The sequence below is a fragment of the Peromyscus maniculatus genome, chromosome 6 (genome assembly GCF_049852395.1).
Source record: "Peromyscus maniculatus bairdii isolate BWxNUB_F1_BW_parent chromosome 6, HU_Pman_BW_mat_3.1, whole genome shotgun sequence".
In the NCBI taxonomy this organism is placed as follows: Eukaryota; Metazoa; Chordata; class Mammalia; order Rodentia; family Cricetidae; genus Peromyscus; species Peromyscus maniculatus.
The window spans coordinates 40,876,366-40,948,454 of NC_134857.1; the positions used below are offsets into that span (position 1 = coordinate 40,876,366).

General features: G+C 37.9%; 1 protein-coding gene across 3 annotated transcripts; it reads left to right on the top strand.

The window, feature by feature from the left end:
• The first annotated feature begins 9,034 nt into the window (after positions 1–9,034).
• Positions 9,035–60,686, top strand: Tsc22d2 (TSC22 domain family member 2). Of its 3 annotated transcripts, none has more exons than XR_013052070.1 (4): positions 9,035–11,335; positions 33,063–33,221; positions 53,842–53,893; positions 54,521–60,686. XR_013052070.1 is itself a non-coding variant. In XM_006977539.4 (4 exons), the coding sequence occupies exons 1-4, from the start codon at positions 9,390–9,392 to the stop codon at positions 54,779–54,781; spliced, it is 2,331 nt and encodes a 776-aa protein (XP_006977601.1). In that variant the 5' UTR covers positions 9,065–9,389; the 3' UTR covers positions 54,782–60,686. The 3 variants fall into 3 exon arrangements, 2 of the variants coding, with proteins under 2 accessions (XP_006977601.1, XP_006977602.1); XM_006977539.4 differs by lacking the exon at positions 33,063–33,221 and adding an exon at positions 24,037–24,108 and having other exon boundaries at positions 9,065–11,335; XM_006977540.4 differs by lacking the exon at positions 33,063–33,221 and having other exon boundaries at positions 9,074–11,335.
• Positions 60,687–72,089: the final 11,403 nt, after the last annotated feature.

The window sequence follows — 72,089 nt, forward strand, 5'->3', positions numbered from 1 at the left end:
GGGCAGGTCCCCTGCCCAACAGCAGAAGGCCAACACAAAACAAGCTAAAGGGTATTTTGGAAGGGTTTTTGTTTCACAGTGCTTTGTCTGGGCTTTCTTCTTATTTTCTTTTCCTCCTCTCCCCCCTCCTCCTTCATCTCTTTCCAATCTTCTGCTTATATATTTTATATATTATAGTTCCTGATTTTTGTTTTTATGGGTTTTCTGTGAGTTTGTTTTGTCCTATTCTGTTTTTTTTTTAATTTTTTTTATTATTATTAGTAGTAGCAGTAGTAGTAGTATTTTGTTGTCTGTGTTCCAATGAGAGAGAGAAAGCATGTGATTTTGGGTGGGTGAGGAAGTGGAGAGGATGTGGGAGGAGCTGGGGGAAGGAAAATCATAATCAGAATATATTGTATAAAAAACATCTACTCAGTAAAAAATAAAATATACGGCTGTCAAAGTATTTTCCTTATCAAATTTCATCTTGTGTTTTCTGTAAAATACTAAAGATGCTATTATAGTCTCAGCTTTTGACATACACTACAAAATATACCTGCATATTTTCTAAAAATTTTCAAAGGAATGAAATGCCTCAATAAAAAGATAAAGAAACTACTCTTATCTAATAAATAAAATTGCTTCTTTTTTTTCCTCCAAAAACCATGTTTAAACAAATACCCATCTTTGCAGACCATTTCCCAGGGTACCAATGTTCAATGATTTTGGCTATCCTTATTTCTTTACTTTCATAATGTTGAAATATTAGGGTGTTGTAAAAATGGAAGGCCAGTTTATTTATGAAATACTTACAGTCTAATGTGTCAGATGTAATGATGGACACTAGTGACACTGGATAAATAAGACAAATGCTAATCCTTGTCCTCCTGGAGTAATCCATTTTAGTGTGAGAATACAGACAACAAACAAATGTGTAAATAAAGTAGTACATTAGGAGTGGAAACAGAATGGTGGGTAGGCAGTACGTGGGAGTGAGGAACTTACTGTTTGTAATAGAGAAGTTAGAGTAGTTTGCACTGGAAAGTGGTTTAATAGAGGGGAGGGAATCTGCCATACAAGTATCTCAGGGATTAGTGGAAAGTACAGTAATTCAAAGATCCTGAGGCAGATGGTTATCTTGGCAAGGTACAGGGTTAGGAACAAGACCAATGTGGCCAGAGCAGAATGAACAGGGCACAAGTCATGGTTTCAGGACTTTGGCTCTTACTCTAAGTGGAATAGGGAAACATTGGATCTGAACAAAATTGTGGGAATTCAAAAAATTTTAATCACTCAGATGCATTATTTGTTCAATGCTAATAGGATGTTGAACACACTGTTCAAAGAGGATTTTGATTGTAACCTAAGGAAATTAATATTTATAGAAACATGGACAGAGTTAGGGGCTAGAAGAGAGACTACCAGTTCACTTAGGAGCCAGAACATAGATGTGACTCCTGGAGATGATAGTGTTCAGTGAGAGCTGGAACTATGGAAGGAATCTGATTGAAGCTGTATTTGTAGAAGGATGCCCTCTGTACTACTAGAATTTCAGCTTATCTGAAAGGGAGGAGTGAAAAAAATACCCATAAGCTTTTTCTGCTACTAACCTCTGACCTGCCAGCACCTTTCATTGCCTAAACCCACCTAGAAGCCAGAGAACAAGAGCTCCTTAATAATAAAGATCATAGTGTCTCATTCCTAGAATGTAGAGAAGTGCATTGAGGAGCATGAAAAAGATGAGGAGGGAACACTGTGTTAGCTATCAAAGCTGCATCAGTCATTTTGTGGATCCATTTAGATGGTGGCTGCTGTATGTAAAACCAGGAATCCACACTTGTCTTTGAGAGTCTAGGTTTAAAACAAAACAAAAACTTCTTAATACTAAAAATAGTCATCTTTAGTGAACCTCCTTACTTTACAGTTTGGGAAACTGAGACTAGAGAGGTTATGAATTGTTCAGAGACAGCTCATGAGGATTCTGCAGAGCCCACACAGGACAAACCTTTAAACATTTAATTTTCTTCTAATTCTACTTCCCTTATTTTAGTTATTTTTCTGTCCTCCTAATCCCTTTCTAACCTTTTATTTAATGTATCAACTCCTAAAGTTCCCTTTGCATTAGCTAGATTTGACTGAAAATGCACTAATCATTCCTAATATTTGGTAATATTCATATTTGTAAAGCGTCATCCATCATATTTCGATAGCTAAGATAGTACTGTCATCTATTGTTCTACCTTTACAAAGTTATTTTGATTTAGGCTTCTATAGTTTGTGCTTCTAAAATATGTAAAAATAATAAACTTAGGTAAAACAGTAGAAAATTGGAAATTTAAAAAATGAAGTAAAACATCTTATAATCCCACCTCAGGGATAGCCATCATTAAAATTCTGACATATTTCTCCCCAAATTCTTTTCCTATGCATACACATAACTTTCTTTCAAAGATGATGATGTGGTTTGAATAAGAATTGCCCCCATAGCCTCATATGTTTGGATGCTTAGTCACCAGAAAGTGGCTATTTCACTATTTGAAAGGATTAGAAGGATTAGGAGGTGTGGCCTTGTTGAAGACAATGTGTCACTGGGGGTGGGCTTTAAAGTTTCTAGAGCCAATGCCAAGCTCAGTGTCTTCCTCTCTGCCTATAAATCAGGAAGTAACTCTCAACTATTTCTCCAGCACTATGCCTGCAGCTGTAATTCCCTCCAGGGTGACAATAGACTAAGCCTCTGAACTTACTCTGTAGACCAGGAACTCACTCTGTAAACCAGGCTGGCCACAAACTCAGAGATCTGCCTGCATCTGCTTCCTGAGTGCTGGGATAAAAGGTGTGTGCCACCACCTCCCGGCCAAATGTTTTCTTTTTTTTTTTTTATAAGAGTTGCTGTGGTCATGGTTTCTCTTCACAGCATTAGAATACTTACTAAGACAGATAAGATACAATTTTGTTTAATTTTTTGCTTGGTAGTCATTTAACTTTAAATTTTATTCATCAAATTAAAAAAGTATTCTTATAATGGTTTTGATTTTGATCTTTAAAAACAGAATTCAACTACCAGCAAAGTTCATTAGTAAGGTGGATTATAAAGTTTGGGCAATGACTCTCTACACCACCCCCAAAAAAACATCCTATTATATACTATAATGTGATCAGTCTTTGTAAGTTTCACAATTAGGCTGTAAAATAAAATAAGAGTTTAAAAATGGTATTTAACAAAAATGCAATGCTGGAGTATGCATATCCCTTAAGACCTGTGTGATAATCTTGGCATGCTACTGATTTTCTTTCTTTCTTTCTTTCTTTCTTTCTTTCTTTCTTTCTTTCTTTCTTTCTTTCTTTCTTTCTTTCTTTCTTTCTTTCTTTTTTTTTTTTTTCAGTTTTTCAAGATAGGGTTTCTCAGTGTGTCCCTGGCTATCCTGGAACTCATTCTGTAGACCAAGCCGGCCTTGAACTCAGAGATCTGCCTCTTTAGTGCTGGTGGAATTAAAGGTGTTGCCCACCACATCTGGCTTGCCTTTTTCATTTTTCAATCTCAATACTTTATAATAGTATCTTAACTGTGTGTTCCAGAGAAAGTATCCATGGTCTGTGCATCATCTCTACTGAAACACTCGAATATGGCTGATCTCCTTTGACTTTTTACCTCGGTAAGAACAATTATAAAGAGAACATGGTGTGTGTGTGTGTGTGTGTGTGTGTGTGTGTGTGTGTGTGTGTGTGTGTGTGTGTGTGTATGTGTGTCGGGGGGGGGGTGAGGACAGAGGGAAGGAAGGAAGGAGAGAAATTTAAACTTCATTCACACAGGACTGAAACTTAGAGAAGATAAAAGGTGAAGGAAATACCCAGGCCAGTTGTCTCCATCAAAGCTTGAATGTGACATTAGTATTTGAATTATTACATTTCTTTATATCTTTGGTGGCACAAGACTTTAATCTCAGCATTCAGGTAGCAGAGGCAGACAGACATCTGTGAGTTCAAAGCCAGCCAGGGCTACAAAACAAGACAAGAAGAGTAATACTAATACTTAAAATTATCTTGGACATAGTAGTTATCTAAGATTTTAAAATGCGGTGGCAAATACTTTAATAATATAAATAAATAAATACCACATAATTTATCTTCCTTGAAAATATACATTTTCTGGGAGGGGTTGATATATTTTTTTTTCTTATAGAGGGTATATCGTTTGATTTTCTTATTGCTGTGTGAAAAAAATGTCTGACAAAAAGGGACTTAAGGAGGGAAGGCTTCATCTGGCTCAGAGTTTGAAGGTCAGTCCATCAGCGTGGGGATGGATGTTGCATCTGTGGTCAGGAACCAGAGTGAGGTTAACGATGATGCTCAGCTTCCATCTCTTTTCATTCAGTCTGGAACCCTAGCCCATGGAACAGGTTCTGCTCATGTTCTATACAGGACTTCCTGCCTCAACCAGCCCAATCTAGAAATGTGCAGGAGTTTGTCTTCTAGGGCATTCTGAATCTTAACAATCATAGAGGGTAGAACCATTGTATTGATGAAGTTCCAATGAAAAACATTTATAAGTTAAAATCTAGAATTAGATCCGTTGTTGAGTAATGCAAGATCCAAAAGAGAAAGATTAGTAGTGAAATCTAGAGGAAAATAAGGTGACAGGTAAAAAAAAATTCTAATCATTTGAAGAAGAAAATATATATTAATTTTTTTTTATATTCAGGTTTTTAATGGCCCAAATTGGACTGGTCTTCTAGTTAACGTTCACCTTGATTTTGTATTTGCCTTCAATATCTTCTATTTTGTAACTACTTTCTCTTCTAAAGATCCCAAGTTAGAAGCAGGTAAGAGAGGGAATATTAATTTACCAACAAGAAGCTTATTGTATGGCCATTTCAATAACAATCAAATTTTTATGTGATCATGGATCATGAGTTTTAATAAATAGGAATATTTTCTTTCTTTCTTTTTTTTAATAATTTGGTGATTAAAAGCATAGAAGACAAATATGAGCATCTTCTTAATCCCAGAATAACTTTGATGGCTGGAATATAAGCTATCCAATAGATGTCACTAGTTTAGGCATCATTACTAATCAGTTATTTTCCTTAGCTACAGTTGCTTAATCTCTACTGACAGAATTATACTTTTTCTGAGTCTCTAATGTGTCATTATTCACTGGGGGATGAAGATGTCAAGTTTTCTTGAGAACCTGTTGCTCATATTCTATTGCCTGATGATTATGAAATGATTCGTCATTGCACTGATATATAAGACAACGGCCTAACAGAAGTGTGCTGTTTGCAAATAATGAAAAGCTCGTGTTGAAAAGCTCATGTTGAAGCAGTTTTTTCATCAGTGAAAGGGGGCCTTAGTTTTTAGGGTTGCTATTCCCTTACATTGTTCTTTCTAAATGTACTTCCCATACACAGCTGAAAATTGAAGTCTTTGGGGGAAGTACCAGATGTAAGGCAAATGGTCAAGTTGGGGGCTAAGAAAGCAGTAATCAAGGACTCCCACAACCTCCACTGCATGGTTTGTGGGTACGGGCATGAAGCCAGGATAACTGCATTAAAGCCTTTAAGTCTGGCTCTCCAGGGACCTCTCCAATTCCAATGAACTAGGGCTGCCATGTTATTTATTAACAACTTTCTACACACTAGTGAAGGTACTGGCATGCATACACTGCATTCTGTCTTTTGTTTGTTACTTGTAGACTTTTTTGCTTGTTTTGTTTTGTTTTTTGAGACAGGGTTTCTCTGTGCAGCTTTGGAGGCTATCATGGATCTCGCTCTGTAGACCAGGCTGGCCTTGAACTCACAGAGATCTGCCTGGCTCTGCCTCCCGAGTGCTGGGATTAAAGGCGTGCACCACCACCACCACCACCACCACCACCACCACCACCACCACCACCACCACCACCACCACAACCACCACCAACACCGGACATACTTGTAGACTTGTAATTCTTTGTGGATCAACTATGAATTACATACTTTTTTGTAGTTTGGGGATAGTTTATTTTTTCCTGTTGAGTGATTTAAAAATTCCTTAAAACAACTAGAATTCTTTTCATTTGTTTCTAATTTCTCTCTCTCAACCTAGGGATTGCTTGTTTGTTAAAAGACAGGAATTTGATGAGGTAGTGAGGAGACTGGCCTGAAACTCCTGAGCTCAAGTGATCCACCTGTCTCAGCTTCATGAGTTCTACATTTTTTTTTCTTTCTTTCTTTTTCTTTTCTTTTTTTTTGGTTCTTCGAGACAGGGTTTCTCTGTGTAGCTTTGCACCTTTCCTGGATCTCGCTCTGTAGACTAGGCTGGCCTTGAACTCACAAAGATCCGCCTGGCTCTGCCTCCTGAGTGCTGGGATTAAAGGCGTGTGCCACCACCGCCCGGCTGGCATGTGCTTTTAATCCCAGCACTCCAGAGGCAGAGGTAGGAGAATCTCTGTGAGTTCGAGGCCAGCCTGGTCTACAAAGTGAATTCCAGGACAGCCAGGACTACACAAAGTAACTCTCTCAAAAAAAAGAAAAGAAAGAATCCTAAATTTTTTTTAACATCTTCTCCTCTCTTTGTACCAGAAATGTTATCATTTCTTCAAATTAATTTTATCTTTACTTTCATTTTATAGTAAATAAAAAGGAATACTTACAGATTACTTTTTCCTCTTTAAATATGTGCCTGAAGAATATCATAACTAATAACTAAGAAGTTTATACAATAAGATAATGTGATGGCATGATCAGGCATATGCTTTTTATTTTTCCAAAGGTCATATGGTTAACAATACCCACTGATAACTAATTTTAATATCAAAATTAAAATAAGCTATTATAAATTCACATTGGATTTAATAATTCAATTCTTTCTACCTTATCGATAGAAACTGTCTTGAGAAATCACTGAAATTATAGATCTAGAAATGAAGCATTCCATCAGCTATCTTTGCCACAATACCAACATAACACTTTCTTTACTCTCCTGCCCCGTCAAGTAACAGGGATGTTATAATGAGGTATTGGTTCATATACTGACCTCCGTGAAGGACAGTTTCTACTGAGTTTAAAAGAGCTATCTCCATGAACTACAGCTAAGTACCCTAAAAAGTTCTATACAAATTTTAATTTTCAACACATTTTTGGATAAAAGAGTACTTATGTTCTTTGAAGTTTAGAGAACTGAGTAAACTAATTTAAATATGTCACCCTGATAAGATCTCTAAAAGCTGCAATAAATCTGGTCTCTTCATTTCCAGCAAAACTTCTCAGATTTTAGCAAACTGAGGGTTGTTTTCGTATGTCAGAGCTCAAGAGTGGCCAGTGTTTAAAAATAACATCCTTGTCCTCCCAAAGAGGTAGCACATGCCCAGCACTTGGGAGGCAGAGGCAGGAAGCTCTGCCTCAAGGCCTCTTTGGTTCAAGAGAACAAGTTCAAGGCCACTTTGGTTTAAGCAGGGAGCTGGGGCTACACCGGTCTTAAAGAAAAAAAAAAGAATGGTCTTATGATTTTTGGTTGTAAAGTAGCTACAAGATGGTAAATTCAATGGCACTTTCAGAGCCACTGACCTACTCCAGGAAGAGGTATTTACTCACTCACTGTACATGGTCCAAAGCAAACCAAGTAACAGCATGGCTCTAATAAGAGCCTTAGAACACTCAAAAGAGCTACACATATTTAACACAGTAGGCTCTACATCTTCGGAACCCATCAGCTGATTTCACGTTCCATGTCTCAAAAGTTTAAATGAACTCTTCCAGCCTTGAACCACAGCAAATTCAGGACAACTTGGAGTATGTTATTAATTCCTAACCTCTTCTAAAAACCGACTTTACTCTGGACAAGTAACCATCCCTGATGCTGCTGTTGAAGACGGAATTTCCGTCTAAAAGATCATCTTTCTAATTCAATCTGGCTTGCTGTCCTGTGCTAGTCAGTCACTCTCGTTTCTCTTAAATTTCACTGTTGTGACTATAGTGGCCAACATGTATTTTCAAGGCTTTTAACGTGATTCGTTTTCTCCGGTCACACACCTCTTCTGACGCTGGATCGCCCTAGTTTTCTCCCCTATCGCCCTGGTTCCATTAAGATTCTGCTAAACGTTAGGCACACACAGCACATGACCTCCAGTCATCCAGGATTTCCACACACCGGTACTGAACCCGTGCGAATGCTCCAGGCTTGCGATTGAAAACCGTCCTTTGGCTTCTCAACTCCTACCGAACCTGCAGCGTGAAATTTAAATTTGAAAAAAATTTCGAAATCCAGAACCCGCTCCCCTTTCTCTCACCCGTAGCCCCGCCCACGAACCCTCTTTCCACCCCCCCCTCCCTCAAGCCTCCACGCGAAACTGCAGGAAACCGGAGGGGGCGGGGCCGGGCGGGCGGTGACGTCACGACGCCGGCGCGTCACGGAACGGCGGCGGCTGCGGCGCTGGCGGTGGCTGCGGCAGCGGCGGCATTTTAGTCTGCGGCGGCGGCGGCTGCGGGGCTGCTGCTCCTCCTCCCAGCATCCCTGGCGCGGCCATTTCAGCCCCATCTTGGCCGAGGGGAGGGAGCTGCAGCCGCTGCTTCAGCAGTTTGAATTTCAGTTTCTCCGGGCTGGACGGAGCCGGCCGCGCCGAGGAGAAGCGGAAGGCGCCGCCACCGGTCCCCCCACGCCGCCGAGCGCCTCCGCCCGCTCGCCCGCCCGCCGTTCCTTCACGCCGCCGCCGCCGCCGCCCCTCACACGCCTGAGCTGCGAGGAGGCCGGGCCCGCCGCCGCCGCCGCCGCGGGTGGCTCCCCGAGGGAGGCCAGACGGCCGGCCTTCCCCGCCCCCGAGCGGGCTTCCGCTGCCGCCGCCGGCATGGCCCCCGGGCTGCGCTCTGGCTAGAGCCGGGGACGGAGGGCTGCCTCCCACCGCGGACCTCCTCCAGCCCCGTCCGTCGGGAAGCGCCGCTCCCGGCCTCGCCGCTCCGCCTTCTTCCTCCGCGTCGCCGCGCGGGAGCAGCCGCGGGCCCCGGCCAGAGGAGCCCGAGCGGGGCAGGCAGAACCGCCCCTCACGCCGCCGCCAACACCGCCGCCGCCTCCTGCGCCCTGCGCTCCACCCCCAGCCGGGCCTGCTGACCGCGCCGAGCGCCGGGCTGGACTGACCGCGGCGGCTGAGCCTGGCGAGCAGCCGGCCCGCCCCTGAACCACGCTCGAGCAGTCGCGGACGGCTTGAATTGATTGAGGCGCCGCGGCCGCGGGAGGTGAGAGGAAGGAGGAGGAGGAGGAGGAGGATGTCGCGCCGAGAGGCCGGCGCCCAGAGCAGCCCGTGACTTGGCGGCGCGGGCCGTGGTAGACCCAGGCGCGAACTCGGACTTTGTCTTTGGGGGCCCCGTGCTCGGCCGGCCCTTCTTCCCGGTTTCCGGTGGGGGATCCCAGAGGAGCCTCTGTCCCTCCAGCCTTCCTCCACCATGTCCAAGATGCCGGCCAAGAAGAAGAGCTGCTTCCAGATCACCAGTGTCACCACGGCTCAGGTGGCCACGAGCATCACCGAGGACACCGAGAGCTTGGACGACCCGGACGAGTCGCGCACGGAGGACGTGTCCTCCGAGATCTTCGACGTCTCCCGGGCCACGGATTACGGCCCCGAGGAGGTGTGCGAGCGCAGCTCCTCGGAAGAGACGCTCAACAATGTCGGGGATGCGGAAACCCCCGGGACCGTGTCCCCGAACCTCATCCTCGATGGGCAGCTGGCAGCCGCCTCGGCTGCGCCCGCCAACGGAGGCGGCGGCGTGTCGGCCCGGAGCGTGGCGGGGGCGCTCGCCCAGACCTTGGCGGCGGCGGCGGCGGCGGCCGCCACCACGTCGGTGCCCACTCCGGGGCCGAGTAGTGCCACTCCACCTCAGCCCCCCGCCACTTGTAGTTCCCGTTTCCGCGTGATCAAGCTCGACCACGGGAGCGGAGAGCCGTACCGGCGCGGCCGATGGACGTGTATGGAATACTACGAGAGGGATTCGGATAGCAGCGTCCTCACCCGGTCCGGGGATTGCATTAGGCACAGCAATACTTTGGAGCAGACTGCGGAGCGGGACAGCGGCCTGGGCGCCACCGGAGGGTCTGTGGTGGTGGTGGTGGCCTCCATGCAGGGGGCGCACGGGCTGGACTCGGGCACTGACAGCTCCTTGACTGCTGTGTCACAGCTACCCCCGTCGGAGAAGATGAGCCAGCCCACTCTCGCCCAGCCGCCGAGTTTCAGCGTTGGGCAGCCGCAGCCTCCGCCGCCCGTAGGTGGGGCTGTGGCTCCGAGTTCGGCGTCGCTGCCGCCGTTCCCGGGAGCCGCGACCGGGCCGCAGCCCATGACGGCAGCCGCTCAGCCAGCCCAGCTCCAGGGAGCCGTGGCCGGCGGCGGCGCCCTCCCGGGGCCTCTTGGCCAGGGTCTGCCACCGACGAATGTCAACCTGGCGCAGCCTGTGGCCCTGGGGACTCAGCCGGGCCCGGCGGTCGGCACTTCGCTGCCGCAGCATCCCCAGCAGTTCGCGTATCCCCAGCCTCAGCTACCACCCGGGCATTTGTTGCCCGTTCAGCCCTCGGGCCAGAGTGAGTACCTGCAGCCGCACGTGGCCCTGCAGCCGCCAAGCCCTGCGCAGCCCTTGGCCACAAGCGCTGGCGCGACCTCTGCTTCTGCGGCCAGCTTTCCTTTGGGCTCTGGCCAGAGCGTCTCCTCCTTGGGTGCGCAGATGATGGGCCCCTCTTCCCAGCCCAGTGAAGCTGTGGCTCCGGGTCCGGTTCCTGGCGTCCAGGCCGCTCCTTGTCAGCCGGCGGGAGTGGCCCCAGCTGCTATAGGAGGCGTGGTGCAGCCAGGCTCGGGGCTTACCGGCGCTGGGCAGCCCCAGACCGTGCAGCCTCCTCCGCAGATGGGTGGCAGTGGTCAGCTGTCAGCCGTGCCTGGTGGTCCTCACACCGTGGTGCCCGGAGTTCCAAACGTGCCTGCAGCGGTACCCGCTCCAAGCGTGCCTAGTGTGCCCACCACTTCTGTTACTATGCCAAATGTACCCGCGTCTCTGGGCCAGTCTCAGCAGCTGAGCAGCCATACGCCAGTCAGCAGGAGCAGCAGCGTCATCCAACAAGTTGGGCCGCCCTTAGCGCAAGGCACACACAGTGCACCAACAAGTCTACCACAGTCTGACCTAAGCCAGTTTCAGACTCAGACCCAGCCTTTAGTCGGGCCAGTTGACGATACTAGAAGAAAATCAGAACCCCTACCTCAGCCACCGCTCTCTCTCATTGCTGAAAATAAGCCTGTTGTGAAGCCTCCAGTTGCAGATGCCCTGGCAAACCCCCTTCAGTTAACACCTATGAACAGTTTGGCCACCTCTGTATTCAGCATAGCTATTCCTGTTGATGGTGATGAAGACAGGTATGGAAATTTTTATTTTAAATATCTGCTAGGATTGCTTGGCCCAAATAGCCTAGGATACAGTTTTGGAAGATTTTTTTCACTTGAGGCCTTTATTTTTCTTTTCAGTCTAGTAAAGTCAATACAGAGTTTTGAAGTAGAGGTGTAAGGAGACGTGGTCAACGTTTTTTTTGGGGGGGGGGTTGTTTGTTTTTAAGCATTTAAATGAATAGTGATTCGTTGATGTATTTCAGCTTAACAGTTTAAAGATGAGAGGTTTTATGCCCCCCATCAGTACTGTTGTCCCTTTCTAAGGTACTAATTACTTTTGAGTGCTTATGGCAGAGTTTGCCAGAGTTTTGAAACTGAGACTGAAAAACCAGAATTCTAGGTGGGGCAGGGGAATAGGGAATAGAAGCAGTCTCCATCAGTAGATTTGGGAAGACTGGAGAGAGAATGGTAAAATAAAATGAAGTCTAGCTTTGACTATTGTAAGTCAGACTTTTAACAAAAGGGAGTCTTGAGGGTTCCCAATAATACTGGAAAGATAGTTGTTCTCTTATCATCAATCTTGACTCTAAGGAAGGGAAGTGTGAAGTGCTTACCCAGAAGTAAAAAACTATAGTTTTTGCAATGTATAAATGTCAGTAACCAATGCCCTCTACCTAGAGTGTAAGGAATGCTTTTTTTAATAGTTTAGATAAAAGTCACTGTATTGCTATACTGTTCTATAGCAATTTATGTTTGGCTATGGCCTAATTAGGAATTTTAGTCTTTTTTTAGGAGCTGTCGTGTAGACCTTTGACATTATATAATTCCAACCTTATTAAAAACTTTAATTGCAACATTTTAACACTACATTAAAAATTACAGAAAAAGAGTGGGGTATCGTCTTACACTTGAAGATATTTGAGAGAGGTTAATTTTAGTTGCTTAAAGGATCAAAACGTGGTATGAGTTTGTAGAATCATTGGATATATAGAAGACTACCATGAAATAATAATGCTTTTTATACATTAATCCCTCACAGTCTTAGCTTTTTACTTCTCATTATCCCTGTTTTATTTTATATATTATTCTGCTAGTTTAAAAATGTTTATTGGAATTCATTCATCTCTGTTTTTCTAATTCAAAGTTCATGATTTTTGTAGCCAGGTTGTGGGAAGTCTTTGTTGCATTTGAGAACTCAGTGTCCATAGTGAGGTAGTCAGCTAGCTAGTCATTGACAAATTTAATTTGGGTTGGATTACTAAGTTTAAAAACAAAATTAAAAAAAAAAAAAAGATTTCTGAAGCAACTGTAAAAGCAAAAATCCTCTGTTTTTTTAGTTGCTCCTGTTTTCACTGGTAAGGCCACATTTGAGAAGCAGATGGAGTTTCCCTAAGTTGGATGGTGACTAGTACCTTACCTTTTCTAGCAGCCAGGAACCTCTATTTTCTAAGTTGGTAAATTACCTTTTACTTACCCTCTCTGATCTATGCACTGCCCTATATCTCCTCGATAAATGACTTTTTCCCAACCTGTTTCACACATAAAACCTATGAATGAAGAATACACCTTCTTTCCTCTTCACACACTTTGCAGTTTATAACATATGCCTCAGAAATTAAAAGGATAATAATACATTATTGAAACAAATCTGTTGACAGATGGAAACTCTGAAATATACTCTTTTTGAATACGTGCTACAGATGCATATATTTTACCTTACTATAGTAAAAGTAATCTCAGAAATCATATTTCCTAATATAATGAGTGTTTTAACTACGGATGGTGCTATATGATTGTTCTTAGCTGCATCAGTCAATCCTTTCCAGGGTTTGATTGTGTGTAGCTCCACTTTAAAGGTGCCACTTCTTTCCTTTACAAACCCAGTCTTCAATTCTGCATTGCAGACAATCAGTTTTACCATTGATTTTTAACATGCTGGTTTCCAAGATGTAATCTTACACATTTGATATTTTGTCACTGGACCAAGACACCTGGTGAAGGAATGAATCCATTAATTAGAAATAGGGTTTTGTTTTGTTTTTTGTTTTGTTTTTTGTTTTTTTAAAGGGAAAGTCTTTATAAAAGAGGGCATTCTAAAGTTTTGCACTTGAGAATAACGGTTTTCCAGGCACACAAATTTAAATTAACCAGATGAAAATCTTTTAAGGAATAGTATTTACTAGAAATAATACTTTTAGTATGATTTGAGGTTACTTTCTCAAAATCTGCAGTATTATTATGATCCATTAAATACGATATAAATTGGGAAGGTCTTGAAGAATTATGTCTTAAACTTGGTGAATAGGTTAATGCATTTATATCATAAGGAAATACTTGTAAATATTCATTCTTTTGTTTAAATTCCAAATTTAGTAAACAATTTTTGTTCTTTTGTTTTTAAACAAAAGAAGGGAAATGGAAGGTTAACAAAATGTAGGTTTTAGGTTCATATATTTGAAGCCCTGTTATGGTTTTGGTTCCATACAAGGTCCTATATTGAATCAATTTTGAGATCATTTATATTACACAACTACTATGACACCTTTGAAAGGGCTGATACAAAGTGTTCTCAGTTACCTGCCTGCTGACCTTACATTATTAAGTATCAAGTTGTGAGATTCTTCCAGCCATTTTGAGTAGAAAAAATTATGATTACACATTGACTTGTCAGATTGAATTAATATAAAGTGGTGGTTATAATGATGATTGATAAAGAATTGTGTAGCCACTTTTACAGTGAACATTACAAAATTTGCTTAAACTGCCTGTACATTTAACAGACCCCTTTACTGTAAATGAGAGGAGATATAAACTATTACTGGCCCTAAATGGAGCACAGTACAGATTGTTTTCCCAAAATAACTGACCAGTGTGAACTCTGAAGGTAGCATTCCAGGAACTCATGAATGGCTATAATTGTGAACTGTCAACTGTCTAACTGACAGTTGAAAACCTGATTATTGTAAGGATCCCTTAGTAGTGTATACCTCTGTGTCTTGTTTAATTTGAATAATTTGCTAATGACTAGTAGTGCTAACTGGCATGTTTTGGTATGTGCTATAAATACAAATTTGTTCATATATATATTTAATGGGTTTTATATATATTTAATGTCCATATCTATACATATATGTATGTATTTTTTTAATGGACTTCTCCCTTTTTTAACTTGAAGTTTAAGTGAGAGGATTTATTTAAATACATACCAGGAACAACATTATCCTCTTCTCTTGGTGTAAAACCTACAGACCCCTTTTTTTAAGAGTTATGTTACAGAAAGGCCTCATTGGGCTCCCTGCACATGAGTTTAAAAATATGAAAGCTCCTTACTTGAATCCTTTTCTTTGTACTTTTCTTTTTAATCTATTGCATCATGGAGGAAATTTTGATCTTCCAACTTTACAATTAATGAGTAAATCACGAGCAAGATACTGTCTTATTCCTAAGACTTGGGGAATGCATTCCTACCAAGGAGTAGGTAGTCAAAGTGTAAAATCAGTGAGGGTGGCACACACCTTTAATCCCAGCAGTTGGGAGGCAGAGGCAGGCCGATCTCTGAGTTACAAGGACAGCCAGGGCTATACAGAGAAACCTTGTCTCAAAAAAATAAAACAAAAAAAAAAGTATAAAATCAAATGTATACATGACATTATTTAGTATAAAAACTGATGATATAGTAGAAATATCTAACTACTAAAATATACATTAGTTGTAAACATGGATCTAAATAAAAGAAATTCTGAATTAACAGGCTGATTTTCCAAAGAAGCTGAAATTCCTATAGCTATATCAATAAGAGTTTGACATTTTATAGTCACAGGGACACCTTTTTTTTTTTAAATCGAGAACTAATTAATTTGGGCCAAATGTTTATTATTAAAGAAAATAAACATGTATAGGAATGAAACATATTTCAAGTAACTTTTTTTTTTTAAGATTTATTTATATTTTTTAATGTACACAGAAGAGGGCGCCAGATCTCATTACATATGGTTGTGAGCCACCATGTGGGTACTGGGAATTGAACTCAGGACTTCTGGAAGAACAGTCAGTGCTCTTAGCCTCTGAGCCATTTCTCCAGCCCCCAAGTAACTATTTTATTACAGATTTTTTTCATGTAGGTGAAAGAAGCATATGGGATCATAAATCTATGAAATCATCTTTGTGATAAGTCATTTTACATAATTATTTAATAAGTACCCCTGAGAATAAATGCAGTATCAGTACATTTGTTCTTTAAGGCTCTGACAGGATTTACTTGGAAATGGTATGATACTAAGATTATGCATCTGATACTTCAGACTGTGGACTAGGGTATCATTTTTGCGCTGGGAGAGAAGTTAGATGAAGTGTCCTTCGATGACAAATAGCAATCTGTTAAGCAGATGCTCCCACCTCCCAATATTATTCTTTTTTTTTTTTTTTTTGGTTTTTTTTTTTTTTTTGGTTTTTTTTTTTTTTTGGTTTTTCAAGACAGTGTTTCTTTGTGTAACTTTGCGCCTTTTCCTGGAACTCACTTGGTAGCCCAGGCTGGCCTTGAACTCACAGAAATCCGCCTGCCTCTGCCTCCCGAGTGCTGGGATTAAAGGCGAGCGAATATTAGAGTAGGAAAGAGATTTTGATTTTTTATTTTTCATGATGGCCTGAGTCTCGGGGTAGGGAAGTATTGTACTGAGTGATGGCAGATAACAAAGATGAAAGAAAATATAGTAGAATAACATCTGTTTTGTCTTAGAAGAAGTAAACTTGACAATAAAGAGGACTAGTTGTCTGGTTTTTTGTAACTTTTTACTTTTGGATAATTGTTTTAGACCATTTTGTATCTACTTTTCAGAAGAGATACTGTTTACTAATTGTATTAATCTTTAATAAATATAAAGAGAAGGGGCTATTTAAAAGCCAGTCTGTCTAGTTAAGTGTACCCTAAATGTTGACCCCTTACTAGATGCTTATGAAAAGCCAGATTTTTTAAAAATAAATCTTAATTGTTAGTATTGTTTGTGGGGTATTATGCAGCAAAGCTCGTGTATTGGAATAAACCTTTAAGCTTGTGGGTTTTTTCTTTATACTCAACCAGTGGTTTAAGCTATTATTTTAGATAGCACAATACTGATGGGTAAATCTACAAAGAATGTGCATACATAAATCATTGATCTTTCCCATAGCAAATTAAGAACATACTAATTATTCAATATTATGTTCTTAGCCTGGCATTGTTTAAAGCAAAAGTTAGTTAGTTGCCTTTTTGGGAGGCAGGGGCAGATTGGTCTCTGAGTTCAAGGCCAACCTGATTTGCATAATGAATTCCAGGCTAGCCAGGGCTACATAAGAGACACTGTCTCAAAAAACAAAATTATATGCCTCCCATTAAGATATACCAGCTTGCCTTATCATTCCATGTCACTAATAAATACACTTCAGTGTGTATACTTCAAACTTGAATGGTAATAGTGAAGAAAGATATATAAATTGAAGGTACATATAAAAATATTTATCCCTATAAATATTTGCATAATGAGTCAGATGGATGAAATTTCATGTATGTCACTCTGAATTTTTCAAATTAAACAAATTTAGATTAGCTTTATATGTATGAATGCCTTGCCTACATGTATGTATGTGCACCATGTATGTGCTTGCTGGGTGCCATTGGAGACCAGAAGAGGGCATTGAATGCCTTGGAAGTGGAGTAACAAATAGTATGAACTGCTAAGTGGGTTCTGGGAGTCAAACCCACTCCTCTGCTAAATTAATACTGAACCACTGGGTCATCTCTCCAGCCCCCTTCTCTTTCAGATTTAAAACTCCAAATCAGACTTAAATAACCTTATTTCTGTAAGTGCTAATTGTTTTTAAAGAGATACAGCTATATTTCTTACACTCTAAGAAAACGTTTTATATATATATATGTATATATATATATATATATAGTTTATATGTGTATGTGTGTATGAAGTGAAAATTCTGCAGATAATTAAGTTACTAATTTTATTGCTGTCTACCTCGGATATTTACTACTTGTCAGACTAGGCAGAGTAAACAAGTGAAATCTGAATGTTCGTTTAAATTACCTCAATCTCTTTTTCTGTAAGTATTCACTAAAATTTGGCTGGAGTTTCACACTATAGAAGATAAATTTTCTGGCACATGTCAGTTATAAAGAACATAAAAGAATATTTTATTTTAAGTTGTTTTTTTTTTTTGGGGGGGGGGGGGGCTGAGGATCGAACCCAGGGCCTTGCACTTGCTAGGCAAGCGCTCTACCACTGAGCTAAATCCCCAACCCGAACATTGGAATATTTTAAATCTATTTTGAATCTTTTAGGCTGTTACTTTTTATTAACGGCCTATATAACAGGTAAATTGCATAATATATGAATAAAGGATTTCAAAAGCAAAGTTTAAAGCCCATTAGTTTCTAAAAGAGAACTGTAGTTTTACCACTTGGGAAGTTATGTGTGTTAAACCAAACAAATTCTTTATATACTTTAACTCTGCCATGGAAACAAACAAAAATGAAAAAGGGTGTTCTTTTGATTAAATAAAATCAACAGTATATTTGTGTATTAACATATAAATGACCACTACAGATAGTTAACTCAGACATACCTGAATTAAAATCTACTGTTTGCTGAGTATTTGGCATAATGGACTTTATTTGTTTGTTTGTTTGTTTGTTTGTTTTGGAGCTGAGGCTCAAACCCAGGGCCTTGCACTTGTTAGGCAAGCGCTCTACCACTGAGCTAAATTCCCAACCCTGTAATGGACTTTAAACCAGTCACTTAGCTCTGTAAATTTTCTGTTTCTTTATGTGAAAAATGAGGATACCTACCTTTGATAGTTCTCAACCTTCCCAATGCTGCAACCTTTTAATACAGTGCCTCTTGTTGTGGCAACCCCCCAACCATAAAAATTATTTTCTTTGCTGTTTCATAGCTGTAATTTTGCTACTGTTATCAATCATCTGATATATCTGTAATATATCTGACATGCAACCCCAAAGGGGTCTTGACCCACATGTTAAGAAGTACTGCTTAAGCCGGGCGTTGGTGGCGCACGCCTTTAATCCCAGCACTCGGGAGGCAGAGGCAGGCGGATCTCTGTGAGTTCGAGGCCAGCCTGGGCTACCAAGTGAGCTCCAGGAAAGGCTCAAAGCTACACAGAGAAACCCTGTCTCGAAAAACCCCCCCCAAAAAAAAAAAAAAAAAAAAAAGAAGTACTGCTTAAAAGTATTAAATTTTATGTGAGTGATTTATAACATAAAATAGTATGGTGGCAAGTATGCATTACAGAAATTGGAGCAAATATTTCCAGCTCCAAACTCTGCAGATTATCCCTTGAAATGGTACAAATTTTACAAGTCCGACTCTCCTCAGTTTTGATGTGCAAGCAAACGACTGATATGGATGGGTGTTTTGCCTGTGTTTGTGTGCCTGCTGGTGCCCATGGAAAAGGAGAATAATACTACTTTAGTCCTGATACAGTAAGGATTATAGCAAATTGTGTTCTAATCATGATTCTTCCAGCTACTCTGCTGATTTAATGGATCAAGTCATTTAATTCCCCTTAGTTCTCCCCACCTCTCCCCCCACATTGGTAAAGTTAGCATTTTGGACTTGGTCATATTTTAAGGTTGTATCTGGTCCTATTGAACCCATACTTTTAGATGAGGTTGGGACAAACCTTTCTTTGGTCACAATTCCCCCTTTTTTGCCACTACCACTGTATGACTGATTGATTGATTGATTGATTGATTGGAAGGAAGAAAGAAAATGAAGCTTACTTCTTTACTTAAATACTCAAATACTCGAGAAGTAAATTGAATGAATGCAAAGTAAACAACTAAAGGAACAACACACCAGACATTCAATTGTTGTAGTGTTTGTTCTCCAAGTAGTTTAGGGTACAGAAATGAGATTCTCTTTCTTCTGAGGTGGTAGTCTACATGATTAGGTTATAGTTGTTATATGTGTTAATCTTTGATGGAGTAGATAGTAAGTGCTTGTGGGAAACAGTCTTTAAGAAATTTGATTTCATAATGTAGACTGACTTCTGTTCAGACACTGTCTTTGCATATGCATGGATGTATATAGTTCAGAACTCAGAATGTCCAACCTGGACAAATTGAAGACTTCTTACCTCTGTTCTCCAGCCACCCAGTTCCTGTCTTCAGATCAATCCATTATTTGTGCATTCCTCTGAGGCTGACTTTTTTTTTTTATTTTATTTATTTTATTTTACAATACCATTCAGTTCTACATATCAGCCACGGGTTCCCCTATTCTCCCCCCTCCCAGCCCCTCCCCTTACCCCCAGCCCACCCCCTATTCCCACCTCCTCCAGGGCAAATCCTCCCCCGAGGACTGCGATCAACCTGGTAGACTCAGTCCAGGCAGGTCCAGTCCCTTCCTTCCAGACTGAGAGGCTGACTTTTGAACTGGGTTTTAATTAAAAGGGCCATTCACATTAGATCACTGATAGGAGAAATACCTTGCTAAGTTCAGAGAAGTGGCAGCTTGTATAATGAAACTGAAGAGGGAGACTCTGTCATACTTGGGAAATTATTTGATTAACTTGACAGGAAGCAGAGTGAAGGGCTTAATACCACAGTAAATTTAAATTCTTACATTAACTTTATAGTTGCTACTTAAAAGCTTTTCTTGAAGCTCTTATTGCTAAAGTAGTGTGTGTCTTACAACTTACTTCAGTACTCATTTTGGTGATTATTGTATTATACATTAAAGTGTGATAAAGTTGTGTTTTGAGTTGGGGTTGCACTGAGGCCCAAAAGTCAGAATTGTTACTTGGTAGAATGTACTAAAAGATTTGGTACGCCTAGCTCTAAATTTAAGTATTCCCTTTGCTTCAACAGTACCGTGGTGGCAATGAGATACTTGATACATGTTAAGATTCTCTACCAAAAGTTGGATTTTGTACAACATAAAATTAAGCTTAATTATGTAAAACCCTATATAAACATAATCCCATTTGTGTACTGTACACAAGTATTTTATTCTCTTTTATGGATTGAGGAAACATGACAAAACAGACACTTAGGTCTGCCACTCCAAAGTACTCTTTTGCTTTATTACTTAGCAAACATTGAATGGTGTGGAAAGAAAGGAAAATTACTGTAAGCTCTGATAGGTTATGTTGTGACCTTTTGCCTGAAGGATACTTACAAATACTTAAAATCCACACATAAATTTGATGGCCCTTGTTGAGTTTTTGTCTGATTTCTATTTAAATCTTAAAAGTTGAGTTTTGACATATAGGAAAGAGAAGGTTTTTGTTGAGTTGAGGGTCACATACCTTTCCCTTTAAACTTCACCAGCATTTTAGCTTTATTTTGAGATGTAGAATATGCATATGTGTTTTGTCTTCCTACTATAGTTACCCTACAAATAGAATGTCTTGCTAAAGCAAGTGGATATGTGTTATATATGTTGGTCACTTTCTGGTATACTGTTTTCATGTCCTGGGAATTAATGTGACAGACTAGTAAATGAAGCCAGGGAATAGAGAAGGAAAAAGCTATTTGTAAATACTAGTGCACACAGTTAACAATTACTTTAGAATAACATAAAAATTGAAAGTACTAAGGTCTCAGGGAAACCTCTGTTAATAAGATATTTCAATGCTAAATGAAACTTGATAGCACAAAATTGTAACTGACATAATGTTAAACTTTTGTACATTTTGACCATATATCTTTTCTGCAAGAAAGTACATTTGAAACCAGTTTTCAGACAACTTACTTGAAGTGAATATAAACTACTACTCTAAGTAAAGCAATTCTTAGAAGAATAAAATGTAGTTTATTTTGAATTTATTGCAACCATCTAAATTAAAATGCTCTTTTCTTGTTTGTAGACATTTTTCAAAACCACTAAATAAAATATATCCTTTTCTCCCCTTATTGTACTTTATATCATACATCTTTTTTTTTTTAAGATTTATTTATTTATTATGTATATAGTGTTCTGTCTGCACATATTCCTGCAGGCCAGAAGAGGGCACCAGATCTCATTACAGATGGTGGTAAGCCACCATGTGGTTGCTGGGAATTGAACTCAGGACCTTTGGAAGAGCAAGCAGTGCTCTTAACCTCTGAGCCATCATAGATCCTTTTCATACCCTGAGGTTTACTATTAACTGTAGATAATTTTTATTTTATATTTGATTTATAAGGAACATTGTATCATTACATTGAAAAAAATGGTGGCATTTCATAACATAAGACTTTATTCGAGCCAATTTGTTTAGCAGATGAATTTGCTTCAAATTAAATACAGATATTTCCAAATTCAAAATATCTGAAGTTCTTTTTATAATGTCATCCCTCTGAATATATTTAATTTTAAATGCTCTTTATAAAGAATTTGTAATTCCAAACTGGAGACTAACTTCTAAGTTTACTCTACTAGTCTCCTCCTCCTGTCTTCTTTGAGTCATTCCATTAAAGTTGAAGTTTCTAAACAATATAAGGAATAGCAATCCAGTTCTCATATGGTCCTGGGCAATCCTAATTTGGTGGGAGGATCCAAATTAGGGTTTCAGTTCATTTGCCTTTTATCTTACTTGGCTGGCTTGATTTTGAAGTACAGTGGAAAAAAGAGCCTAACAAGTTAGATGTTAGTGTCCTCTTAAACTTTGTTGTTGGCAGATGCACTCTGTGCTTTTGATTGCCTTAGACCTAGTTAAGAAAAAGACTCAGAGAATAGAAAGGAAATAGAATAAGGAAAGCAGTAAAAACTACACATTGTTAAAAAGTCCTAATTAATCCAACAGCTACTTTGGTGATTCTCTGTTATGCAGTATCTGTGCTTTTTCTGCTTTATCAAAAGTGGTATCTACTGGTTAAAATCTAAAATGCTATATAAAAAATGGTTGTGCTTACAACATAGCTTGATTCAATTGAGGTTTTTGAAGTCAGGATTCTATTGTTTTTATTTGATTGTTGATATTTGGTTGCTGTTGCAGTCAACTTTGTAAATAGTGTTAAGGTTTTGTTTTTTGCTTTTTCATTTACTTGTATACACATGTGTTTTATGTGAATCTTTGCTATGTGTCTGCCAGTGCTGGTGGAGGCCACAAGAGAGTGTTGGATCTCCTGGTGCTGGAGTTGCAGTGAGTTGTGAGCCTGACATCTGTGCTAGGAATTGAATTTGAGTGTTCTTCAGGAACAAGAAGTGTTCTTAACTGCTGAACCAATCATCTCTCCAGCCCCAGAAACAGTTTTCTTACTTCACTGTAATCCAGAAACCTTGCATTTACCTACTAAGGTTTCAGAAACGCATCTGAAGATTATTGTTTAGTAACATAATAGCAATTGAGCATTGGCTGTACCCAGAAGATTTATTTAGATATGGTCACAGGTCTTCAACTATTGGACAAGGTTCAATAAAACAATTGTATTATTTAATCATAATGTTTAATTATTTAATAACAATGTTATTTAAAAGAAGATAGAGCTAGAGAAGTCAGGTTTTAACTCTGATATGCTTAATATAGTGGTTAAAAGCATAAAATTAGGCCACCTACTCTGACATTTGAGAAGTTACCTTTTATCCCTTTTAGGTAGGGCTGTTGTAGAAATTGAGTCAATAAATGTAAAGTAGTTTGAATAGCACTGGGTATAAGTATGTTCTTTGCTGCTGTTCTCATACTATAGCATGAATCAAAAGATTTGATTTTTTTTTTCTTGTGGCCTCAGAGAAGAAAGATTGATTGAGTGAGTGGATGATTGATTTGGCATCAGATTCCGTGGAGTTGGAGTCCTAGGCAGTTATAAGTGAGTACTAGGAACTAAACTTGGGTCCTCAGCAAGAGTAGATGTGCTCTCAACTACTGAGCCACCATATTCAGTCCTGAGTCAAGGATTTTTAAAGTGCTATGACAGGTACATGTTAGCCCCCCCTAAAGTACAGGTGGATGGTGAGGAAGACATTAGAATTATGCTTAATGAGTGAAAACTGTTAGGAACCCAGGTTAGTCAAAACTTTGTTCCTTGAGTAATTATTTCCTGACATACAGGGTCAGTTGTACTTACTGGAGTTGGCCTACATGAGCTTATCAGCTGTTCTGTGGTGTTGGCCCTAGGGAATGTGTTCCTAGGGATAGTAGGAATGAGTGATACAATTGATAGGTTTTTTCCCCCTTTAAAGGGTGCATTATACTCATACAAGAAATTAGAATGCTTCCATACAATTGCATTGCTTTCCCCTTTACTAGTCCAGAGAAACTACACACAGATAAACTTAAAGTGGAAATGTATCATGTCCAACCAAGGAAGGACTCTTCATTATTCATCATTAACCCTTCTCACTTTAAACAAATCCTAGAAAGCTATAGCTTAGTGTTGTATGTGGATATGCTACTGGAGAACAACAGCTAGAACTGCCATAGATGGCCTCGTTAAGGCATCTGATACAACATGGTCTTGATAGTCTCTGTACTGGTTACATTTATGTGTATATGCACACAATTGAATGCTGGTATTTATCTGCTATTTATTCTTCTTTAGAACTTTGATCCTGAATTACTGTGGGTTCTGAATTTTGTGTGCTTTATAATTTCTTCCAAAGTACTGTTTTAAACAATCTCAACATTTTCTTTTTCAAATTTAAGTGGTTACACTGTATGAGAATCTAAAATCTTCCATTTTTTATAAGTACTGAATATACTGTACATTCTCAACTTCATTTCCATTTGATTCTTGGGTCTCACAGGAATCCTTCAACAGCTTTCTACCAAGCGTTCCATTTGAACACGTTTCAGGAATCAAAGAGCCTCTGGGATAGGTATGATTACTTGATATGGAATGCATACATGCAAAAGTGTATGCATGAATTGCTTTGCATAAAACTGATTTTTTGTTAAAGGGGATTTTTGTTAAAGGGGGGAAATCACATGATATATCTAGCATGGGACAAAGCAGCAAAATAAACCAAAAAGACTATTTTCTTATAATATAAATGTGCTTTTTATTTTACTACATTCTGTGCATGTTATATCTATTTTTAAGCATTTACATGTTCCATTGTCTTGAGAGAGTCACTTACTTCATGTATTTTAATGCAAAACATTTTTTTCTATTAAATCAATCTTGATTTTTGTGCTGTTTTATAGGATTTATAATAAAACAAAATATTTCAAAAATTAAAAACTGGAAGAGGGACAAGACCTGGATAACAAAATTATCATTAATTTTGACACAAAATTGTTACCAACGTTTGCTTGCTAGAATTTCATATATCTATATAACAATTTATAAGCCCCCAAAACATTGCTTATACTGTTTAGGTCTTATTTTTCACTTAAAAAAAAAAAAAAACAAAAAACAAAAACAAACCTCTTGGACTTCACATTTGGCAAAAGATACTTTGGTTTATCTTTCTGCTTAACATACATTTTTAAATAGTATATGCTTTGTTCAGTTATTTGGCTGAATATTTATTAGCAATCCATCATTCTGTGTTTAATTAATAGGAGTTGAGCACAGTGTTTTTTAAATTCCCACAAAGCTTGTTAGATTCTTTTAACTCTGCCTGGCAACGCATTTGTGTCTTCTGGCATATTTTTTGGATAACACTCATGGACTCAACTCTACTACCTCTTTTCATTAGAAAAGAGAGTTGCTAAGTGCATGTACATGTCATATTAAGACATGGTCTGCATTGCCATTAATAGTAAATAAGTAAAACTTTCTTTTAATTTTTAGGCTTGATTTGTTTGTGTGTATAACTATAAAGGTATTTTCTAATACTTTATACTTTATATCTTTTAGATGGCTTGTTCCTTACTTAACCAAAAATTATTTTAAAGTTTTTGAACAGGAAGTTTTAAATTTTGTAATACACTGTATATAATCAAGTTTTAATTAGTTTTGCTCTAACAGTATAAAGTATTATAAGGAAACACATAAGTAGATTATAGTATGAAACAGATGAAGTTTTAATCTTTCAAGTAGTACTTGAGGTATACCTTATACTTTTCCTGAATACAAAGGAGATGTACTCTATTTGAATACAGTAAGTATTCAAATGCAGTTTAATTATTTGTAATACCTAGCTTTCATAAGCTGTATGAATGATGTATTATTTTCATTAATACATTGTGGAAAGGCTTGATCTTTATTTTCTATACTTTTGATCTAATATTAAAATGGTCCTTTGATTTTATTGTAAGACAACCACAGAAATTACTTGCTCTATAATTTGTTGTTACAGCTAAATACTTGTTCTTTTTAGTAGATAACAGATACTTTTAGCATCTTAGAAATGAGGCAAGTTCTGTATCTTTATAGTTTTTTATAGGTCAAAATGTATTTCTGGGTGGGAAAAAGACAGTAGACCTGAACTTAGATCCTTATCACCCATGTACAAAAAGATCCAGATGTGGCAGTTCAGACACTAGAAGGTGGCAATAGGCCAATCCCAGGATCTCACTGGCCTGCTAGTCTTCCCAGTCTAGCCAATCAGCAGGGTCCAGCATCAGTGAGAGGCCTTGCCTTGATAAATGAGATGGGGAAAGTGATAGAGCAAGACACCTGACATTGACCTCTGGTCTGCATACATGCTTGCACACACCATACACACACACACACACACACACACACAAACACACACAAACAAACTAAAGTGAGAAGTGACTGGCTTTAATTAGTTCTAACAGAACAATCTTTATCCAACTTTATTTGGCAAATACCTACGATTTGTTAACTGACACAGAAAAGCATTGTGGTTCTATTTATTCATAGCAAACGGGATGAAGATTTTTGTAATACTAGGTTTAAAACATTAATTATAACTTTTGTAATGTGTTTTTGTTTGTTTGATTTTTTTTTTAATTAAATTGCCAAATAAGTTTTTTACAAAGGTAATTCTGTTGTTAAATAGAACCATTCAAGAATTTAGGACAGTGGTTCTCAACTTTCCTAACCCTCATGTTGTAGTGCCTCCCAACCATAAAATTATTTTGTTGCTACTTCATAACTTCATAACATAATTTTGCCACTGTTAATAATCTGACATGCAACCCCAAAGGGGTTGTGACCCACAAGTTGAGAACCACTGGTTTTGGGGGGCCATAAGGCCTATATATGATCTATCTGTGTTATCTACATATTTTTGAAGCATAAATTTGCCCATCAGTGGGGATAGCCTTCTTAAGACTTATTTTTAGGGGGCAGGGGCGGGTAATGCTGCTTAGTGTGTAGATACCTACGGAAGCCAGAAAAGGGCATCCAGTTGCCTGGATGTTAGGAGCCAAACGTGGGTCCTCTGGAATAATAGCTGGAAGCACTCTTAACCATTGAGCCCTCTCTCCATGCCTATTGATAGCTTTTAATCCAGCTTTCATTAATCATGCCTGAGTATCTGAAGGTCCATACTTGTACCCAATTTTAAGGACTGAAACCTTTTTCTCCTGCCAGAATACTTTAAATTTATCAAGTGTCTTTACACTCAAACTATGAATAACTACTAATATGCTGTTCCTCTTTAGCTTACCAGTTCTCCTTTGTTTCTTTCTATACTTAAATTAAAATTAATAATTGGAGAGGTTTTTCAATAGCCAGATTGCCTTTGTCTATATTCAGATAACCTTGTGTTTTCCTCGCTTATGTACTGAAATTTGAAGCCACTCTCAAGCTTTTTAGGTACCATCGTAGTTTTTGTGTTCCTCATTTGTCAGTTGCAGAGTCCTTGGGAAAACAATCAGTGGAAGTACTTACAGATGTGAGGAGAGTGATACTGATAGCTCAAAGAAAACCCAGCCCATTCTTAAGCTCTTTTCATTAAAATAAATAATATGTATTATATAATGAACTTTCTAAGAGGTTATTATTGTGAAGTCAAATTTTTGTGGTATCCTGACATACTAGCATTTAGTGATGCTAAATTTTGACGATCTTTGAAAAATTGTGTTCATTCTTGATTTTCTTAAATCTAAAGAATTAGTTTAGAAACCTGTCTCAGTAATCACTGGGAATCAAACATCATTAAGAGTTTTTGTCTATGAAAACTTAATGTAAGAATTACAGCAGTTAGTTTTACCATGTCTTAAATGTCATGTCAGTAAGATAAGGAAGCATTAGAGAGAAGATCAAAGGGAGGAAAACAGATTGCTTATAAGTATTTGCTTTATGGATAAACACTTGGAGTGTTTTGTCTTCATGAAGAAATCGGTTAAATTTAGTCAATAAGTGGTAAACAGTTACAAGAGATACATGATTTCCTTGAATTAGCTTGTCCTTATGGTAGCAGCAATATTTAAATGTAAATTAGTAAGAAAAGTGGTTAGATGCCACTATTTGACACAAATTTATTGATTCCTGTAATATCAGGAAAAGCAAAATTATAAAATTCAATACCTACTTTTTTTTAAGATTTATTTATTGTATGTATATGGTGTTCTGTCTGCATGTACACCTGCATGCCAGAAGAGGGCATCAGATCCCATTATAGATGGCTGTAAGCTACCATGTGGTTGCTGGGAATTGAACTCAGGACTTCTGGAAGAGCTGCCAGTGTCTTAACTGCTGAGCCATCTCTTCAGCCTCTCAACACCTATTTCTAATGAGCTTGGTCTTTCTTTGGGAAAAGATAGAATCATTATCACATAATTGAAAATAATGGCCCTTTATAATATCCAAGCACTTTCTACTTCACAAGGAAAGTGGGAGTGATTGGTCAAAGCTGTTTCAGGAGATAGCTTTCTTAGTTGAGAGTGGGTAGAGTTTGGTATTTCAGAGCTAGAAAACTGAGGAAAAGAAGCAATCCAGTGAAAGGAATGGTACTGTGGATCACTCCTGAAAGTATAGGACTTACATATATGTATGGGTAAGTATAAGAAAAATAGTTGGATTTGATTTATGTATAATACAAAGTCAACAGAGAAGAAAAATGTGAATGAACAAAGAAAAAGTATCATTGTCAAAAATTAGGAATTAGTAAGATTTTACAACTCACGGACCATACGGAAGCACTCAAATGACTCCAGAGTGTTGAAAACCCAATTGACTGAGAGAACGCTCACTAGTAAAAAGAATTCGTTTGAACAGATATATAAATGAGGTTTATGGTTTTAGCTGTTCTGTGAATTAGTTAACAGACTGATAGAAATATCCAGGTATGCAACTGGGTAGAGAAGTAAGGTACTGAAGAAATTTTTTTCTCTGTATTTAGAGTTCAAACTTTAGAACAGGCTAAGATTCTAAGGAAGAGAGGAGGGTAAGAGAGGGTCAAGCCAGAACCATAAGCAATACCACCTAACATTGAGATCAGAAGAGGGGATAATATAAAACTTATGTTTTAGAAATGGGAACATTCTGGGGATATTGCTTCCTAACCAAAAGAAGAGAAAATGTTTACATCTGCTCTTAGACGATTGTCTGCTGCTACAGTTTTAACCATAAATTTTAACCTTATTCTTTGCAGTACTGTTTCATTAGTTCCTAAACATTTCTTCTCTTAGTTTTTCTGTAGTTCAACTAGAACACCTGACATTGGTATCTATATTCTGCACACTGATAGACTTTAGAATTGGCAATGAGAAATTGTTTAGCTGTTTACCAGTCTACATGATTCTGTTCCATTGTATACCACCTTTCTTTATTGCTTGAATTACTCAACCTAAGTCACCCACCCGTCCTATTTTCAGGGTCATGATAATTATTTTCAGGGTGAAATTTATTATTTATTTATATCTCTCACCACATTTTAAGAAAATCAAATCTTTAAATAGTACAAAATTGTGTAAATCAATTCACTAAGCTATTTTACAAAATCTTGGACATGATAGCAAAGATTTGTTAGGAAAAGCTTATCATTGGACTTGCTCAGACTAAAAGAAAATTTAAATACACCCTAAAATTACTGAACTAGAACAAATATATCTTTCTTTTGTTATTGTTTTGTTTTTCCATTGTATTCCTAGACAGTTTAAAAACTTAGGTTCATACTTCTTCAATGTATTTAAACTCATGTGTACATAAGTTTATAAGCCTTTTGGGAAGAAATATTAGATGAAATTTTATTTTATTTTTTTAAGATTTGGAGTAGTGGGAGAGATATATACGGCTGACTTAAACTGTAGATGGCATTCTTTAGGTGCCTGCACACGCATTCTCAAACTAATACTGCAAATAAGTCTTTGAATATTTTGGTTTTGGTAATTGATAAGAGAACTTTTAAATGCTGTGGATTATCAAAAATTAGCTTCTGTGTTTGGACTGTAGTTGGCTGTTTCTAAAATATTTGTTATATTTGGAAGAAACAAAGTTTAATAGATGAAAATAATTACAGTTTATTATCTTTTGCTAAATATCCTTTAAAAATAGCATTTTCCTGTTCAGAATTTGAAGATTCATTATTATAAATAGTAAAAACTTTAGAAGACGCTGCTATTTTTTTTTTCAGCTTTTTAATTCTATAGTATTTGGACCAGAAATGGTGGTATCCTCCATTTCTGTACTTTAAAGTATGTGTGCAGGCTGTATGGCTGTCACTGACTGCAGTTACTTAATGTATACTGTGTCAGGCATAGTAGTAGCACAGGCTTTTTTTCAATAACAGAACTCAGAGACAGAGGCAGATGGTTCTGAATTTGAGGTCAACCTGAATTTGAGGTCAACCTGCTCTACATAGCAACTTCCAGGGCAGGCAAAGCTACACAGAGGAACCCTCTCTCAAAGAAAATCAACTCAGAGTAAAATATATAGTTTCCTGTTAAAGTATATAGATTTTTTTATTATATATACTTGAGAAGTATTTAACTGGTCTCCATTTACTTTGTTACTCCATTATATCTTCTACCTCCAATTGCATTTTTTTTTTAATTTTCTGTTATATCCTTTAGAAATTTATAAATTTACACAGGGCTGAGGGATGTGGCTTAGTGGTAATGCTAAGTTTGTGTCTAGTGTATGTGAGACCCTGGCTCCAAGCCTCAGCACTTAAAAAGAAAAAAGGAGGATGAGCAAGGGAAATGACTCAGTGGGTAAAGTGCTTGCCATACAAGCATGAGACCTTAGATTGATTCCCAATGCACACATTGGGGGGGGGGGGCAGGAATAGCAACACATCTGTTAGTCCAGCACTGGAGAGGATCCCTGGGATTTAATGGTCAGCCAATGAGAAGGCCCTGTTTCAAAATCTGAGGTCAAGAAGTGAGTGAGGAAGATATTTGATGTAGATTTCTGGTCTCCATATCCACTCCCACATACATGAACACATAAATACATGTGCACACAAAAATAAAAATTACATATCAGCATGTAGGAGCTTTTTGGTTATTGTCATAATATATTAGACCAGTAATAGCATATTTATTGTGGTTTCTGTGTTAATTTCTGAGAACATGTGGTCTTCCCATGTTTTTATTCCATCAGGAATATTTGGACTAAATGTTTATCTTAGATATTTCTAAGTTCATTTTCCTAATACGTAATATATGGAACAACTATGTGTAGTGAACTTTTTTGAACAGCAGTGAAATTATGTCTACATATTCATGGGTAGTCTTACAGAATCTTTAGAATATTTTAAAAGAAATATGGTTTATACTTGAAAATGGAGTTGTGTATGACTCCAAAGATATGCATTCAAATAGCAAACAGCAAGCTGGGAATATAGCTCTTAGTGGTAGTGCATCCACCAACTCGAAATCCTGGGTTTAACCTCTAGTATTGCAAGGAATTTCCCCAAAAAGTTATTTGGGGAAATCTTACAGGCTTGTTATTCAGTGTCTATCACTTTTCAAATTAATACTTGGAAATTTTAAGTCATTCATCCTTGCTCTCCTGCTCTTGTTTTGTTCTTGTTTTTTGTTTTGTTTTGTTTCTTTTTCCACAAAGGAAGGTGAAATAAGTGATGGTAAGCATAAACCTAGTTCTTAACTAAAAACCTTCAACAGCACATTGTCAGCTAGTGGGATTTTTCTTCCTAACAATAGAGATATTGTTAGATTATGGTTAACAAACCTTTCTAGGTACTCATAAAAGGAATTTCTAATGTTAACATTTCAAAGGCTGATTAATCTTTATTCATCTATAAGTACTTCAGCTACCTAGATTCATTTTAGAATAAGACTTTTCAAATATGACCCTGTCCTATGTAATAACTAATTTCTTAAAATGTGTGCTCAATTTTTAAAATTATATAGAAGTTTTGTATTTCTTAAACATAGTTTTTAAACTCTGAGATTATTATGTTTGCATAATATGCATATATTTTTTTTCTATAAGCTTATCAGTAAAATAACAGAATTTGCTTTATATATGACTAGTTTAATTCTGTTTTTCAAAGGCTTCCTAGGCATTTACTGTAATGCTATGTATAAGCAAGCCCTTTAACAAAGAGTCAAGCAGACTACTCTTTAAATGGCCAGTTCATTCAAGCCTTCCAGACAAGGAAATTACCAGTGTTATCAATACACATTTCAGGAAGCATTTAGTTCATTAAATAGGACTATATATGTTAGCTTTTTGTGGGATTTTCCCCATAACAGAGTAAATCATCAAAATTAGATATTTTGAAAATATCAAGTGAGTATTTTGACATAAAATTTTTCATGGACATTTGGTGATAATTAATACAGTGATCACAGCTTTGGATAAATAATGGATTTTTGCCTTCACCAGGTGATTTCATTCTAAGCTTACACTTTGGGGAAAAAAAATCCAGTTCATATAATTTTAATGACATCAAATGTGTTGTGAGATTACATTTGGAAAGATTGTATTTGTAAATAACCATATATGATAGAAAAGTTCCATTCAAAGGTAAAGTCTGTGGCAGCATAATGCACCATATACATTTAAGTCAGATATCCTAAGATAGCTGCAGAGTTTCCTTTCCAAAACTGTCTGGAGTTTTAAACATACTGTTCTTCCTCAATAATGGGTCTCTTTCTTTTTCCCTCCTCTTTGCCCTTCTACCTGTTAAATCATTTTATTTAGAGTGTTAATTTAGGTAAAACTATATCCACAGTTGTTGCCTTTGCTGTGGATCACTGGCAACTAGAAATAAAAATAGGATTATCAGACAGGAGAGGTTTTTAATGATGTCATTCTTGAGGGATTGAAATAGGTGCCCAGTAGGAAACTTTCTGGCAAAAAATTAATAATTTAAGAAGATAACTTGTAACAAAGTAGTTTTGGCCATTTTAAAATCTTTACCCAGTTTTTTCAACACCCTTACCAAGATGGTTTCCAGGACCACTGCTGAATAATTCAGGATATACTATTTCTGTACATAAAGCATGGGGTAAAGTTTGTTCTTACCAACATGTCTACTTTAATAATTTGGGAGTAGTATAAACAGACAGAGATGTCGGAATAAAAATGGAATGCTTTCTTAAGCGTTGAAGTGATCAATGCAGATTTTTATGATCCTGCCAGCTGCACTAGAGTTTAGAAACATACGTGGATATGGACCAGAGAGTAGTGCTCCAGTGTCATTCTTTAGGGTTAAAACTGTCTATATCAGGTTGATGATGTTAAATCAGAATTTCTGGATCATGATCTTGAACTTTTAATTGGTTCCATTTCTGTTTGACTCTTCACTGATAAGTATCCTGGTGGCCTGAAAGTCCGTGTTGGAATTTTAAGTTTTAAGAATCCAAATCAAATATTTCAAATTATTTTACATCTAAAAATATCAGTTGTGTAATCATGGTAAAACATAAACCTTTGCTATAAACGATTTTAAAGGCTATTTGATTAAAGCACTTATTTACTTAAACTCTTTGCTAGAATTTTTTTTAGAATTCAGCATCGGAGGAGGAATGTGACATAATAATGATCGAAAGCCGAAAGTTTAAAAGTTGTGATGCCCTCACATGGTTGGAGGGTTATTCTAGCTTCTAAGGACTGAATGTTGTCCACAAGAGTGTCTCATCAGGTCATAAATTGGTAAGACTTAATGGATTAGATTTTATGTACTATACCTGATGTTATTGTATTGAGATGACTATATGAACAAAATGAGCACGTTGTATAAATAATAGTATAAAATATAAGTTGAAACTTGGAATTTTAAATACTTGGATTATGTAATCATTTTGGAGTCTCACAAAGCTCAAGACCCTATCTCTGTAGTAGTATTTAATAAATACATTAGTTTAAAAAAGAAAGTGAAATCCTGTATGATAGTAACATTAAATATTTCTGTTGCATCTGTTATAGATGTTTACAGTGTAGTGAAAAGCCCAAAATATTTTGCAGCTGTTTTTCCAGGAAATACTTGAGAAGTAATTATTTTTTTAAAAAAAGGAATATATCCATTTTTTTTCATAAAATAATGTATAAATTAATTTTATTTCTTTGGAGGATTTTACTTTCTTCATAAAGGCCATCTTTAATTGTTTCTAAACACAGCCAAATTTTTCCCCAGTTTTTAATGTTGAGAATACTTAAAATGCCAGTGTCATATAAAAACAGTATATTAGATGTCAGTATATATTTTTGTATATCCTGAAAATTAAATTCTTTCAGAATTCTCTGCTTAGAAAAACAACTTGTTTTATTTACTTTCTTTGGTTTGTTTTGTAGAGCTGTGTTTTGATGAAGTGGGCTCTTAGTAAGATTTAACTCAGGATAAGATCTTAAAATTTTTAGTCTAAAATTTGTACTTTGAAAATGAAAAAAAGTATGGACTAAGTTATATGTCCATAATTATATCATTATAGAATTAGTGCTCTTATTAAGGTATATTACACATACACTACAAAGCTATCAAGAACTATTTGGAGTTCTTTCTAAGAAAGCGAAAAGGTGTGGATTGATAGCAACTGAGCCAGCCACTGTAGTGTTTCAGCTTTGTCCTCAGGCAGACATAGATCTTTGTCCACTATCTCCTTATCCATACTCGTGCCTACTCTGTCTTTTGAGTAATATCCTGTTGCTTCCAGTGCAGTTTTCTGTAACTTCTCTATAAACTTAAATTCCTTCAAGTAGTAATTGTGAGTCTGGAAAGAAAACAAACCAGTAAGTTCTTTTTTATTCTATATACTTCCTGTTCTTTTTCTATAACACATTTTACAACTCAATCAAAAATGATTTCTAATTTCTCTAATGTATATTTAATAGTTAAAGCCTTCAGAAAATTGCAAGTTTTAGGAATTTGAAGTACAAGTATGTGTGCAGTCTTATGTAAAAAGTTAAGAGCATTTGTCATATCTCAAGAATAGTTAATACCAGTAGTGAAAGTCTTGGGAGGGGGCTTAGTGGCACACGCCTTTAATCCTAGCATTCTGGAGGCCCAGTTTGAGACCATCCTGGTCTAACATAGCAAGTTCCAGGACAGCTGGGACTACATAGTGAGACCCTCTTTGAAAAATAATAAGCAAACAAAGTGAATGTTTTGTGTTTAAAAAGGCAAGCCTGGTTTGTCACCCAAGTGTATGATCTACAAGAGGAGTTTTTAACAAATGCATTGATCCTATTGATTTTCACTAATAATAGACCCCGATAGATAGAACAAATCAGAGCATAGCTGCTTTAGTTTAAAAAATCCCATACAGCTGGGTTTGGTGGCATGTGCCTTTAATCCCAGCACTTGGGAGGCAGAGGAAGGGGGAATCTCTGAGTTCGAGGCAGCCTTGTCTGCAGAGCCAGGATGGCACAGAGAATCCTTGTCTCGGGGTGAGGAGTGGGGGAATCCCATACTGTAAATCCTTGTTCAAGTGTTGATTGGATTTCTCTATAAATTAGTTGCGCTTTTGCTGCTACTGTACTCGGTGTTCTTGGCACATTACTCATTTAATTTTTCTAACTCATAATTATATAGATGCCGTCTATTGATATCCCTGATGGGGACTTTTGCTGTTTTGTTTGGACGTTTGGTTTGAGGCAGGGTCTCACTATGTAGCCCTGACTGGCCTGGAACTTGATATGTAGACAGGGTAGCCTTGAACTCACAAAGACTTTCCTTCTTTCTACCTCCAGGATGCTATTATTAAAGGTATGCATGACCATGCCTATCAGATTTTGTTGTTTTGCAGAGAAGGAATTGAGGCATAGAGAGATGGAATAATTGTCATATAACCATTAAATGATGGTACTAGGAGTCAAGTTTATCTCTCATTGGAATATGTATAGATTCTCATTCAATATCAGTATGCTTACATGGAGAGTAACCCTAGATAACTTGGTAGATAAGTTTATATTATACAAAGACATGAATACATAAATTGAATTCATATTGAACTTGTGTGCAATGTCATTCTCTTACAAAATCATCTTTTAAACCATAAAGTATTTCCAAAATACATGTTGTGAGTTGTATAGTGTTTAAAATTGTTTTTGTATTAGAAAACATTCTGTCCAAGTTTAATGTTTATGATTATAAGCAAATAAATGTGTATTATAATTTTTTAAAAAAAAATCTTGAGCCTGCAAGACAGTTTAGAGGCAAAGGTGCTTAACACCAAGCCCAGTGACCTGAGTTCGATCCCCATGATTGTAAAAGTGGAAGGAAAGAACCAGCACTTACAAACTGTCCTCTGACTTCCATGTTCACACCATGGTATCTTCATGTGTGTGAACATACACAAACACACCCTAAATTAAATAATGTGAACATTAAAGTCTTAGTACCTATTAGAATAGTATTAAATGAAATTATTAAGAAATTCACCCTTGCCAGGCAGTAGTGGCACATACCTTTAATCCCAGCACTTGGGAGACAGAGGCAAGCTGTGAGTTCGAGGACAGCCTGGTCTACAGAGTGAGTCCTAGGACAGCCAGAGCTGTTAGACAGAGAAACCCTATCTCAAAAAACAGAAGAAACTCACCCTTTAATAATGAAGTCTTATAAAGAGCAAACATTAAGGAGACTCTTCTAAAAGCTCTAATTGCATTTATTTCCTCAGATAGTGGGAAATATATGTAAAACTCTGCTAAATGCTTCATAAGAATTTCTTACTTTGTGAATTTTTCACTTTGTTGTAAATAATTCTATTGAAAAAACTTTTATACTTTTTTTAAATATTTATAAAGCAAAATTTCTTTTAGGTACATAAACCTTTAATCCTTGTGTGTGCTTTAAACATACCTGTTTGGTTTTGATTTTATATCTCATTGAGCTCTAAACCTTATAACCTTTTCTCTATCTTTTAAATATAGAAAACTATTAAATATTTTAAAGTTCTGTGTGTCTGAATATTTCTTAAAGCCAGGCATGGTACTACACACCACTAATCCTAGCACTTAGAGTGGAGGCAGGAGAATTGAAGAGTTTGAAAGTATACAGACAACTTGATATCTAATCAGAATATGCAAATCTTATCTTTAAACTATTATTTTTTAGAATACATTTATTCCTCACCTTTTTTAGTAATAATACATTTGTGTTTTCAAAACGTGACCTCTCTACTGAGCTGGCTCTGTTCATTGCCTATGGCCTTCCTTGGCAAATGTTTCGTGTTTTTGTCATCTCTGAATTTCCAGAGTCTCCATGTCAGCTTAAAGATGACTCTTACAGCTTCACATAATTGTCCTTTCAAGGGCTTCCCACAGGAAATCTTAATTTTGCCACACATTACCTGGCTTTCAAGCCTTCCTTTGGATATCAGTGGAAGTTCCCATAGCCACTCAATGCTTAAATTCTACATGGTTGCAAAGACAGCACCAAGTAATACCAAAAAGATGATTACTGCCACATAACATATGTATAAGAGAATATTAGCTGCACTTCAAATTCTATGAAAATACTGAAGAAGGTGCATTGTCTAGTTTCTGTTTTGTAAATAGAGGCTTCAGTTCATAATCATTTAAGTTATAGTAGTACTAATAAAAACATAGTTCTGAAATGTTGAGGAGGCATGGCTTAATAGAAATCACAAGATGTCTTCTCTTTAATTATTGATTGTATTGTGCCCAAATCCAATGTAAAAGGAATAAAGTGTTGGAATTTCACCAGGCGGTGGTGGCACACACCTTTAATCCCAGCACTCAGGAGGCAAGAGGCAGGTGAATCTCTGAGTTGGAGGCCAGCCTTGTCTATAGAGTGAGCTCCAGGCCAGCCAAGGCAACACACGGAAACTCTGTCTTGAAAAAAAGTGTTGGAATTTCTTCATGCTCCAAAATCTCATTTCCTAAGAAGTCCTACTTGTTTACAAGGCATCTTTGAAAGGCATTATGAACTATCTTTATCTCATCTAACTAAATCTTCACATCTTTGTTCTGCTCTGCTCACTTGGTTTCTTTTACTTTCTCTTAGACTCATTTCTGATTGAATTGTCAAAGAGATTGAGTTGGAGGCCACCCTTGTCTGTAATTGAGAGAACTCATGGATAGGCATTTATGAAATGATTATACAACTCAGAATCTGTGATTGTAATTTGTAAAGTCTGTCAAAATTTTTATCTGAAAGATTAGGAGTTTTGAAAGTCAACCTTGTTTTCCATGAAATGATGATTTTCACTGGCATATACATCATTCAGTTGCCTGTGGCATATAGAAACTGCTATCTATTCCTTTTCTCAATGAATAAAACCAAATGCAAAGAACATTTTAAAAAGGGGTATGCCATTAAAGGCCAAGCTCACAACTGAACAGAGTATGGAGAGCTGTAATTATTGACTTGACTTCCACTAACTTTAGTAGGGAGAGAAGCTTCTTGAGGGCTGCCTGTTTTTAACTGTGCCTAGGAGACTCTTCTAGTCCTTTCTAGTAGTTCAAATACCTGATTAGTTTCTTACATCTATCTTTGTCCGACCAACCTCCGCATGCCGCCAATTCAAACTGAACTTTACAAGTGTAATTAGATAATATATTAAATATTACAAGTTGTGTTTCATAGTTTTCTTTGAGAAATACGTTGAATATTAGTCATAGGCAGCATATGTAATAACACCCCTGAGATGGATAGTTCCTGCTGTTGAGATTTAATTTAAGAGGGAACATTTGATAGAGACAACAAACAAAATTGTCTGTTGAAGAATCAGAAGTAAAGACTATTGACAAGACTAATGAAGGCCTGAATTAAAGGCTTCATCTCAGATACTTATCTCTTTTATCTCAATTAATATAACAAATTTCAGATCATGATAGAAATTTAGAATTCATCTTAAAGACTTTACAGGGAACTGGGGCCACCAGGATGATTCAGTGGATAAAAGCACCTGCCACCACATTTGATATCCTGAGTTCAGTTCTTGGGATCCACATGGTTAGAGAGAACCAACCAAATCTAAGGAAGTCATCTGACTTCCATACAGACATACCCCACACAGAAATAAATAATGTATAATAAAAAATTTTTAAGCATTCTACATAAGCTGATATGAACAGCTATTATGAAATTCTGTGTGATACATCTAAATTTTACTGTTATCTCCTTATCATTTCAGAAACTTGGATCCAGTTTTAACTGAGAAAAAGTTAGTTGTTTGTAGTTAAAAGCTGACCATGTACTACTTTGAGTACAATTCTCCTTGAATGAAAAAAAACACCTAACTTGAAACCCTTCGTATTTTCCTAGTGCTGGGCCAGACTCTTATATGCAAGTCTAAAGCAATAAATGACTAGGATCATAAATGGTTTAAGCAAAGTAGCACTGTATCGCAATGTTACTGGGTATTTTTTTTCTTTCAGTAATTTATTGTTGAAATTTCACACAACACTAAAGGAAGATCTGGACAATTTTTTAATTACACTTTTCGCACATTTTATGTTGAATTAAATGAATCTGATATATTTCAGTGGCCATTGGTGATTTCTTTCCCACAGAAACTATATTTTATACAGTGAAATTCTGACAGTCTAAGGATTAGAGTTTTATTAATGTTTAGTCTACACAAATGCTGTTTCATAAGCCTTAATATAAATTTCAATCTCAAGTTAATTTTATTAGAATATATTTTGGAATTGCATGAAGTCTTAACATTTGGCTACAAGAAATCAAAGTAAATCTAGTAGGCTATAATTAGTATTGTTTAAAATTCTTTCGGATAACAGTAAAACATGCTTTTTAATAACTAATCATAATACTTTTATAATACTTTGTGGCCTCAGGAGCTTAGTTCTTACTTTGTAGTTTAAGACAAATTAAGAAAATTGACCTTACAGTGTCAGAAGAATAAAGTAACTGTTTCAAACAGTGGAAGAAACTAATTGAAGTTTGTGGAGTTTTTTTTTTTTGTTGTTGTTGTTGTTTTTTAATCATAAGTCCCCTTGATAGGCTTCCTTTAAGATAGTGCAGCTGTGACCCCACTTTACAAATGTGGCTGGTCATAGTATGTTAAGTCCCTAGGATCCACCCCTCTAGTAAATGGGTAGAATTGAGATTTTAAAACACCTGGAGGCTGAGACAGGAGGATCCTGAATTTGAAGTTAACCTGGGTTATATAGCAAGATTCTGTCTTAAACAAAACAAAAGCAACTTTTTTCTAATTCAAAAGTCTATGCTCTTGAAAATAAATATTCTTTTGAATTCAATTTTTTACTTGCACAACAGATGAGAGATAAGCTGTTTTACTTCCATTCCCATAATGGCTACCCTACCATGAGCTAGAGAACAAAGAGGACTTTAGTAGTAGTGAAATGATGACTTGGATAGCATTATGCTTAATCTGTGCTGTCTTTTTATTAAGTCCATGTAGTTTTTAAACATCTCAACTGTAAAACATTGGTTGGTTTATTAAAAGACAAATAAAGAGCACAGTGTGTTGATATATACCAGAAATCACCACACTCTAGAAGCTCCAGGAGCAGGATTGCAAGTTTGAGACCAGCCTGGGCTACCTGAAGAAATCCTAAGCAAATAGAGATCAGATACTTTCCCCCAATAAAGAATACTGTTCATTTCCTTAGGGAATACTGGCTTTGTTTGGTGGTGTCTTTTTAATCCAAAAGAAACAAGCAATTACATATTCAGAAATTTCAAGATATTCTCTTATTCTTCTGGGTTTAGCTCAGTTGAAACAATCCTTTGACAACCTTCATTTGATGTATTACTGCCCTGGACTTTGGGGGTAGATTATCAATGAAGGGACATAATAGCAAGGAAAAATGAGTGATCTAAAAACAAATGTTTTAGTTGTGCAATCTTAATCTTAAAACTCTTATTTTTGTCATGTATTATCCATAGAATTAGAATTTTTCTAGAAGGTGGGTTTAAATATCTTTTGTGTCAAGAAGTTGGCATAAATGAAAATAATAACTATAAAATAGATAAAAATTATGTATTCTTCACTATTATTTGAATTTTACTTTAGTCTACAAAGGAATGGTCTCATTTTCATTTTGATCAAGCCTTGATCGAGAGGATCTATGCAAAAATGGCAGTTCAGCTGGAAGAAACAGTATGTTAGGCTCTTGACAAAGAGGAGATAGTTTGAGGCTATTGAATAAATAATATTCCTAAGAACTATATATGCTTTCCCACACCCATCTTATTCCATAACTTTTTCTGTCTTCTATAGTGTATTTGTTATTTTATCTTAACTTTAAGCATGCTCATTTTCTACCACAGTTGAGCTAGCTACCATTCTTACAAGTCTCAGATCTAGAGCTCTCAGCCTGAGTCTCTTCTGGAGTTTATATACCTAATCCCTGTAGTCTTCTTTCTGTATCTCTCTTCCAAGCTCTACATTTTAAACCTAAATTACCCCCTTCCCTGCCTTACCTACAAATCTAGTTGCCTTCATCATGACACTACCATTGCCCTATTCCTGACAATTCTCCTGGGCTTTGTCCCCGTCATCCTTTGCATTTCTTCACAGTTGAGTCCCTTTCCCTCTTCCATCTGTTTGATCTCTCATAGTCTCTATGCTTCAGTTGTGAAAACTCTTCAGTACACAGCACTGTTTCATACCTGTGAACATCCTGCTATCTGCAACTGCTTCTCTCTTCTTTTAACTTTTTCTACCATTCGATTACCAGTTTCTACACAGAGAGGGGAAGAAAGAATATTTATGTGGATATACAATTTCATAAAACTCTGAAACCAATTGATGAAGGACTATATATCTGATAAGAGTAATTTGCCAAAGGATAAATGACTTGATGTGAAGTCAGGCTACACTGTATTTACTAATACCATATTTAGTGATCCTGCCACTCTTCAGTGCTGTCAAAATTTCCTTCTAGCCATTGTTCATTGGCTGGCATCCTTGATATAGAAAAGGTAGAGTATGAAAATGTTATCTAGAAAGATATAAATGCTGATGTGAGGCTTTATAGAAAATAGGAAGTGAAGTTTGTTTATGATTTATAACTTGTTATTACAATGGATTTGGATTATCTAAATTTATATATTAGATACTTGACTGGAAGAACATAAAATAGGGCTGCCTAGATGGCTCAGTGGTTTGTAAAAGTACTTATTTGCCAAGCCTGACAAACCTGAGCTAGATCCCAGGACCTTTGTTATGGAAAGAGAAAACTGACTCCCAGAAGTTGTCTTTTCAACTTGAACATGAACCATTGTGCTCTTCTCACAGGCACAAAATAAGCAAATCAAATGTAATTAAAGTGTGTGTGTGTGTGTGTGTGTGTGTGTGTACATACATACACACACTTTGTGTGGTATGTATATATTTGTTATATGTATGGATGTTTTGATTTCATGTCTGTATGTGCACCACATGCATGCCTGATGACCATGGAGGTCAGAAGACATTGAATCCCCTGGGACTAGAGTTACAGACAGTTGTGAGCTGCCATGTGGGTGCTGGGAATCAAACCTAGGTCCTCTACAAGAGCAGCAAATGCTTTTAACCACTGAAGCCATCTCTCCAGCCCCCCTAAGATTTACTTATTTTTATATTGTGTATATGAGTGTTTGTATGTGTGTTTATATGAAGAAATCAGTGCAACTTAAAAAAATGGCAATTATTTATCTTCAAACTAAAAATGAGGAATGAGATTATGGACTATTTCTGCATTCATTTGTTTTGAGTGTAAAATGGTAGTATTGTCAATGTCCACTGTCTAGGAAGAATTACTATAAAGAAAGTTATACAGGAAACAGTTTAGGAAGTGATGTAAAATTTTGTAGAGAAAGAGGCCTTAGAAAATCAGTGCAGCAAGTGACACAGAATTCAAGTATACTAATTGTTAAGGTTAGAGACAACTTTACAGAAGAGAAAAGTTGAGCTGAGAGCAATAAAAGAATGATAGAATTACCACAGAAGACAGCTTTAGCTCTGAACAGACAGGTAGATAGATCAATAATGAGTAAAGAAACCTTGGAGGGTTTAATGAAGTTAAAGATTTCCAATGTAAAATTTGGGCAGGTATTTGAAATGGGGTAAGGAAAGAACATAAGGACTACATGTGGTAAAAATTCTAGCACTCTAGAATTGGAAGTGGAAGCGGGGGAATCAAGAGAATTGAAGGCCTGGGGGCTGAAGAGAGAGCACACTGGTAAAGAACAGTGGTTGCTCTTCCAGAGGACTAGACTTCCAATGCCAGCACCCACGTGGTGGCTTAAACCATCTCTAACTCTGGTTCCAAGGGATCTGCCACCCTCCTCTAACCTCCTTGGGCACTGCATGCATGTGATACACAGACATACATGTAGACAAAACACCCATAGACATAAAATTCAAAATTTTAATTTAAAAGTTCATGGCTGGGATAATGAGAAGACTCTGTAGGTAAAGGCCAAGCCAAATGACCTGAGTTCTATATCCCAGTATTACGTAGTAGGAAAGAGTCAGTGCCCATAAGTTGTCCTTTTGACCTCAGCATGAACATAAAAGAGGTCAAAGCTAGCCTATACTAGTGAGCCACTACCCCAAAAACAAAAGAAAACAAAACAAGAATATAAAAAGGTACCATTTGAAATAAATATAAAGGACTTCCATCAGTAAGCTAATTCCTTTTGCAAGGAGAGGAGGCATCTTTTGTTATTGCTGAGAATTTCTAAGTTAATGTTAGGTGAATGTAGCTATTTCCAGAAGATTATTTTTATGCCCCACTACTGATTGAAAATGTATTCTGTCCATGGTTTCCAAAATGGAACACAAATCTTAATGAAGTTTTACATTTGTGTTTTTATTTCTACAGATACTCTTTTCTGCCATGGTTTTTCTTAGGTTGTAATCATTTTTACAGATTTATACCACGAACACCACCCATGAACCTTAAATAATGAAAAAAAAAATGCTACCATTTCCTCTTAGTTAAGGAAAAAAATGTTGTTAACCTATTAAAGGAGGACTGATCTCTACTCTAAAATGCCTGGCTCTGAATGATTTTTCCTTTCGTAACCCAGCTGAAATCTTTTTAACTCTTTAAATGTTTAAGTATTGAACTTTGTAGGTTTTGTTTGGTTTTTTTATTTTAAGGTTTACTGACATTCTTAGAAGCCAGCTGATCACCAACTTCTATCCCAGTAAACTAAAGGATGGGTTTTTTTTAGAATGTGAATATATAGATAGAACTGCTCTCCAATTGATTCCTTTTCAGCATAATTCAATTATTTCAAGTTTTATCTGATGTTAAGGATCCAGTAAGTGTAGACAATTGTCAGTCATTCGCTCTTTTCTCCTTCTCCAGGAAATAATTTTAAGTACTCAGCACTATGGTATCAATTTTTTATTTGGATCTAAGCCTGTAATATTCACTCCTCAGTAATATATCGTCAAATGACCTAATTGCTGCTGTGCAAACACTAAAATGAAATCTCTTTCAAGAAAGCCTTTTTAAATGTAAGCACTTCAGCATTAGTGAAAATGCCACTCTTCTCCTACCTCTTTCTTATACCCTTCCTTGTTCTAGTCTGACTCAGAAGGAAGAAATGTTTTAAGTCTTGTCAGATCTTAGCCTAATGTTAGTGGGATAAGAAGCAAGTAGAGGGCTGGGGAAGTGGTTCAGAAGGCAGGGTGCTTGCTGGAGTTCTGAGCTCAGTACTTGGCATGATAGAATCAACTAGCATGATGGTGCGTGTTGTGTAATCCCAGCACCTAGGAGGTGGGAATTCAAAGCCATCCTCAGCTATACATAGAAAGAAAGGAAATGGAGTTGGGGAGTAAGTTAGTAAATAACATCATTCCTCTTGAGTAGATATCCCAAGTTCTTATAACATTAAATTATTTAACTTCGAGTAATAGGGTATTAATAATCCTTTTTCACTGATTTGGATACAGTACTACTCAAGTTTTACTTTGTATCCATCTTCAGTTTTTCCAGGCAAAATTCACATGTACTCTATTTTCAACATTTTAATAGAAAAAATGTAGTTCCACTAGCTTGTTTGTTTACATTTATTTAGTTTGTGTGTGGATGCATGTGTGCCATGGTACACCTGTGGAGGCCAGAGAACAATTTGTAGGAGTTGATTCTGCCCTTCACTCACTCATCTAGAGCAGCTCCACAGAACTATTTCAGAACCTTACTGACAGATACTAGGGTGACCCCCTCACACACACTCTCCACTATCACATTTAGAAATAGAGAGGGATACAGAAAAAGAAGATACTTTTAATCCTGGTTTTATCGTCTTCACAATTCAGCTGTTGTCATGTTTTCATTAAGTTGGTAGACTGAACAAATAGCGCTAACAGTGATAAGCAGTGTTCTTAAATAGGATCAATTCTCCCTAAATTAAGGTCCTAAGTTTTGCAAATCACAGATGTCACAGTAAGTTCTGTTTCGTATATGTAATAAAATGCCTTATTCTGGACCAGCAAGATGGCTCAGTGGGTACAAGTGTTTGCCATGTAAGCCTGACAACTTCAGTTTCATCCCTATAACCCACCCAGTGGAAGGAGAGTCTCAGAAGTTGTCTTCTGCCTCCATGTGCATGCTGTAGCACATATATGTCTGCACTCACACAGAATAATAATAAATACAATTTTAAATACCTGATTTTCAGTCAGCAAGAGAGCAGTGGCTCAGCGGATAAGGGTGCTGCTGCCAAACCGAAGAACCCAAGTTCAGTCCCTGGGAACCACATGGCAAAAAGAGGGAACCTACTTTCTCAAGTTGTCCTCGGACTGGCTTTTAGGCGTCATGGCATGTGCACGCACACACACACACACACACACACACACACACACACACACACACACACACACACTTACACACACACACTTTTTTTTTTAAAGTGGAAAAGTAAAAAAAGAACAGCCCTATTTTGCAGGATGAAATAATCCCTAGACAGTGGTGTCAGTACCTCCTCCTTTCCTTCCCCTTTTCCCGTTCCCTGTTAATTTTCCTGCAGCCATGGGCTCATGTCTTGAGTTTATGCTGCCCAAGGAAATAACTTCTTAAGTCACATTGGAATGTGTTTCTCCTATATTCTCCAACATATAGTGAAATTAGCCTTCTGTCTCTGGTTTCCATTTGCCTACCTTTCCAAACAGCTACTGTGTGTGAGTGTGAGTATGAGAGTGTGTGTGTGTGTTTGGTTTCTTTGTACACATACACAAGCAGATACACTATATAATATTCCTTTGTGTAAGTGATAATATATTGTGTACACAATGTGTCTTTAGTTTTAAAAATGTTCTGTACATTGTCCCCTCCTCAGTAAATAGAAAGGGCACCCCCATCTCAGAGTTGTGTACTGTTCAGTTAAATGCATGGCTATGCCATGAAAAAAAACTCTTCATGTTGGCATTTTTAGAGATGCATGTCATTCAGTTAAATAGATAGCCATGATTTAACCAGTTTTCCATTGATAGAAGCCTTGCTGTTAAAACAGTACTGTAGTGGCTGGAGAGGCGGCTCAGTGGTTAAGAGCACTTGCTGCTTTTCCAGAGAATGCTGATTTAATTCCCAGAACCCACATGGCAGCTCACACATGCAACTCCAGTCCCTGGGGTCTGTCACCCTCCTTGGGCCTGCATGGGCACTGTACTCACATGGAACACAGGCATACATTCAAGAAAAATACCCATATAGATAAAATAGAAGTAAATAAAATCTCAAAAAAATGTAAATAAAACAGTACTATAATGAGTAGCCTTGTTAAAGTGGATTTCTGTGAGTGTGTGCATGAGAGATAAATTTTCAGATACAGGATTGCTAGTTCAAAGAATGAATAAATAAGGGAGAGGGAAAATTGGGTGGAGAGTCTGAATGAAAGATGTTATTATGTTGTAGTTTTAATTTGTATTTTTATTATGATTAAAATAATGTTTTTCATATCTTCTTTGTTTGGTTTTGTTTGGAGGACAAAGTCTCACTGTGTAAACCAGACTGGCCTTTTAAAATATTATGTGAGTGGTCAGTATGAATTTTTCTGTTTTTCTATTGGACTCGGAGTCTTTCAGATTTCTAAAAGTACTTTATATAGAGAAAAATTATAGAAGACATTTTTTTGCTTTTCTATATTTTTCAGACATAATTAGGCCTTTCTCATTCTTTTTTTTTTTTTTTTGTTTTTTTGTTTTTTCGAGACAGGGTTTCTCTGCGTAGCTTTGCGCCTTTCCTGGAGCTCACTTGGTAGCCCAGGCTGGCCTCGAACTCACAAAGATCCGCCTGGCTCTGCCTCCCGAGTGCTGGGATTAAAGGCGTGCGCCACCACGCCCGGCTCCTCATTCTTAAAGATATTCTGAATGAGTGTTTTTGAACCCACTAATACAAATTACATGGTTGACTTTTAGACAAAGGGAAGTTTAAGTTAGGAAAGGAACATTGAATTATTGCATATTTTTTATGTATATGCCTCAAATTTATTTTCTTATGTGAATATGTTTTTTAATTTTTTTAAATAAAAGAAATTTCACAAACATATATACATATAAATAGGGGACGCATGAACTCATCAACAGTGTCTCCCATGGATAATCTTCTGTGACTGTACCCAACAGTATCTAAATTATGTGCCCTGACATGGGTACATAAAATCCACATGTATCCTTGCCTCCTTTTAAACATTTGTTGTCCTGGCCAGGAATTTGACCTAAAATTGGCTGATGAATTTTCCAAAAAAATCTGAGGGATTAGTGAACAAGATTTTCTTAGAAAATGCTAACTATGAACATCAAGCTTTGCATAAATATTTACCTCAGTTTTTAATAGTTCTTTGTGCACAGTTTTTACACCCTTGTTAACTCTAGTTACTTGAGAAAATAATAACACCTAAATCTTGTAATAGCTTTATGCCTGATTGCTCGAGATAAATAATAACTATAAAAATCACTTGTGATCCAGGCACAGGATCCCATGCTTGTACCCCCAGTATTTAATAAGACTGAGGGAAGAGGATTATAAGTTTAAAGTCAGTCTGGGATGCATAGTGAGACCATTTCAAACCTCCTTACCCCTTTACTTATTTTAGGTTACTACTAATGAAAATTCTCCATTGAGCATTTTTCTGGCAGTTCTTTTAATCATTAAATTGAGCACATTATTTGTTTTATATTAGAATTTATGGTCAGTTTTTAAAATATATAAAATTTTGAATGCTCAGCTTAATTTTACCTCTCTATATGTATGTGTTTCCCTAGGAATAGAACCAAGGACTTCACATAGGCTGAGCAAGAACTATAATTATAATCACTTAGCCATATTTTCTTCTTAACCCAGAAATTTGGATTTGCATTTGTCTGGAGATTAGTTCTACATGAATTTTACTTTTTTGGACTCCTTTCAGCGGGGAATTAACTGTTAAACTGTGCATTTTAGGCCGCTGTGAGCTGGAGAAATAGTCTTCCCCAGGAAGAGCCCACCAGTTGATTATCCACCACCAAATAGCCATGAAAACATACATCCAAGTAAAAACATATAGACTGAGCAAGTTGTACTTAGAGTATCATGTGTATGTGTGCATGTATGTAACACGCAGCACTTAGGCAGAGGCAGGCAGATCTCAAGGTAAGGCCAGCCTGATCTACAGAGTGAATGCCAGGATAGCCAGAGCTACACACAGAAACCCTGTCTTGAAAAACAACAACAAAAATAAAAGAGGCCATGAATTTGAAAGAGAGCAAGGAGGAGTGGGAATACAGGAGGCTTTGGAGGGATCAAACGGAAGGAGGAAATGGTGTAAAAGTATATTTAACCTTCAGTCTTGTTGAATTGTAGGTTAATTAGACTTACTCTTTTGCAATCAGCACCTTATAATTGTGGTTTTTTGGTCTTAATAACTGCATTTCTTAACAGGCAAAATGCTTTCTGGATTTGAATTAATGTTTTAGTGATACTATTATTGTATCTCTTCTATTAAGAAATGGTAGGAATAAAGTCAGTAAAAAGAAAGTAGATGATTTACTTTCATCATATGACTTCTGAGTGGTATAGGACTTAGCTCCTAACAGGTAGCTTCCTCCTGTCATGATTGGTGAAGAGTCACTTTTACCTGATTTGCAGAAGAAAGCTTGGGCACAAAGAATCAGGATGGCCAACTCAAAGTAATTAATTCTAATTACAGAAGATTTGATTCTGTAATTTCAAGAATTCCTTTACTGTATTTGTCACTGTGAATGTGACTCCACAGAAAATTAGAAGGATCTTTGAGTAAAAGCAAGGTAACTTTTCTACAGTTTCCTTTTTACAGATACATAGAATTTTAACATATTAACTCTGACAGACCAGAACATTTTAGTTCTTATCAAATAGGCAGACTGTGCTGCCTGTCCAAAGATCACTGAGCAAATGCCCTTTCTAAGAAGTTTCCTCCCTTATTCTGAGAGCGGAACTACTTCTGGGAATGTGCTAGATAAGATAAATAACATGTTACAAACACTGTTTAATCTTTGGATCCATGCTCACAGTTTCACAGCTAACATTTGGTGTTTATTTAAAGCACTCTTTAACATACACAGCTCAGGATTTATTTAGGTCACTATAGATAGGTGCTTTCTTCCACACGGAAAGAAAAGTCATGTATTTTGACAATAGGTCTAGGTTTGAAATCTACCATTATAAGTTACCTGGCCTTGGTTCCCTCATTTATAGAATGAGGGTGTTACCCAGGCTTATTGATAATTATAGGCCTGCTATAAAATAAATTGTCATAAACATTCTTTCCTCTGCTGTATCATTTTGTTCACTGCACTTAAATAGAAAAAAGACCGGAGACTGAATAGTAAAACTGTGTTCACTTGAAGAAATACTTTTGCACTGCTCTTTTATTGTTTCTGTTCTTAGTTTAGACAAGTAACTGTACCGTGCCAGTCTGCTTTATTATAGATAAAGCAAAAGGTACTTCTCATGATGTTTGAAAAAGTGAAATCAAGTTAGATGACCTTGTCTTCACTGATTTCACTTGTAAAGTCCAGGTTCTTTCTGCCCTCTTATCTTCTCCATGAAGCTACGTTCTTAGTCATGACCACTTGCTAAAGAGTAAGGACACCTGGGAAGAAAAGTAGCTGGTGGGAGTCAGCTGGCATGAATTAGAATGACATGAAAAGCCACACTACCTATTGTAGCATGGTTACGTTCAAGTGACTCCTGCCTTTTCTGTGACTAAAACTATAATTAGCTTTATTTGAACACTGAATTCAGGGCTAAGCATGTAGCTGGTAATTCTTATCTTTCCTCGGCCCTATATTTTTGTTTATTGCCTCTGTGTCTGGAACTTTCAACTTCTTGATAAATGCTGATCAAGATTTTTTTCCCTAAAAGAAATTTGCCCATAATTGAAAATTATCCTTTGGCTTTATTTTGCACTTCTAGTTTATAATAATAACAAGATTCTGAGCGCTTCATTTCTTCAATATTTCTGGCAATGATTATGGTACTTGGTTTAAACAGACTTACTTCAGTTTGAGAGAGAGAGAGAGAGAGAGAGAGAGAGAGAGAGAGTGTGTGTGTGTGTGTGTGTGTGTGTGTGTGTGTGTGTACATGTGTGCACCACTCCCAGTCTAAAATACATGGTTTATTCTTACATTGCATTTATTCAGACACTACATTTAAGGGTACCTAGTTGTATAATGGGTAGACAAACTATATGAACAGATTGCAAAAGAGAAAGACAGAAGAGATTTCTTTGAGGAGCTTAAAATTTGAAACTGATTAAATATCAAAATATGATATGGTGAATGTAATAATAAAAAAATCAAAGTACAAATCAACATTAAATGAAGAAAAGTTAAAGGGAGATATATCCTGCTTCATTGATCAGTCATAATTTTAAGGAAAGTGAATCTCTGAGCTGAACACCACAGAAAACATTACCTTCTTTGGAACTGTACTTAAGGCAACAGTATTAGAATCTTCATTAAAAATCTGACTACTTAACTGGTGGTTCCCAAAACCTAAGTTTCTATCAGAATCACCCAGAGGGGTTATTAAGATGTATTAACTGTCCTCATTCCAAGAGTGTCTAATTCAGTAGTTCTTAGGCAGATCCAGATATATCCATTTCTAGGAAGTTCCCAGGTAGTGTTGCTACATCTGGTTAAAAAGAACTTCACTTGGAAAACTAGTTTATCTAAATTCAAAGAATTTTAATGGCTTCCTAATACAAGCCATTAGCTGTTTGAAATCAGATTACTGCCATTTCTATTTACTGTCAGAATGCATTTGAGCTCTTACGTATCAGGCACTGTTTACTTCTCTAAAGATAATGGAACGTCCCTCAATAAACTTAATCTAATAGAATCTAATAGTAGTATTAGGATAGTAAAAATAATCACTACCTTGCATTGATCATTCAGTGTGCCAGGAACTATGCCAAATAGTATGTAAACTCATTTAATCTTCAGAGGATTGGGATATAAAATGCTTATTTGAGGTGGAAAAAAAAGTCAAGAAACTAATTTCCAGGATTCACAATGAGTAAGTAAGTATATTGAGGAACTAGGATTTGCTCTAGTGCTATAGTACCTTCTACACCATTTAAAATTAAAAGTGCATATATTGCAGGACCAGAGGGGAATAGAATAACTGACTTTACTCTAGGACAGCAAAGATACCACAAAATACATGGCCCTGAGTGCCATAAAGGACAAGGGAAAGCCACATGAATTGGAACTACAGATATCTCTATCTGGGGCAGCAGTGTCTGCAAAGCCAAGGAAACCTGAAAAAACATGTAGCAGATTACAAATATTACATAAGACTAAAATACATTTTTTTAAAAAGAATAAGAAACCATCTATAGCAAAACTCAAAGTCATGAAGAGTAACAACATTGGGGAGCCAGAGGCCAGCCCTCGGCCACATAGTTTCAGGCCAGCTGGGGTTACATTTTGATGCCCTGCATTTAAAAAAAAAAAAATAGAATTAGGGTTTTGATTGGGTCTTGTGTTGTTTATTCTTTCTCCTGTAATTTTCATTCTCTCGAAGCCAGTGGTTCTCAAGACAGGGTCAGGCAGCAGAATCAGCATTTTCTGGGCACTTATTAGAAGTTCCGTTTAAAGCCCAGCAATCTGTTTTTACTAGACCTCCAGATGACTGGTGCATTCTGGTTTGAGAATACTGTACTTGGTATTGAATTGTTGAGTATTATTTAAATAGTTGTAATTGTGTCTATGACTTGAAACAGAATTAAAATGTTAATACCTGACAGAATACTTCTCTTCAACATGATCCTTCTATAGCTTACAAATCTGTATCTTCTGTTGCTGCAAAGAAACCAGTCAAGACTAGGGTTTGTTAGGTCAGCATTCAAAATGTAGCATGCCCATTAGTCCTTAGCTGTAATAATGACTTGTAAACTTATTGACTGATTTTAATTAACAAGAAAAGGAAGTTTAAAAAAAAAAACAAAACTCCTTTTATAATTTTTTTTTTTTTTTTTTTTTTTTTTTTTTTTTTTTTTTTTGGTTTTTCGAGACAGGGTTTCTCTGTGTAGCTTTGTGCCTTTCCTGGAGCTCAGTTGGTAGCCCAGGCTGGCCTCGAACTCACAGAGATCCGCCTGGCTCTGCCTCCCGAGTGCTGGGATTAAAGGCGTGCGCCACCACCGGCTTCCTTTCATAATTTTTAAACTTTTAATGTATAAAACTTTAAAGTACTCTTCTTAAACCACATGTATCAAGGAATAGGATGTATTCACACCATGAAATGACTTAAAGTAACTCTTGGTTGAAGTAATAATCCAGAAAGTATAAACTAGGATTTTCAAGCAAGTACTTGTCTAAATGCCTATCTCCATCTTTATTTGTGATTTTTTTTATTATTTTAGACTAAATAAATCCTTATATATTATATAGTTGGTCAGTAATTTAGTTTCACATAATCTTACTTTACTTTGCACATATCTCTCTACGAACTGAAAACCCAGCTTATAGACAGTTTTGAGATCTTAAGTATACAGAGCCCTTTGATCTTAGCATCAGCAAAAAGCTAAATAGTACACTATGACCAATGTTGTTAGTGCTCAAATAGACAGCATTTTCTGTGTGTTGGCTGCAAGTACCAAAGGGTTAGAAAAGGCAAGTCCAATGAAGCTTAGACACTGACCCCATTCATTTTACAGATGGGAAATTAAGGTATAGGAACATTAAATTAATGAGTGAATGAGTAGTAGAACCTGACATGATAGCCTGACCTACGTGGATTAGAATCTAAAAGGCGCAACTACATGGAAAAGAGTGTTTGTGAGCCTCAACCTGGCATAATACCAACAGCCCATACCACTCAAAGTAAAGTACTCTTCAGATACTGTAAATACCAAATTCTTCTCGGGTGTAGTGTGCTCTGTAAATAGTATTTAGTAATGTTTTATTCAAAAATTATTTTTAAAGACCTTTTTTGTGTTGATTCAAGGAAGCATCAGAATTTCTTTTACAACACTAGTTTAAAAACAAAACATTTCTTCCGTCTTTTAAAAATCTAATAAAATATAAACGAGTGTATAGTTTCTTGATACATTTACTACTTAAAAGATGGGTGAAGCTGGGCGTGGTGGCACACGCCTTTAATCCCAGCACTGGGAGGCAGAGGCAGGTGGATCTCTGTGAGTTCAAGGCCAGCCTGGTCTACAGAGTAAGTTCCAGGATAGGCTCCAAAGCTACACAGAGAAACCCTGTCTGGGAGGGGGGGGGGGAGATGAGTAAATATAAACTATTAATTATTTAATCTTCTGTGTCACTTTATAAATGCCCAGGTAGTATTTGAACTTGTGATGTATACTTAGTAGCTAGACAACTTTGAATTATTTTCAAGAAAAACACATACTTTCTTAGGTGAATTTTGCCAGCAAGTAATTTATAATCAAAATACCTACATGGGTCTACCAGAATGTTGAGTTCCATTTTAACCAGCCCTTCCAAAATTCTCTAAATTCTCTTTAGAAGCTCTTCTTACACACTTAAAAACCAGATATTTAAAATATAGAATTGATAGAAATAGAGTCATCATCTGAATTTTAGTGTATTAAGACCACCAAAAAGAAAACTCCTAATTGAAATTCGGAGTAAGTTTTAAAGTGGCATATGTATGTCATAACACAAATTATGGATATTGGGATTATAAGGATTTTTAGAAGTCAGCCATGCACCAAAATCCTCATGTAAAAAAGTTGAATCTCTGAGTACTGAATTGCAAAAATATACTTGATAAGTTATTTTTAAATTATCACATTTGATATTGGGTAAAACACAAATGTCTTTTACATTATTCTAAGATTTGGAAGGATGGTTAAATTTTTAAGGATAATTTAATGAAATATTCTAATTTTTTCCAGTGCATCTGGGGGCGGTGTTGTAGCCATTGACAACAAAATAGAACAAGCAATGGTAAGTAGGTTCACAGTTGTCCTTTCACTTCACTGTTGGTCAAGTCCAGATCACAGGAACCTAATTTCTTTAAGCCAAAAATTACCTTCTTTGATATCAAGATTTAGAAGATGCTAGAACATTGAAAATTTGTAGTCCACACGTACTAATTGCGTAAATTGTCCTTCCATCTGATCACGTCATACTTTGTGTGTCACTGTGGGACGGGAGCATACGTAAGTCAGTACAGTATGTATTCATCTAAAAAGCATCAGCCTTTGGTCCATTTAAAGTGTTGGCTTTGTGGCACTTAAGTCTCTAAAATAGCCCTGTGACTAGTTTATTAGCAAGCAGCTTTCCGTTGGAATATTACTCCTCTGTTTCTATCCAACATCTTAAATGCTCATTCTAAACTTTGGGATGAAAGAGTACTTGCTATATATATTAGTTGGGAAAGAGACTTTTTCCACCCCATCTCCCACAGGCCCAGTCAAGATATAGTGGAAACATTAAAAGCATGAGGAGAAAATTGCTTTTAAAAAACAAAAATAAAAAAGCCACTTAGTGTTTATAAGGTACCCAGTCTAGAACTAAGTAGCTCCTTGTTTCTCATAAGTCTTTTGACATTCCTAATTTTGTTTTTCACAGGATCTGGTGAAAAGCCATTTGATGTATGCAGTAAGAGAAGAAGTGGAAGTTCTAAAGGAGCAAATAAAAGAATTAGTGGAAAGAAACTCTTTACTTGAACGAGAAAATGCACTGTTAAAATCTCTTTCAAACAATGATCAGTTGTCCCAACTCCCAGCCCCACAGGCCAATCCTGGTAGCACTTCTCAACAACAAGCAATGATAGCACAGCCGCCTCAGCCAACGCAACCTCCACAGCAGCCGAATGTCTCCTCAGCATAAAGCTTTCCTAAGCCTCAGTAAGGAAAAACTGAAAGCAATCTTTCCTTGTGTGCCACTGGTGTTCTTTCCACTTTCTAGAAAGCAAGTAGCCATGCTTGCTTCGGCTGTGTGCTTGGCCTTTTCAGTATTAGACAATCGTTCTCCAGGAGCTTTCCCTCTCTAAGATGTCCTGCCGCACTGTTGATGTCCACTTGTATGCCATCAGTACAGAGGAGAATAATAGACGGGGTTTATTAAAGAAAGCGAGCAGTCTTCACGCTACATGTACACATGAGTGGGATCTTTAAAAGTTTGGGTGGCTCTCCCATGTCTCTTATCACCCGTGGATTTACCTTGAGCCTTCCTGTCACATTATAAGTAACAGTTCATCTAAAGAGCCACTTTTCTTTCAATATCAGTAACATTTGCCTACGTAAGTTTTCATTTATTTTGTGTTTTATTTATTACAGGGCTGCTATTTTCATAATGTACATGAACAATGTCACAGAACTTTTTTAATTTTTTTGAATAATTATAAGTATCAGTAAAGGAATTGAAAGACAGGATTACATTTAATAAATAAAACGTTTAGGCAATAATTGAACAAAAGAATCCTGGCACATTTCTAACACTAATGGCAATTTACCGTTGGTATTTATTTTCACTAGTAAAGATCCAGCTTGAATGTAAATTTTGTATAGTGTAAGTATGAAAAACACAGTGCACCTGTACAGGTAGTCACCAGTTATTGTGATATAATAAATAATTGGGCTATTTTCATGAAGAAAACTTTGTTCATTTGTTTCTACTTTCTAATAGAAATTGCCACGATTCCTCTGCTTTTCAACATTTCGTATGACCTTTTTTTTTTTTTTTTTTTTTTTTTGGGTGGGAATAAAAAAGCTGTGAAATTGTTCAACCTACTTTGTAACCAAAGAAGCAAAGCTGTGTAATGGAGTTTTGTTTTGTTTTATAATGCACATTCTTTATGTATTTTTATTTAGTGTTTTCTTGGTCACAATTTTCTTTGCTGTCTAGCATGATCTGCATGGCCTGTAATCTCTGAACCACTTTCGTACCTCATGTTTTTATCCAGCACTCTTATTGTACTGTGTACTAGTCTGTGAACAATGTCAAATAAAAAGAACGAACAGGTCGTATGGTGGAACTGAGCTAGTGTACAATGCACCAGTTGTACAAAAACAAAAATGAAGTGAGCCATCTTTTGTTCATTTAAAATGGTGTTTTGAATTTCATATGCAGAAAACGTTTTGTTACATTGCAGATTTTAATGTATTTAATAAATGCAACATGCAGATTAAGTGCAGTGTATACTGAGTATTTAAATTAAAATGTACATTTCATAAATACAGTTTCAAGAGAAAGCATCATTTTGTGTATACTAACACATTAAGTGTATGTCAGAAATTGATGTAAAAATATATATTTTAACACATTTTCTGAAATTAAACTACAGTTTTGTTCAAATATTTGGCTCTATATGTGTTCAGAATTTGACTAGATTTGTATTTTCACAGTTTAAAATAATTCCTTAAATGAAAACCCATGATGTTATTAATGACAATGGTAGTTCTTAAATTTTCAAAGTGAAGTAATTTAAAGAACACAAGAATGGTGAGCAATATTTGTACTCAATATTCATATTATGTTAACAATATAAATAGGAAATCCTCGTCTACCAAAACTTTTACTTGAATTCAGAAAGGTGCCTGTAGAAATTAACATGTCCTGTATCGGTAGCCCACTAGCTAATTCAGTCTTAATGAGAAACAGTAGTTAGCTCTCCATGTTAGAAGAGGTTAAATGTTCTGTATCTATTTGAATCATTCTAGCTTCAAACGAAAGTCATAAAATTGAAACATACATGAGATTACCAAATATTTTGTATTCTAGTTGTGCTATAGGAAATAATGCTCAGTAAGCAAAATTTTCATGTTAATTAGTAACATTAGAAATACTTAAAAGAACTAGATAAATGTAAACTTGAGTATGTAATAACCCTAAAGATGAAAAGTGAGATTCTCATAGAGCCACCGTGGGCAAGATAGGATGTGAAACTGCTTTTGGAATGTGAACCTGAAGATTCTCTTGGTGCCCTTCCAGTGCTAATAGTGTGGTACTTCATTCAAAGAAGAATTGGCACTAGGAAAAGGTTGCAGGAGGAGACAGTTAAATGGCAGACTGCTGCCCAAGAATGCACAAGATCTTCCTGGCGCTGGGAAAAAAAAAAAAAAAAATTAGTGTGATTTTTGTGATGATAAGAAACGTTTTTATTCTAGGGCTAGAAAAACACAAACAAAATGTAATAGTCACCAAGGAAATAATTGGTATTTTATGGTTTAAAATGGTAACAGCAATTGCCACTAGTACTAGTCTTTAAGGCGGGGGGGGGGGGGGGGGGGTCTTAGAAAATGGTTAACAAAAAATAAAATTGGTTCCAAAAGGATTAACTTCCAGTAAACTAAAAAATAGAAATTTTAATCAGTTATTACATCTTTTAAATAGCAGGAGTTAATGTAGAAAATAAAGTGGGCTTTCCTGTGTTCTCCAGGATGGAATTTGGCAATGTATATTAAGAACTTTAAATAATAAACTAGCTCAGTGGCGTGATGCTTAACTCAAGGTGCAGTGTTCAAAAAATGCAAGCATGTGCCTGTCCTGTGTGTCCACTCCTAACGTTGGAACTCAAAAGTTTTATAGATCACCTACCCTGTCCCCTACTTAAAGTTGTCCAATTAAGTTTACATATAAATCTGTTCCCATTTCCATGAGGCACATTGAACTCGAGAGACAGGAACAAAGGTGGGCCAAGTATTGTGCTTTTGTTTGGAAATAATTGAATTTGAATTATTTCTCCCTAATTGGTTTGTTTAGGATCTTCATTTGGATTAGATCTCTGTTGGGGTTAAAGTCTCCAAATATGTAGAACATCAAATAGTTGAAATTCCAATTTGGGGCAAGTCTTACAGGAATGTCATCCACCTTTAATTTTTTCCGTCTCAGCGTATAGACCAGGTGCTACTAAATAAGCTTTATGTTGGCTTAATTTTCTGATATGGTAATGCATGTACAATTGGAACCCAACTTTGCCCAGAGAAAATTATTTTTAGGTAGTCCTAATGTAATCTTAAGATGTATCCAACAAAACAAAAATGTGTAGGGAGTTGGAGAATCAAGCATTCGGCTTTTTTAGCTGTTAGATGAAGCTGTTTGGCCCTCATGACAGGTCCTTCATGATGGATATGTTTAAATTCTCTTCAGTGATTCTGTTGAAAGGGGAAGCCCTATCAGAATTCACAATTAAATTGAGGCTACACAAACCAACCAATACAGTGAGACAAATCCAGTCAAGGGTGGATTGCATAGAGGTTTCCTGAAATGAGTCTTGAAGGTCACAAGAGCCAAGAGGAAGAAGGGTGTTCCAAACACAAGAAAAGCCTGCTCAAAGTTCTCAAAACATAAACAGGGCTCCTAAAGAGCACAGAACTTTGTGGGAGAGAAACAAGAAATAACTGCCCCATCAGTGTTGGTAGTTTGGCACTATTTGAAAACAAGAATGACTCCTTGGATGATGGCTAGTGGGATGTGCTCAGTTCAGTTCAGTGGTAGAGTGGTGAGTGGAAACTGGAAGCAAATAATTTAGAAAAAAGTAATCCAGAAAAGTGAGAGCATTCCATGGGGAAATTGAAGTTTATTGAAGTTGAGTATTCCTCTACCCCTTTTCAGTGAATATTCTACTCTGTGTCAGCACTTTGCTTTGTTCTCTTGTTTCTTTGAGGAAACATCTCAGCCAATACTGGGAAGTTCAGTCAGTCTTATGTCCAGTAGCCATGCATCTCTGCAAAATTAATGTCTTTGTTTCCCATTGAAGGAATTGCAAGAATTTGACAAAAGAGTGGGGCAAACAGAGGAACTTGGTCACTCTGTGCTTCTGTAAATTCAGCCCAATGGTAAACAGTCCTCTGATGACGGGTGTCACCATAATTCCATAGCCTCTTGCTCTCTGAAGAGATGTATGAATTCTGACTCCAGTGCAGGTACTGACATGTAAGGATAGGTTTTCCTTTAGCTTTGCCTTTCATTCTCTAACATAGGTCAAACCCACAGCCTTCACGTCCATACTCTGTTGATGTAATAACAGACTTTCTCTCCCGCCCCCCTGCTTTAAGCCCCTAATAATTCATGTTTCTGTTTTCTGTGCTAATCACTTCTGGTGCTTATTTGTACCAGTTGGCAAACTGACATTCCAAGGTACATCCCTGTCTAATTTTCATACCAGGTTACGAATTTCTCCATCTAAATCTCTAAATGCACGTCTTTTCTATTTAAGTGAAGGGTTATACAAGTGTGCTCTTGGACTATCATTGGTCTGCCATGTTCAAATGTAGAAATTGCTAAAAAGTACTATAGAAAGCAATGTAACGTTCACAGACCTGTACTTTGTCTTTCTTCTGTGTTTTAATGTATTTGTGAGAAAAATCGGCAGTCGTTTAGGATTGGTGATTGGTGATGGCAAGATAAGCTGTTATTTCACACTGGCACAGTCCACTTGGACACTAAATTTGTTCAACATGATTGGGTAGTGAGTTAGCTTTGGTTTTCCTTTTCTTACCAGGGGAACTGATAAAGTAGGCAGTTTGGAGTATTTTCTGACTGCCCAGTGTCATGGATCCAGAGTCCCTGTGTTTACAGACTAGAACCTGCCCACAGAAGCCATAATGTTCCTCTGAAAGAAGGAAGGAAAGGAGATGTGCTAACTTTAGAAAAATGATTGAAGTTTCAGACAAGCCAAATGACACACTTCAGCTTCTTCATAATGAAAGTTGAGGTCCTTGTAGTTCCAACTGTTTGCATGTTTTCATTATTTCCATAAAACAACTGTAAAGTGCTCTTGTCCACTGCAATCCAAAATGTCTTCCAGATCACAGTTTCTACTGCTATTTCACAAGCAATCAGCTCATCTATAACTAGATAAACCTGAAGACGGCAGACGAGGGAGCATCTCCCACCCATGGCATGTGTGATGCTAGGCCAGCGTCTAGTTCTAGCTCACTGAGAAATAAAATTTGCAAATCTCTTGATAAGGTTGTAGTCTTTCTTACATAGACAAATATACATGCTGACGTTTTGGGAAATAATTTGGGCTTTATTTCTTAGAAACATTGGAGAGCAATTCAATTCTATCTCAGCTTAGGTGCTTACCCCTATACTGAATGTTTGAGAACAGAAAGCTGTGTAGGGCATGATCTGTGCCCCCCAAGAGCTCATCATCCAATGAAAAGTAGAAGCTGCTGTACCATGTTGCTTCTCCAGAATAAATACAGTTTATAGACCTTGTGTCCTTTGTTAGATGAAAGTAGTAATTTGCTGTGTCATGTGAAACCCCTTGCCATTGCCAGGAAATAACTAAGTCACCAAAAAGCTTTAGCAAAATTAATCCTGGAAGAGGAGACCAGGCAAAAGGAGACTTTCCACACCGATACTGAGCCTGGGAGTTGCCCCTAAAAAAGAACTAATCTGAGAGAAGTTTACACATTTTTAATACTCTCAGTTTGTAGATAATGGATCTAATTTAACCTAATGACTAGAATTTACATGTCATGAATTATATTGTGTCTTGTCTCACGAATAAATGCATTTTTGGCTGTCTTAACCAGCTATCATTCAATGAATGAAGTTAATAACTCAGGTACCTGATGCCAAAAATAAATCTCTAATAGAACTGAGAATTCAGAGATAAATACAAGGCTATGTGTTAAGTAAGTGATAAGCCTTACATTTCCCATCAGGGCGGGAAGAATGGCTTAGTCAACAGGTAGTATTGAGACAGTGTAACCTTTGACCAAAAAAAAAAAAAAAAAATGGTAAGCTTAGCTCTCTCACAAAAATTAAAACTTCCAGCTACACTAGAAGTGAGTCTTCTGCTTTGTGAAATTCAAAGCCTTCATAATGCATGAAAGTGAGTAATTTTACAAATAAGTTATGAAGAGCTGCTCAGCCCTGGCCAAGCAAAGTGCACATGAAACATACTATCTCAGATCCAGTTGATGAGCATTAGACACATAGGATTAAGAGCTGACAAGTCTGGGAAAACAGGAATCTGACATCATACAAGTTTGCACAGCCACTTTTAAAGGCAGCTGGGGAAATGAACTTTTAGATGCCCTGTGACCCAATGGTTCCAATTTCTAATATCTACCCTAAAAAACACACATGTGTTCACAAGGCAGCTTGTAAGAGCATACAGTTGGAAAAATCAAAATCCACCAAGATAATGGAATATATGCTCGATGCTATAAAATATTAGGTATCAGAAAAAGAATGAAGAAGTAGAAATGTGTGCTGACAGTAGATCTCTAGGATGCAATGTTAAATTTGTTAAAAAGTTTGGGGGGGAAATACATGTAATACACATGATACTGTTGATGTTTAAAAATAAAAAAAAAACATGCCATACACAATACTGTATAGTGTACTTCTGCAAATCCCTATCTGTGTACAATATAAATATAGAGAGAAGGTTTGGAAGGGTACTAACCAAGCTGTTTACAGTAGTTTGGTGGTGTGCGTTAGCTTAAACTGTAATATTTGATGTTTTTGAATCTGCATTCATGTACTGTTTGTGTAATGACAAATTAATAAATTAGAAATAAAATGAAATAGAAAGTGTTTTCCTCTTCTCTCCTGCTAATAATACCTCCCCCAATGTCCTGGGTCTTATGTTCAGCCTCCCTCCTTGACTGCTGTCCCAGGAACATTTTTTCCACCCCTCACCTCCCCCACACACTGCTTTCACATCACCCTCTCCTCTGGATTACTCATGTAAGTATATAATAAGTGATAAATAATAAGTAACACTCCCCCCCTAACCAAGTCCGTTCCTCCCCCTTCCCCTACCCCGCTTCTTCCTTTGCCTCCCCTGCTCTACTAAGCTGCCATGGCCATGCCATCCGACCTCAGCTCCTCAGCACCACTAAAGCTGTTCTTGTCCAGAGGCCACCAATGCTCCTTTGATGCTGTCAACCCCAGTGTTCTTACTGGAGTACTGTGCCTAATTCCTGATTATCATTTCATTGACACAGGATATCATTTCTATTTATTTTACTTTTCCTCATTATTAAGTCCTCTTTTTTTTTTTTTAGGGGTGTCTCTTTTAAAGCATATAGCTGATTTTTTAAAAATGTTTTTAACCCAATTTGTCTTTTAGCAAGTGAATTTAATCCATTCCCATGTATCATCATTGCTGGCATGTCTCGAGTATTTTTGCCATCTAATTTTTGTGTGTGTGTTTCTCTTCAAAAAAAAAAAAAAAACCTTCTGAGACCTTCCTCACTTTCCCCTCTCTTGGCTTATTCAACTGATAGTTTTTATTAATTTCTTCCTCCTTTTATTGCTGGAAAGTTATACATCCCGTGTCCACTCACCCTAGTGGTTATTTTACCATTTTCTTTATCACTGAATTGGGGAGATCCCCAATCATATGCAAAAGTAGTGGAGTAAATGCCCATGTACCCACCACCCAGTTTAAACTGTATCTGCTCAGGGCCAATCATATCTACTAATGTTTCTATCTACTTCATCTATGATGTTCTGGATTATTTTGAAGAGAGCCTAAGATACCCTAGGCTTCACATTTACTTCAGACAAAGCCTTTGTAACCATATCATTGCACTACTCAAAATGAGCAATCCATTTGTCTCACAGGAAATCTAGCCAGTGTTCACATTTCCCTGCTTGTCACTTTTTTTTATAGTTTATTTGTTTGGATCTGTATCAAGGAAGGAATGACTGCACATGGTAAGTGGTTGTCTTGCCTCTAAATCTTTTCATCGGGAGGGTCCATGCCCCCTCCCCTCAAATCCTCTAATAATCTGCGTTATTTTCCTGTGGCTATTCCTGAAGCTTGAGTTTCCCTGGTAGCATTTTTGTTGAGTCCTCTGTCCCCTGTAATTCTCAATCAGATCTTAAAGCTTGAACAGATTCAAATTTATATTTTGTCAGAATTTATTCAAATATAATACTTGCTGTATGCTTATGCCTGGTTGCCTCTATTCTGTGATATAGGCATCACTGATAGTTGTTCCCTGTGCCTGTGAGTCCTGTTACGCTTTCTCTCACACTAGTGGGACACTCCTCAAAAGAGAAACTTGTCCTCTTTATATATGGGTTGGATGAGATGTCCCCCAACATCTCATCCAACCCATATATATAGTCTCAGGCATTTGAATGCTTGGTCCCCAGTTGATGGCACTATTTGGGGAGGTTTAGTCACCCTGTTATATAGTCATCTAAGAAAGGCAGGGCCTTTATTCCTTCCTTTTACCTCCAGTGTCAAAATAATATATCAAGTTCCTACAAATGAATAAAAATAAATATGCCAAGAACTGATATCTTGCTCTGTGGGAGAATGAGGTGAGTTCATTTGAGTTGCCAAACCTCAGGTGCTTTATAGGGAGAAGCCAGGAAATAACTAAAGAAAAGAAAAGTTGGTGATAGAAAACAATTGGTCTATGCTCTGCTGAGTCAAGGACTGAGTAACTTCTGAGTCAAGAGTATTTTGAAAGAGAAGGGTTGCCATGAGTTGAAGGCCAGCCCAGATTATGGAATGGGACCCTATCTCAAAAAGAAAAAAAAAAAGTTTCCATACTGAAGGGTAGGGATGTGTGGTGGTTTGGATGAGATGTCCCCCATAGTCTCAGCCATTTGAATGCTTGGTCCCCAGTTGATGGCACTATTTGGGGAGGCTTAGGAAATATGGCCTTGCTGAAGGAAGTACATCCATCACTAAGGGCAGGCTTTGAGGTTTCAAAAGTGTGGTTCTGAGACATGAGCTCTCAGCTGTTCCTACCACCATGCCTTCCTGCATGCCATCATCTTGTCATAGTGATGGGCTCTAATCCCTCTGGAACCCTAATCCCAAAGTAAAACAGTTTTTCCTTTTATGAGTTGCCTGGCTCATGGTGTTTTGCCACAGCAATAGAAAAGTAACTAAGACACAATGGGAAGCTCACATCTGGGCACAACTGGCACTGCTTGAAGAGGAACAGCAGCAGATAGAAACAAAGCAGTGGAAGCTGTCCAAGATGCCAGGGAGTCGCTACACAGACAAGCAGTCCTCTTTTACATGCTCACCCTCTGCCATGGTGACTGCACATACTTCCTTACCAGCTCATGAGCCAGAAAGCTCACTAAGACAGACAGCAAGGGGCGAATGACCTTCAATGTGTGTGCAAACTATTTCCAATCAAGGCAACTCGTGTTCAGCAATATTGGTACCCTTGGGTTCTGTTGCCTTAGTTAAGCAGGCCTCCACAAAGACCAATTTATCATCCTTTTGGACTTTCTCCAGGCAAAGGGAAAGGACTCAGTGTCGGGGTATTAGTTTAATAATCTAGATTGTACAAGAACCTAGGTCTGTGTGGTCTTCCTCTCGTCCACTTTTCTTAGCTGGCATTGGCTCCCTTTTTCTCAACTCTTCCATCCTGCTCCTAGTAGCCAACTACTCTTAAAACAGTCACCGAGAAAATGGGAAAAGGAGTCCATTTTCAGGATGAAAATGGGTGCCTTATAAACGGCCCTGTCTTATTCTCTAGAGAGAGTGAACAGTGGCGTTCCAAACCTGTGAGTCTTGGTTTGTTCTCTACTGACCTAACTTCCGGAACCTACCCCAGTTCAGCATTCAGTAATCGCTATGATGCCAGCTGACTCATTTAGAAATGAGGCTTCCTGGAGGCATTCTCCTCTCAGATAATCACACCCTCAAACAAGCTTCTACCACGTCAGTCCTGACTGCCAGCTTGGGGTGGGGAGTCCAGGCACAGGAGACTTGGCGTCATGCCTGAGACCTACAGATACTTGAAGAGCTTTGGGACTTGTGGGCAGGAGAGCATCAATATGGGAAGGCAGAAGCTTAGCAGTATGAGGTTAAACAGGAAGTGCCCTTTGTCCTTTGATAGCCCTCCATAGCACATGGGCCTCAGAGCTGCATTCTCTGAGATCTACTTTCGTATTTACAGTCGTATATCCTGGCACTGAGTACTCATATTAATGAATGAGTAAAGATTCACATGAACCTTACACATTTTTTTTTAATTCTTAAGTTTTCTGATCCTTAAGTATAGAGGTAATAACTGACTCATGGTCTTGCTGTAGGGATTGAACAAGGTAAAACATATAAATCACTTAACTGGGACATTGGCCCCTCATGGCCACTCTTGCTTTTCATTTTACCACTTTTCTGGCTAAAGCCATGATCTTTTTCCTTGTTTTTTTTTTTGGTTTTTTTTGTTTTGTTTTTTTTTTTGTTTTTTTTGTTTTTTTTGATGGGAGGCTCTGGAGAAAGACTGGACAATTTACAATCCTTTTCACAAAATCTTTCCCTCTTACCACTTAGAGCCTCACCACTACCCCCAAGGCTTGGGACAGCAAGTATTTGCTCATTTGACAAGTGTGGAGACATGTTTAAAGAGTCTAGAGAGCTCATCGTCTGCTGCCCAAGATCCAGATTCCAAGGGACCCTGGATGCCGTTCTTCTCCCCATTGTGCTTGAGTGGGTTCAGACTCGAAGGAAGGAAAGCGTGTTTTCTAAAGCAAGCCTGCTGAAGCTGGACCTGGTTCCTGCTCTTGACATCGATGAATCTTGGGGTCTGTAGTTAAGAACTGGCCATTCAGGATGAGCAGAATACAGGTAACACATGACAACACAGCCTGCATCCAAGCAGACTGCAGTCAGTTCTCTGAAATCAGTGCTGATTGCTTATTCATCAGGAATGTGGGTTTTCAAGCCAAGTGTGGTAACTCACACCTATAATCTCGTCACTTGGGTGCTGAGACAGGATGTCAAGTTGAGGCCAGGCTGGTCTATCTAGTGAGTCTATGCCAGCCTGAGCTATATAATGAGACCCTGTCTTAAAAAGAAAAGATTTTTAAAATACTTATTTTTTTAAACAGTAGGGTGTACTTTTTTTTTTTTTTTTTTTTTAACACGACAGTTTCTTTACTGTGTGTTGTTGGCTGTTTTTTACTCTTTTAGCTATTTGGCTCTTTGGGAGCCCGCCACCCACTCCCAAGTAAACACACATGGAGGCTTATTATTACTTACGAATGCCTGGCCTTAGCTGGGCAGTGGTGGCACACGCCTTTAATCCCAGCACTTGGGAGGCAGAGCCAGGCGGATCTCTGTGAGTTCGAGGCCAGCCTGGGCTACAGAGTGAGTTCCAGGAAAGGCGCAAAGCTACACAGAGAAACCCTGTCTCGAAAAACAAAAACAAAAACAAAAAAAACAAAAAAAAAAAAACGAATGCCTGGCCTTAGCTTGGCTTGTTTCTAGCCAGCTTTTCTTAAATTAGCCATCTACCTTTTGCCTCTGGGCTTTTTCCTTTTCTTACTTCTGCAATCTTACTTTTACTCTGTGGCTAGCTGTGTGGCTGGGTAGCTGTACCCTTCTTCTCTCCTCTCCTTGTTCTCTTGCTCTTTCTTCTTTTCCTCCCAGATTTCTCCTTCTATTTATTCTCTCTACCTGCCAGCCCTGCCTATCCTTTCTCCTGTCATTCAGCTCTTTAGACAGGCACAGTAACACAGCTTCACAGAGTTAACAAATGCAACATAAAAGAATGCAACACATCTTCGTGTCATTAAACAAATGTTCCACAGCATAAACAAATGTAATACATCTTAAAATAATAGTCTGCAATACTTATGAAGACTCATAAATACACCAAATAACAGAGAACAGGCTCTTGGGCCCTACCAGTCAGTGATTTGGGTTAGGATAAATGAAGTCTTCCACACATTACTTGTGAATTGGCAATTGAAAGGCTGGTAGCTACTTTATACAAGTTAAAAATAATAATTTACACCTTTTTCATAGACAAAACACCTGACTTTTAAGAAAATATTAAGGGAAATTTTTACTTATTCTTTCTTCCTTCAAGGGATTGTGTGGAGTTTTATACTAGATCTAAAAAAGAAAATTGGTTCATGTTGCTAAGCTAAAAGACAGCAAATAAACAAGATATACTCATTAAATTGCTAAGAAATCTGCGACAGAAAGATGAAATCTTTGGATAAGACCAAGTCTGTGTAAAAAAAAAAAAAAAGTAGATTTGCTACTCAACAAAGGTGAAGGGACCCACTGTAACATACAGAAATAACCCCCAGGTCTTTCATAAGGACACATAAAGACTGGCCTGGTGGCATAGGTCTGTAACCCAGCTACTGAAGAGACTAGGACAGGAGGGCCACAGCTTCAAGGCCTGCTTGGGCTACAGAGAAAATTCAAAGCCAGCCTGGACTAGCCAGACCTTATGTCAAGATAAAAAAGTATAAGAGAGCTTGGGATGTACCTCAGTGGTAAGCCCCTGGGTTCTATCCCAGGTAACACACACACACACACACACACACACACACACACACACACACACACACACACACTGCTAAAGCTCCATGGTAGCATCTATAGTACTAATCTACCAAACGACTCTCTTCTATTTATTCTGTGGACCTCTGCCCAGACCTCACATATAAAAATGAGGTCATCCAGCACTTCCTCCCTATTCTGCAGAGGCATGTCTGCAGGGCAACCACCTTCTCCTGGGTCCCCTTTCCACTTCAGAGCTACTGCCAAGGAGTCTCAGGGCCACAGCTGCATGTCTCCCTACCTCCCTCCCCTGCCCTCCCTTGCCCCTCCCCCAGCCCCTTGCGCTCTCCCTCCCTCTGCAGGTGTTTCTCTTCCACCTCAGCCCTAGACTGGCTTGCCTCCTTCTCAGGTGCTTCTGCTTGTGGGCCGGCCACAGATTGCTGCTCCTTAACAGCCTGCTGCTTGACCTGCAGCAGCTGCTGGACACCCACACACACTGAATGGTGAGTGCTGGAACCGGTGCCCTTTCATTATTGTGGTGGCTCACATGTGTCTAATATGGGGCAGGGTGTTCCCCATGGGGTTTTTTTTTTCTACATTCATAAACTAGGAGGAATACATCAACTGTCAATGAGCTTCCTTTCTTATCTAGATGTATGTAGCTAACTCATTAATGCTATCTCCTTTATCACACCGCTGAGAACCTTAGCAGAATGTTGACTAAAAGAGAAAGAGTGCACCTCATTGTCTTGTTTAGTCTCTCGGCATTAAGCACATTGTGAGCTGTGGGCTTCTACTAAGGAACCCTCTATCACAGGGGGTAAGTAAATTCCTTCTATTTCTGGTCATGAGCTATGGGACACCTACCTGGACGCTAAAAGAAGCAGGGAACAAATTTTGCCTCCAGTCTTGGAGGAGATACAGATCTACTGATACCTTGGTTTGGACTCTTAGAACTGAGACAGGATAATCCATAGAAACTAATAGGCATTTTCATTTTACTTTATTTATTTGCTGAATTATTGTCAAGAAAACCCCAGCTTCCCAACTCAAATGCTACTCTCCCCTAGCTCTCCTTCCCTCCCTCCATGTTTTATGTGTTTGTTTTTTTGAGCTAAAGTCTTGCTATGTAACCCAGACTGATTTCCAATTCTCTGCAACCATCCTGCCTCCACCTCCCAAGTGCTAGGATTACAGGTGTGACCACAGCGCTCCACTTTATCTAAGCTTTTCTTCTCCCATTCATGCCCTTTTACCTATAAATAGGGGTTATTTCCAGAGACTGCCTTAAATTCTCACTCTACCTTTTTAGCCAGAAGCCTGGCTCTACTTCACAGCAGTAGACACACAATATCGAGTTGTTGTTTAACCATGTCTGATAAGGCCTGCCTTACAAATAAATGACTTAATCCCTTCTTAAGAGCAATTTTTTTTTTTACATTTTATTTATTTTGTGTGGACATGGGGTGGGGCTTGCTGCGCGCTGCTGCAGTGTGCTCGTGGAGGTCAGAGGTCCTTCCTGCCTGGGGAAAGGATTTGTTACCCACACAGTTAACCTAAGCTGATGTTTTAAACCATCCCTGTGCTTGAGTCTCGGGGTAGGTTTGCAGAGTAAGATCAGGATGGGGAGATGGGGAGAAAGGAAGACTGCCTTCTGGTGCAGATGTATGTCGGGAAGGCTGTTTGTGTTAGAGGATCCTTGCTTGGCTCCCTTTGTGAAGCCCCTGCATTTGAGTACCATAAATATAAAATTACCTCTTAAAATACATTCATGTAAAACACAAAAACCAGGGCTGGAGAGATGGCTCAGCGGCTAAGAGCACTGGCTGCTCTTCCAGAGGTCCTGAGTTCAATTCCCAGCAACCACATGGTGACTCACTGCCATCTGTAATGAGATCTGGTGCCCTCTTCTGGACTGCAGTCATATATGCTGTATACATAATAAATAAATAAATCTTTAAAAAAAAACAAAAAAAAAAAAAAAAAAAAACCAAAGATGAGTCTCTTTTAAAAAGGTATCTTGACTCCTGCCAACGAAGCTGACTCCAGATAGTCACCTCTCCTGCTCCTAAAGATCCAATCCTCCAGTCTCATCCCCAGCTCTGCAGCAGAACACCTTCTGTGCTCTCCTCTTCCTCTCTGACCCCATCCCCAATGGATCATAAAGATCTTCTCCAACTTCCTTCTCCCAGCTCACCCCATGACCCAGCCTCTGACATCAGCAGGCATTCTCTGGGAACACTCCAGCTGAGCAGATCAGGGGGAAAGGCAAGCTAATTGAAGACCTTCATCACTCCCTCCTCCCCTCCAAATCCAACCCCCAAGTCTCATCCCCAGCACTGCAACAGAACACCTGATGCTGTCTTCCTCTCCCCGCCCCCGCCACCCCCCCCTATGTCTCCTGTGGATCCCACAGACCTTCTCCTAACCTCCCTCTCCCCACTCATTACCCCAGCCCCCAACTCCAGCAGGCACTCCCTGCTAACCCACAGGCCACTCCTGCCAGGGAAGCAGGTAGGCTGAGTGCAGCTCTTCACCTCTGTTCCTCCAGACCCATCCCCACCGGCTCATCCCCAGGTCTATGACAGACCTTTTGGAGTGAACTCTCTTCACTCTTCCTGATTGCAAGATCCTGATGGAACGCTCTGCTTTCCTCCCTCCTGTGAACCCCATCAGACCAACAGCCTCTCCGTATTCCTAAGTGTCAGCTCCCAATCATTAGAAACATGTTCTACCTGGAACCCCAAGGGCCACACCTATCTGGTCCACGGAAGAATTTCCTACCAGGCAACACACAGCCACCACATCCTCTTAAGAATCAGAGAGGAAACAGAAACCAAGGAACAAAGCACCCACCCAACAAAGACAAGGCCAGATAGCAACAGCTAGAATTACAATCTTCTCAATCCGAGATGCCTAGACACCAGCATATAAACACCATCATTAACAGGACAACATGTCTCCACGAGAAGCCAGGAACCTTACCAGAGCAGGCCCTGAATATGCCAAAACAGTGGAGGCACAAGAGAAAGACCTTCAAACAGGCTTCCTGAATATGATGGAGGTCCTTAAAAAGGAATAAGGAAAAATGAGTAAAAACCATAAAGAAATCTATGAAAACACAAGCAAACAGTGGAAGGAGATGAATAAAACTGTTCAAGACCTGAAAATAGAAATATAATCAATAAAGAAAACCCAAACTGAGAGAATTCTGGAAATGAAAAATTTAGGAATTCAAACAGGAACCACAGAGGCAAACTTCACCAACAGAATACAAGAGATGGAAGAGAGAATCCCAGGCATTGAAGACACAACAGAAGACATGGACATATGAGTAAAATTTAAAAAATGGAGCCAAAAATCTCCTGGTACAAAATCATCCAGAAAATCTGGAAACCTATGAAAAGATCAAATCTAAGAATAATAGGACTAGTGGAAGGAGAACAAACCCAGGTCAAAGGCACAGAAAATATTTTCAACAAAATCATAGAAAAAAATTACCCTAACCTGAAGAAGAAGATACCTATAAAGATACAAAAAGTATACAGAACACCAAATAGACTGGACCAGAAAAGAAAATCCCTTCAGCATACAATATTCAAAACACTAAATGTACTAAACAAAGAAAGAACACTAAAAGCTACAAGAAAAAAAAAACACCAAGTAACATATAAAGGTAGACCTATTAGAATTACAGTTGGCTTCTCAATTCCAAATGGTTCAAAGACCTCAACATAAAACCAGATACACCGAACCTGACAGAAGAGAAATTGGGGAATAGGCTTGAACATCGTTCAAGTATAGACACTAAGAGTAACAATTAATAAATGGGACCTCATGAAACTGAGACACTTCTACATGGTAAAGGACATTGTTAGTCAGAAAAAGTGGCAGTCTACAGAATGGGAAAAGATTTTTATAAATTCCATATCCAATAGAGGAGTAATATCCAAAATATATAAAGGAATCAAGAAACTAGATATCAAAAAGCAAATAATCCAATTAAAATATGGGGTACAGATCTAAAGAGAGAATTCACAATAGAAGAAACTCAAATGGCTGAGAAACACTTAAAGAAATGTTCAGCATCCTTGGCTATCAGGGAAATGCAAATCAAAACTACTTTGAGCTTTCATCTCACATCTGTCAGAATGACTGAGATCAACAACACAAATGAGAGCTCATGCTGGTGAGGATGTGGAACAAGGGGAACATTCATCCATTGCTCATGGAAGTGGAAATCAGTGTGATGGTTTCTCAGAAAGATGGGAATCATATACCCCCAATATCCTGCTATCTTGGAGTCTAGAGTACTCTTGGTTATATACCCAAAGGGTGCTTCATCTAACCACAGGGACAGCTGCTCAACCATGTCCACTGCTGCTCTATTCATACTAGTCAGGAATTGGAAACAACCTAGCCATCCCTCAACAGAAGAATGTATAAAGAAATGTGGTACATTTACACAATAGAGTATTATTCAGCTGTTAAAAAAAAATGACATCATGAACTTTGCAGGCACATGGATGGAACTAGAAAAAAGATCATCCTGAGTGGAGTAACCCAGACCCAGAAAGATAAATATGGTTTGTATTCGCCCATATGTGAATATTAGTCATTAAGTAAATGATAAGGAAGCTACAATCCATAGAGCCAGAGAGGTTAGATACAGAGGAAGGGACTAGGGTGGACACATGGATCTCCCTGGAAGGAGAAAATAGAACAGATTTTTATGGGTGGACGGGGTGGGGGGGTGAGAGGTGGGGGTCTGAAATGAAAGGATCAGGTAGGGAAAGGAGAGGGAGTTGAGGGAGGGAATGTGGGGAGACAGCTAGAATTGAAGGGCATTTGAGGGGTAGTATGGAAATTCAGTGCAGTGAAAACTTCATAACATACATGAAGATGGTCCCAATGAATTCTCCAAATAATGGGGAAGATGGAATCCCAAAT

Bases quoted from the DNA above. Each gene is read 5' to 3' on its own strand.
- Tsc22d2 (XM_006977539.4), top strand. From the start codon at position 9,390: ATGTCCAAGATGCCGGCCAAGAAGAAGAGCTGCTTCCAGATCACCAGT. The intron at 24,109-53,841 runs GTATGATTACTT...AATTTTTTCCAG, and splicing joins TCAAAGAGCCTCTGGGATAG to TGCATCTGGGGGCGGTGTTG. The intron at 53,894-54,520 runs GTAAGTAGGTTC...TGTTTTTCACAG, and splicing joins ACAAAATAGAACAAGCAATG to GATCTGGTGAAAAGCCATTT.